We start from the raw sequence: 72,089 nt of genomic DNA, 5'->3' as shown, positions 1-72,089 counted from the left end.
AAAATAAACTGTATAAATTAGAGGAAGAAATACTACTAGAGACAGGTATCTTAAGTTTTACGGAAAGCTGATGCACTTTATATGCAGTTAAAAAGGGACCTTACTTAACTTAGAACATAACCTCTTAGTGTTAAGGAGACCTTAAAACGGCATTAAGGATATCCTTAAATTAAATAAGAGTTTATAGCATCTTTGCTATAATGAGTTGTTGCCTCTGCATTCCTTCAATAACATCCATTTTAAAACATAATACTGGACTGGAAGGTTATCTTAACACTAACTTGACAGCTCTCCTTTATAGTTTCTGAAACTCTTTAGATACCTGTACAGCGTTGCTTTGTTCCAATTATTACTTCATAGATCTGTTGATGTATTTTAGATTAGTGTTTCTCAAACCCCTTCCTCAGGACCCCTACCACTGCATGTTTTCCAGGTGACAAGGGAAATAATTATACCACCTGTGGATCTGTTACAATATGTCATCCAGTAATGAATACACCTGTGCTAAAGCAAGGAGATATGGAAAACCTGCACTGTTATGGGTCCTGAGGAATGGGTTTAAGAAACACAGTTTTAGATAATATGCCTGTGGATGTGTTCATAATAATCCCCAATGGCTACTTAAGACCAGAATGATCTTACTAATACTCTCCCTTTTTTCAGGGTACCATATGTAATGATGGTCTTTTGATGTGTTTCTGCGGATTTTGTGAGTTGTGTAGGATGGCTCGGGAAATAAAACGCCACCAGCCTTAATTTGCAAGGTAGGTTTTTCAAAAACTCAGTATTTCCTTCTGTTCAAATACATTTTCTGTTTACTCCTCATTCTCTCTTAGCTGTATATTATTATTATTATTATTATTATTATTATTATTATTATTATCCTCATCATTGTAAATTTGTTAGGCACCACAGTGCTCCACATACAAGGTAGACAAAATAAACACATACATGAAAACAGAGGGTATGAAGGACCCTGCTCATTAGGGAGCTTAAATTCTAATTACATTCTGTATATTGCCTACTGACTTGTATAAGTCTCCTAGTTGCTGTTTCACTGCTGCTGCCATTACTGTAAACAGTCTCAATTGGCATTACAGGGCTATATTAAAAAGAAAATTTAAAAACTACTAGCACCTGACTAAACAAGTCTGACAACAAAATTGAAAGAATGTTTTCTTACTAAAAAAATAAAAATAACATATTGAGTATAATGGAATAAATATTGAATGAATATCAAAGTGTTGATATCCTAATTACAAAATGGATTCTAAACTAATTTATATATCTAAGATAACACACACACACACATACACACACACACACACACACACACACAAATGATTGTGTCTTTTAAAATATAATTATGTGATTTTGAAATCACCATATGCAGAAAAGTTAATACATTCGCTTCATTTAGATGTTAGCTAGCGAGGATTCTTCTAAGTGAGGATTTTTACAAGTGTATTAACAAATTTAGTTAGTATAGTAAGAGATATACAAGAGGAGAACAGGAGGGGAACCTTCTACCTGCAAACATTGCTACATGAGGACAACATTCCACAATCAGCCGTGAGCTCTGATATCCTCCACTACCTGCATTATCAACTGTCTGGACACTCCCTGCTGATCTGTTTCTTACTCTTATTTTTGGCTGCTGCAGTTTTAATAGGACTTGCTGATTCCACTTATGCTGCGTGTATTCCCACCTTTTAACCACACTGTTGCTCCACTTAGCTTGAATTTTTAACTGGCTACCTCTTGTCTTGTGGACTTAAATTAAATTACCCGCTCAGTGCACCCTGTATTATGCCTTATGTTATACTATTGCCTTCCAATCATGCCTAATGTTACTGTCTAATATAACTGTTTATCTTAACACACCCATCTGGTATCTCTACTGTCCTTACTGCTTGCTATTCCTTGGCTCATACTTTACATCTTTTTCTCCTCTTTTCTCTCCTTCTACTACTGCACTCTCTCGCGTCACTCACCTTTCCTACTCTCATCATGTCCTCACTTCACTTGTTAGCCCTTATCATCCTTGCTTTCTGTATTACTTTCAACTGTCTATTCCACACCTTCTCTAGCTTTATCATGATTTGCTCCTCTCTCACTTCTGTCCTCTCCCTCTATCCCCTGCTTCCCTTGTCCAGCCTTTCCATATTCTTCCTCCTCCTCCCTCCCTATTTCACTTCTCTCATCTCTTCTGTGCCTTTGTGTCCCTGATCTGACTCATTAAACCCTCCACCATCTTTCCCTCTCTCCTCTTTTTCCCCACTCACACCCTTTCCCTCTTGTCTCCTTCGCTGCTCTTCTCTCTGCGTCAGTCTGCTCCTACCCTTTCTTTTCCCCCAGGTAATCTATTCCATCACGTCACTCCTAACTTCTGCCTCTCCCATTCATAAACCCCCTTATCTGCCCCATCTCCACTCCTCCCCCACCTCTTGCTCCCCTGCCCCTCATCTCTGTCTGCTGACAAATCCCCTCTTATTTCTGCTTCTCATCCAATTCCAACCCTCTCTCCCTGTCATGCCCCTTGCTCCATATCATACCCACCCTTGCAGTCGAGCAACTCCAACAATCTCATCCACATCTCTCCTTTACCCTCTCTTCCTCTATCCTGTGGTCTCTGGAATGCCTGCTTGCCATCACTGAAACCTGGCTATCCCCTGAGGACACTACCTCTCCTGTTGCTCTCTCTTTCTGGGCCTTGTCCTTCTCCCACACACCCAGACCTGGGGACCGGCAAGGTGGTGGCGTCGGCATACGTCTCTCCTCCTGCTGCTCTTTTCGGGTTCTTCCCCCTTAACCCTCCCTCTCTTTTTCCTCCTTTGAGGTTCACTCTATCCGCCTATTCCACCTCCGTGTTGCTGTTAACTACCGACCTCCCGGGCCTGTCTCCCAATTCCTTGATCACTTTGCCACTTGGCTCCCTCACTTTCTCTCCTCTGACCTTCCCTCCCTCATCTTGGAGGACTTTAATATCCCTATAGACAATCCCTCAGATACTGTTGCCTCCAAACTTCTCTCCCTCTCCTCTTCCCTTGGTCTCTCTCAATGGATCTCCTCTCCCTCCCACCGTAGTGACGACTACCTTTATCTGTTTTTTCACACCTTGGTGCTGTCTCCAACCTCATTAATTCACCTTTTCCTCTCTCGGACCACCATCTCCTCTCTTTTAGCATCTCTCCACCCCTCTCACGTCCCCATTCCCCAACGTTACTCTCACCAGGCGTAATCTTGACACAGTTGATCCTACCACTTTCTCCTCCTCCCTGGGCTCACTCTTCTCCCCCCATCACCACTCTTTCTCCCCCCGATGAGGCTGTTTTCTTCTACAATCGCACTCTTTCCACTGCACTTGACTCTGTCACCCCAGCTGTTAACATCAAGCTTCGTCGGTCTCCACCGCAACCGTGGCACTCAAAACTTACCCGCTATCTTCAAAAATGCTTCCGCAGTGCAGAACAGCTCTGTAGAAAGTCACGCACTCATGCTGACTTCCTCCACTTCAAGTTCATACTTGCCTCTTACAGTTCGGCCCTATTACTCCCTAAACAATCCTTCTTTAAAGCTCTCATTTCTTTCCAATCCTCCAACCCCCGTCAGCTTTTTGCCACCTTCAACTCCTTCCTCTCCCCATCTCCCTCTGCCTTTCCCACTCCCCCCCACGCTCTCTGCTGTCGACTTTGCTACCCGCTTCACCTCCAAAATTGAGTCTATACGTCATGACATCTCCCAGCAGTCCCTTCTTACCCCACCCTCTCCCCCCTCCCTGCCCACTCTGTCCCCCTTTCCACCCTCCTCTGTGACTGCTATCTCCTTTCTCCCCTCCCCTCTTCACTCCGGTTTCTGCAGATAAATTCCATACCCTTCTCTCTTCCTCATCCCCCTCCACTTGCCCACAGGACCCAATTCCCTCCCACCTCCTCCGCTCCCTCTCTCTTGAAGCCTGCTCCCACCTTGCCCCCCTCCACAACCTATACCTCTCTTCTGGAATCTTCCCCTCCTCTTTTAAACATGCTCTTGTCTCCCCCATACTCAAGAAACCGTCCCTTGATCCTGCCTCTCTCTCTAATTACCACCCTATTTGGCTTCTTCCTTTTGCCTCCAAACGCCTTGAACGGGTTGTCTACAACGTCTCACCTCTTTTCTCTCTTCTCACTCACTCCTTGACCCGCTCCAATCCGGTTTTCGCCCACTCCACTGAAACTGCCCTCGCTAAGATCACTAATGACCTCCTCGCTAAATCAAAAAGACACTAATGCCTTCTTATCCTTCTTGACCTCTCTTCTGCCTTCAATACCATTGACCACGCACTCCTTTTGCAAACTCTCAGTTCTATAGGCCTCTGTAACACTGTCCTCTCCTGGTTTTCCTCTTACCTCACCAACTGCTCCTTCTCAGTCTCTACACATGACTCTACATCCCCCCCCCCTCTTCTCTTACCTGTTGGCATTCCTCAAGGTTCCGTTCTTGGCCCCCTGCTTTTCTCCCTCTACACCTCCTCCCTATGTGTCCTCATTCGCTCCTTTGGCCTCCAGTGCCACCTCTATGCTTATGATACCCAAATCTATCTTTCATCCCGTGACCTCTCAGAGGTCAGGGTTCAGAGAAAATTTGAGGAAAAAAACTAAAACGTTTAAAGTGGCACAGTGGTGTCCCCTTTATTCTGATTTCCCCTCTCATCCAACCATTTTCTCAGAATATGACAAATGCAATTTGAAAAAAATTGGCCAAAGTTAGAATAGAACATACCGTGGAGTATTCCCCACTTTGGTATTTTTTACATTTTATTTATTTACACCATGGACAGAATGCATTTTTTGTAAGAATTCTTACCACAGATCAACACAAAATATCAAGTGAAACAATAGCAGGTCCTCTCTGTTCTGAATGTCTGGTTTCTTCAAAGTATCAAACAAGGACTTTTACAGATATCTATGGGGATCATTAACAAAATGTAAATGTGCAATGTCTCATGATAACCTCATCCATTAGCTTTCACTGATCAAGTGCAATTTTGTATGTTTGGAGAAGAATTTGAGACAAGGGAAGAACAAATTATAATCATCTGAATATATGTATTTTTTTCTTCTAGACTGCAAGCACAGGATGTGACCACAAGAAAAAGCTACATAATTATCTAAGTGATTGCCAAAAATTGTACTTACTGTATCAACACATTTGTGTTTTAAAATATCTTACCAAAATATGGTTTTGTGAATAAAAAAAGCCATTAAATATATTTTTCCTTTTTCTTTTTTATAATACCTCAAATCACTGTTATAACTTTTTGGTTTACATGCATTCAGTTCTTATTTTCTCCTCACATTTAATAATTTGTCATTTTTTAATAATTAATAGTATCATTAACTAAAGGTTGCATTATCTAACATCTGAAAAAAAAAATAGTAAAAAACTTCTACTTTTTTTATGCTTTTAGTTACAGTTAGTCACTCAATGTTCATGAAACTTAGAGACTTATTGAAAATTAAAAGGATAAAATCAAACCCAATAGCTTACTTACCTCGGTGGTAGTCACTTTAACGGTGCTGATAACACCGACAGTGACTACCTCCAACCAAAAAAGTCACTTTCGTTTTTTTGGCTTCCTCCTACTGCCTATCGTTTACACCACCTCCGTAAATTCGTACCCCACCCACTTACCTGGGGCACTGCTTTCAGTGAAGTTATTCTTTAAAAATGATTACTGTGTCCTAGAACTGGAAAAAAGTTCCGTATTTTTCCCTCCATAAGACGCACCTGACGATAAGACGCACCTAGTTAAATCGTGGTATAAACAAAAAGTCTTAGTTAAATAGCCCCAATGGGACAGTGTAAGCCCGGTGGAAAAACAGCTAAGACTCCTAATTGTCAGTGACCTCCAGCCACATTGTACAAACTGATGCTGAAAATACAAAATGACCAGAATGATGTTCGTTGCCAGTGTGGTCTAATGATATTTAAGTGATAGTCCACACAGAACCCGTGTCCTGTTATACCAAATAATCCAACCGTTATAATGTGTTGCTGTAGAAAAAATCCATCCAGATCACACTAGAGGATAATAAGTAATCAAGTAGGTAGTTCTGTTATCAGCGCTATTATCAGATATGGAACGAGGTGGATATAGTGATACTTGCTGTTTGCTCTCAGTCTCTTCCAGCCACGCGGCAGTTCCGGGGGTGTGCCTGCGTCAGTCCGTGTACAGGTCAGCTGACCGGCAGGCTGAGTGTTAGAGTGGGGATTCCCGGCGTTCGTGTCGGGTCACAGATGACGTGTAGTGGGCGTATCCCAACGAGTTTCGTCCCATTCGGGACTTTTTCAAGGGTAGCGTCTTGCCAGCAGTATTCGCTCCATAAGACGCACACACTTTTCCCCCCACTTTTTGGGGGGGAAAAAGTGCGTCTTATGGAGCGAAAAATACGGTACTTGTCAAAATTGTTCTCTCTTTAGCCAGTAATAGACCCCATATATATGTAGCTTCACAGAGCTAGTAAAGGCTGAACATTTGCACTTTTTCCTAAAAAGTGTTATAAATCCTGAAGAAAAAAATTTGGCCATAAAATAACTTGCCATGAGCACTGGAAGGTTGGGAATTACAATGTTGTTAACTAGCTGATTTCTTCCCTGTTAACAGTCTCATACTTCCAGGACAGTTGGTGCCTGAAATGAGCATGGCTTGTCAGGAGAAGGGCATGGACTCGCCAGAAATGGGTATGATTTGGGTTGGGGTGTGCTCTATTTTGTCATGCAGTACACAATCAGTATAGTTGGTAGATATAGTCTTTACCAAGTATTGCTCTTCCTCAGTCTTCTCCTTCTCACCCTCAACACTCTACTGCTCAGTGGAGGATCCAGATGGGGAGCGATCAAGGCAATTGCCCCCACTAGCTGCACAATACATATATACGTCTGCCTTGTGGCTGATAGGCATATAGGATCCTGCCTGGGCGCGCTGATTATGTTTTAAACATAATCAGAGTAGTTGGGTGATATTCTCTGCCTGTTTCTCGCCGCAAGGTCAGGGCTATGCAAAATCACACCGCCCCCACCCCTGATTTAAAAACAAAAAACAATTCTAGGTTCCCTCTGCCACTGCTGACCATCAAAAACTGTTCACTGTCACAGGTGATCCTCCCTTCAGATTTTTCACTTTGATTAGATAAATTAAGAGTTAGTTAACCTGAGAGGCATGTGAGGAGGTCTGAGAGATAAGTAGGGGCATGTGGGGAGGTCTGAGTTGCCTGTTGGGGAGTTTGGCGGTACATATGGTATCTCAGGACTTGTGAGGGTCTGAGTGCATATGAGGGCATTTTGTGACAAATGGGTTTCTTAGGGCTTGTGGGGCTATTTTGAAGCTAGTGGGAGGTTGTCACACGGCGCTTATTCGTCTTCCATAAACAAAGACTAAGACACTCACCTGTGCCTCATTAGCAGACCTTAAACCCTTAGGGGTATATTTACTAAACTGCGGGTTTGAAAAAGTGGAGATGTTGCCTATAGCAACCAATCAGATTCTAGTTATCATTTATTTAGCACATTCTACAAAATGACACATAGGGGGGTATTCAATTGTTAGCGAGATCCCCGGAAAAACGAGCGCTCAAAATATATTAGCGTTAATATGGTAATATGCGCGTAAATACCGTTAATACGGTAGTTTACTCGCTGAATTTCAGATGAAATTCAGCGAGTAATTACCGTATTAACGCTAATATTTTTAGAGCGCTCGTTTTCCGGGGATCTCGCTAACAATTGAATACCCCCCCTAAATCTGATTGGTTGCTATAGGCAACATCTCCACTTTTTCAAACCCGCAGTTTAGTAAATCTGGCCCTTAGTCTTGATTTGCACATGTGCAGACTGAGTACCTGTCTGTTGCTGGCAAGATTCCTATTGGTTCCTGGTTCTGGCTCTAAACTTGAAAAGGCACCTCCTCCCTTTCCTCTGGGCCTGTTGATCAAGTTACCTGTCTGATTAGGATCTTGCTTACTCCTTGTGCCTCCACCTGGATCGTCAGTGCCTCTGCTGTGTTGCTGTTCCACAGACTATACTGCTCAAGCTGCACCTGTCTCTGCTGTGTTGCTGTTCCACGGGCTATACTGCTCAAGCTGCACCTGTCTCTGCTGTTTTGCTGTTCCACGGGCTATACTGCTCAAGCTGCACCTGTCTCTGCTGTGTTGCTGTTCCACGGGCTATACTGCTCAAGCTGCACCTGTCTCTGTTGTGTTGCTGTTCCACAGGCTATACTGCTCAAGCTGCACCTGTCTCTGCTGTGTTGCTGTTCCACGGGCTATACTGCTCAAGCTGCACCTGTCTCCGCTGTGTTGCTGTTCCACGGGCTATACTGCTCAAGCTGCACCTGTCTCCGCTGTGTTGCTGTTCCACGGGTTACACTACTCAAGCTGCACCTGCCACCATTGTATTGCTGTTCCACAGGCTGGATCGCTTAAGCTACACTTATCTTCGTTGTGCTGCTACTACACGGGCCGTGCTGCTCAAGTTACAACTAACTCTACTGTGTTACCCCTCCACGGACTGCACCACTCAAGATCATCTACTCTGCATTTGTCTCAGTGGCTCAGTGGCATTACAGGTCGTATCATCTAAGCTGCTTGTTCTTATCCACTCCTGCTGGCTGAACTGTTCCTATCTCATCTGTGCATATAATGGCATAACGGGGTATTCCACTCTGGCTGCATCTACTGTGATTACCTTGCTGGCTGGACTGTTACTTGTACCTCCTGTATTGTGCTGCCTTATTGTGGTCTCATATACAAGCTGCATTATCGTCTCCACTTCGTTGCTGGACTGTTCAATCTATTGCTATATTTGAATACACTGATTATACCGCTATATTGTATTCACTCATACTACATTGCTGGTGGCACTGCTCACCCTGTTCCTATCTTCCTTGTCCTAATATACCAAGACCATTCTGTGATCATCCAATCATCATTAAATCGCTGATTGTACTTTTATCCTGCATCTGTTGTCTATTCGCTGTCTTGGTATAGAACTGACATTACCAGTGTGCCTACCTCACACCAGTTACTATCACTCCCCCAGGACTCTGCCCAACAACCCTGGTAGGGAACGCGAACTGCGGGTAAACGCCGCTAAACCCAAGTCACTTTGCGGAGACCGCTGGTGAAAACCATTTGCCCGTTAGACTCCGCGTCCTGCTAGGGGTAACATCTGTTGGGTGGATCCAAGAGTCCAGAATACCAAACCGTGACAGAGGTCTAACTGGCATGTGGTGGAACATTGGAGCAAGCGAGGGCCAATTGGAACATGCCACTCACTTGCCCCTTGCCCCTTTAAAACAGCTCTGACTCGTCAAGGCATGTACATCACAAGACTTCTGAAGGTGTCCTGTGGTATCTGGTACCATATCCTTTAAGTCCTGTAAGTTGCAAGGTGGGGCTTCCATGGCTTGGACTTGCTTTTCCAGCATATCCCACAGACGCTCGATCGGATTGAGATCTGGGGAATTTGGAGGTTAAGTCGACACCTTGAACTCTTTGTCATGTTCCTCTAACCATTCCTGAAAAAAATTGTAGTGTGCCATGGTGCACTATCCTTCTGAAAGAAGCCACTGCCATCAAGGAATACTGTTGCCATAAAGGGGTGCACTTGGTCTGTGTGAGGACTGTACGTCCAGGGTCGACTGGCCCACCGGGGGACCATGGAAAATGTGTGTGTGGGGGGCGGCTTCCCATGTTTCATATACCTTAGTTGTTGCTCATAGACAAGCAGCACCTGAACTTAAACCACCAGCAGTCGCAGGTAGTGATAGCAGCAAGAACGGATAGGAGAGAGCAGGACAGCCTGTAAAATTTTCTGATTCTGGTGGAACAGTCCTGATTTTGGATGACTCACTTCTGGATGGGGCCAAGACTGTGCACACTTTATATACGTGTTTGCGTGGGTTTCCTCTCGGTGCTCTGGTTTCCTCCCACACTTCAAAAACATTCTAGTAGAGTAATTGGCTGCTATTAAATTGCCCTTAGTCTGTGTGTGTGCATGTTATGGAATTTAGACTTTAAGCTCCAATTGGACAGGGACTGATGTGAGTTCTCTGTACAATGTTGCGGAATTAGTGGCGCTATATAATTAGATAGATGATTATGATGATATACACTCCATTCTTATATATTACACTGTTGCGCTAGCAATGTCCACTGTGGGCTGACCACGACCCCTCTGGTGGGCCCCTACCTTTACATACCGCAGTGTGCCCTTCATGTCCCAGTCCGACACTATATACGTCCTGATGGGTTCTTTCAAAAATCACCCAGGCAAATAATATAAATAGATTTATTTAACAAAATGGAAGATTAAAACAGCAATAATAATATTTAAATAATAACCTGAAACAAATAGCCTATAGTCTGGCACAGACAACATGCAGGGAATAATAAAACCACCTCACCAGTATGCTAGCCACTCTCAGGGGATGATGTCCATCCAAACTTAAATATTATTGGCAACTATGGGGGTAGGGGAGGTAGAAAAGTAGGTTTTCATAGTCCACACTTTGTGAGAAATGAGGTGCAGACTGGTTAAGGTGATATTAATATCTCTTTTCATCACAGTTTGCAACAATGTTTAGGTAGGTGGTATACATTAAAGTAACATCCACATGAATGCCAGAACCCAAGGTTTTCCAGCAGAACATTACCCAGAGCCATCACACTGCATCCGTCGGCTTCCTTTTTTCCCATAGTGCATCCTGGTGCCATCTCTTCCCTACCAGGTAAACGGCACACATACACCTGGCTGTCCACATGATGTAAAAGAAAACATGAGTAATCAGACCAGACCACCTTCTTACATTGCTCTACGATCCAGTTCTGGTGCTCACATGCCCATTCTAGGCGCTTTCAGGTGTAGACAGGGGTCGGCATGGGCACTCTGACCGGTCTGTGGTATGCAGCCCCATAGCTGCCATGCACTGTGTGTTATGACACCTTTCTATCATAGCCAGCATTACCTTTTTCAGCAATTTGTGCTAGAGTAGCTCTTCTGCGGGATTGGATCTGACGGACTAGCCTTCGCTCCCAACTCCCATCAATGAGCCTTAGTCGCCCAAATCACCAGTTGTCCTTCTTTGGATCACTTTTGGTAGGTAGCACCCTCTGCATACCAGGAATACCCAACAAGATCTGTCATTTTGGAGATGCTATGACCCAGCCATCTAGCCATCACAATTTGTTCCTTGTTAAATTCATTCAGATCGTTACACTTGCCCATTTTTCCTGCTTCTAACACATCAACTTCAAGACCTGACTGTTCACTTTCTGCCTAATAAATCCCACCACTTGACAGGTGCCATTATAATGATATTAGATAATATTATTCATTTCACCTTTTAGTGGTTTTAGTGTTGTGGCTGATCGGTGTAAATAAAACACATTTGAGCTCTACACTAACTACACCCTTTACAAATTAAACTTCAACATAAGCTTTACTAAGTAGGCTGGATATAGGGCCTGATTCATTAAGGAAACTTCTTATTTAAATCTTCTGGACAAAACCATGTTCATCATCATCACCATTTATTTATATAGCGCCACTAATTCCGCAGCGCTGTACAGAGAACTCACTCACATCAGTCCCTGCCCTATTGGGGCTTACAGTCTAAATTCCCTAACATACACAAATGATGATGATGATACACACCCAGACTAGGGTCAATTTGTTAGCAGTCAATTAACCTACTAGTATGTTTTTGGAGTGTGGGAGGAAACCGGAGCACCCGGAGGAAATTCAAGCAAACACAGGGAGAACATACACTCCTTACAGATAAGGCCATGGTCAGGAATTGAACCCATGACCCCAGTGCTGTAAGGCAGAAGTGCTAACCACTACGCCACCGTGCTGCCCAAATACTTGATAGCTTATTTGTACACTGACATTTAAAGTTGATATTTGTGTGCTACATGAAAAAACAGCCAGTATTTAACTTATGTGCAAAACAGAATACTAATTTGCACCCCTTGCCTTGTAATATGGTTTTGACCAGGAAACTTAAATAAGAAGTTTCTTAAGTTAAGATCCTTTATGAATCAGGCCCATAGTGCAGTTAAACTTGTTATTATTTATTTCCTTTATTACCTAGCTTCCAAGTTTTCAAAGCTGTCCCCAAGTAACCTATATTAGCCTAAATTTTAAAGCAGGGTTCAATCCATTTGTTTATGGATTTAAATCTTTAATCATTATTCATATGTATTGTATGTAGCACTGGCGACCTGAGCAGGCTGCACATGCAATATAGATACTTCCCCTGCTGGCATATAACTACATCTCCCAGCGTGCAGTGGGGTGGGGGAGAGTGTGATGGAGCAGTTACTACTGGCAGTTGGAGATTCTGAGAGGCACACAGGGTGACAGACATTCTTAGGGAGTCCCTTGCACCCTGTCGGAGAGAGATTAATGGGAGTCTGTGAGATTTGAGAGACAGAATGATTAAGGAAAGAGACAGACACCCTGAAAGAGTGGAGAAGACGTTATAGTGGAGAGTGGGAGAGCTTAAAAGATACCTTAGCAGAGAGGAGCCATCTTGGACACAGATGCTGGAGACCGGTGGGGATAAGTAACCCATGTTTACTTAATTATTGATCTTTTTGGACTTAATATTTTTGTTACTAGTCTGGTAAGGAAAGGTGGGGAGACCTGAAGAGTATTTGTAAGACCCTTTTACAGGACTGTGATCTAGTGATAAGGTTGAAGTGTAGGGAAAGGTAGATAGGTGATAGAGACTGATTTTAAATTCAGGATAATTGTACTGAGAAGTGTGATTTTGCTGAGCCGACAACATCTTGTTGCCTTAAAGCCATTTTATTCTCTTATAGCTCAAAGACAGCTTAGATACAGCTAGTTTGTAGGAGTTATTCATTGTTTGCAAGAAACTATGCCCATGATCTTGGATGTGGCAGACAGGAGATAAACCAACCCCCCTGGGGAGAATTCCTGTTTGAAAATGTGAGAATGTAGCAAGATCTGTGTAAAGGAAATATGAGTGGTGGGGCGTAGTTTTCTGTAATATGTGATTTTGTGCTATATAGATATGTACTTGTAACTAATAAATCAGAGCTAATTGTACACGCAGAACTTGCTGTGTCTTTATCTCTCTGGCCGATGAGCTCATAACTGATAGACTGACACTTACAGGTGCACAATCTGATTTAGATTCGACAGTACCAAACTCTAGGGGCCTGATTCATTAAGGATCTTAACTAAGAAACTTCTTATTTAAGTCTTCTGGACAAAACCATGTTACAATGCAAGGGGTGCAAATTAGTATTCTGTTTTGTACATAAGTTAAATACTGACTGTTTTTTCATGTAGCATATAAATATCAACTTTAAATTTCAGTGTACAAATAAGCTATCAAGTATTTGTGTGCTACATGAAAAAACAGTCAGTATTTAACTTATGTGCAAAACAGAATGCTAATTTGCACCCCTTGCATTGTAACATGGTTTTGTCCAGGAGACTGAAATAAGAAGTTTCTCAGGTTAAGATCCTTAAGGAATCAGGCCCTAGAATCCTATTTATATCTGCGTGAAAGCACTATAACAGTGAGTTGTGGAGCCAGAGTTTACTAAAGGAACTGTAAGCTTTTGCTTAATATGATACAGGGAACAGTGTGTATTACTTGTGTTCTATTGAATTGGAGTAAAGACAGGCAAGAGAATGTGCTTTACTAAATCTTCAGGAGAAAGTAAACATTTTGTGGAAAGGAGGAAAATTACAAAGTGCTGTTGTGTGAAATTATATGTGTTAATCTGATGTTGAAGAATACAGATAATAGGGACATTGTGTTAGGGCATACGACCACCAGGATGAGCTTTTAGAACAGTAGTGTAGAGATCTCCACCTTTAGCAGCCACCTTTCCCGTAGAGCTTTATGTGCTCACAGGTACTCAGATGCCCCCAGGACTTAGGTTTAGAGTAGTAGAAGCTCATCCAAGATGGCCACAGCGCAGATGGAACTGGGGGCGCTAGCCCAGACTGGAGCGGGTGTTCAGAGGCAGGCCGAGGTCAAAGGTCCATAGCAAAACAGCGAAGTCCAGAATACAAGCCAAAAGGTTAGGGCCACAGACAAACAGCAAAGTCCAGAATACAAGCCAAAAGGTTAGGGTCACAGGCAAACAGGCAAGGTCCAAGGGAGGCTAAACCCTCCCTGCCTTAAATACTGAATTTAACCAATCAGGGCCTTGCCCTGAAGCCAGCCCCAGGCACTGCCTAATTAATTAAATACAAAGGTTCATTAGACCGCAGGCTGCGTCAATTTACTGCGCCTGGCTGCCTTGTATTGCTGTGACGCGGTGCTGAGAGGCTTTGCGTCCGGCCGTTTCCCTAGCAACAGTCGGGCCGGAGCTGGAAGTGACGTCTCGGTCGTGAAGGAGACGGCCGGGACGCCAGGCAGTGGAGGGAGCGAGCCGCGGCGGCTCGTAACACATTGCTCTGTGCAATTTGCAACTGAAGGTCTGTTTGTGCTGTGAAGGAGATATGTGAGCAATTATTATTGAGGTTAATGTATATTGCTAGTGAGAAGTATTGTGGCTAGAGTAATATTGCAGGATAGCAAATAAATGGGTTACAGGGTACCTGTTAGTTGTATATAACAAGTGAGACATGTTGAAAGTGCATCTAGTATTAGTTAGTTCTGTTTATTTGATATAGTAAAACATGTTTATCTAAATTCCTGATTTAAAGAGATTTATTTTAGATATATAAAAGTTACAAAACCTTTAGGAGTCCATGCCATAAATGTGCCGGTGCGGCTTCTAAAGACCAGCCTGCTGTATTGCTATTTCATTTGTGTGTGTCTGTGGTCTTAAGTAGGATGGCAGAGGGTTCCTTAATCTCCCTCTGGTGTTGCTCATGCCATTACCCCACAAAGATCCTACTGAACCCGGACTAAGGTGGAGGCACTGCGCAACAGGAAACAAGGTAAAAGTTTATATACAGACAGGACACACAAATCTGTACACACACCTGAGCAGGAAAAGGTATCTTACATATAATTAACATGGGCCTGCTTAGCAGACATTAATGCTTTTATGTTACCATAGTAAAGTTCAACTAAATCATTTGAAAGGATGTATATAATAATATTACTATGCAGGCTTAAATACCAGTTTCAATGTAGCTGTCATGATCTGTGTCCTGCAGCTCCTGTCTGCCAGGAACTATGTTGGACCTTTGTATATTGATGTATCCTGCCTGTAGTACCATGTTCCACCAAATGGGCCACTGTGGTACTCAGACTGCTCTCTCATCTGCCAGAGCTGCCTTGTTATTACTGGAAGCCTAAACACCTGCCTCTGGCCTATAAAGGCTCCGGTCCTGCATATGGGTACCTGTCTCGTTACCTGCCTCTCACAGACCATGAAACCGGCATACCTGGCATCAGGCTCCAACCATAGTAACTATACAGTCAGATCTGTGCAGGTGCAAAGTCTGTTCCCCTTTAAGACCTTCTCTCTTTCCTTATTGGCTATGGAATTATGGAGCACTATTTAAACCTCCTGGATTCACCTGTCTAATGCCTGTTTTTCAAGCTCACTTCCTGCAGCCTGTGGATCTGGTTCCTGTCTTCCTTGTGATTTGCGTTTGCTCCTGACAGTAAGCTCGTGGCCTGTGTTGAACTATTGCTGTTCCTGCGACCTGCAGGTTTTGTGACGCTAAGACCATACTTCCTTGCGGTGGTTCCTGGTGAAAACAACCTTCCTGTTAGACTCCACGCCCGTGAGTGTGCTTAGCCATGGCCAGCAGAGCCTGGGAATCCAATATCCAGCCTTGGCACCGTGACACTGTCCCAGCAACCTTTGCCAGATCATCTGTTGCATTTCCTGTGTTGCTGTGCCTGTTGCCATGTCTTATCCTGATTGATCTTCAGGTCTACTCTGTTCAGATGTCCTGTTCCCTGGCTCCTGTTTGCTACCTGTTCTGAGTTTCCAGTACATCTATCCACAGATCATCTCAGCCACTGTGTCTACCCACTGTCCTGTGGTAATGCTCTGCAGATTATTGCTACCCGTTCTCTGAGTCTCCAGCACATCTATCCGCAGATCATCTCAGCCACTGTGTCTACCCACTGTCCTGTGGTAATGCTCTGCAGATTATTGCTACTTGTTCTATGAGTCTCCAGCACATCTATCTGCAGATAATCTCAGCCACTGTGTCTACCCACTGTCCTGTGGTAATGCTCTGCAGATTATTGCTACCTGTTCTCTGAGTCTCCAGCACATCTATCCACAGATCATCTCAGCCACTGTGTCTCCTCCACTATCCTCTGGTAACACTCTGCAGATTATTGCTACCTGTTCTCTGAGTTTCCAGCACATCTATCCGCAGATCATCACCATTGCATCCTTTGTCCGTTATCTTCAGTGCTTTGCTCCGCAGACTGTCACACCTAGTGCATTATATCCACTACTTTGTGGTAAAGTTGTGCAGATCATCGCATCCTGCGTCCCTTATCTTCAGTGCCTTGCTCCGCAGACTGTCACACCTAGTGTGTCATCTTCCCTACTGCGTGATAAAGTCCTGCAAACCATCACCTTCTGCATATGTTATTTACTGAATTCTTTTGCCAATTCTACCATACCCTACCGTACTGCATCTTGAAACCTTTTGTAACCGGTGTTTAATAAATACTACTTCATTCCTTATGCTCTTTCCGTGGTTTTATATTGGGAATCCTGACAGTAGCTTGCTATTTAGTCCAATTTTATGTCTTATATTTAATTAAATGTGCACTAATATGCACTTGGTAGTATGGATAGTAACATGAGTGAAACTTAATTTTATTGATTGAATAATGACTTGCACACATGATATTGTTTCTCACATGTCACCATTATTAAACTGCATATTTTTGATGCCTCTTTCCTCTGTGCACCACCCCTCTGATATGTTAAACTTAATTACAGTAAGTATAATAAAGACATAACACAAATGTACTTTGGCAAATAGGTCACAGTTTATTAAGTTGATGGCAGAGAAAGCAGCCTGTGAGACAGCTAAGACAACTAAATACTGAACCAAACGAGTGGGTGGCCGACAAAACTGCTTCCACTAAACCAAGGAAATTTCCCTTACCAAATGGCCGGCACTAAATCTGTCGACAGAGTGACTACACCCCCTCCATACTCACAGTGTCGAGCCCCCACAAAGGCGGTCAAGGAATCCCCCAACCAATGGGACTAAGAGCTTTACAGTAACCTGCAGCCAATCAGCGATAGCACCGTATGTATTAATCGCTGATTGCAGTGCTTTCCTGCCACTGCTGTGGTTCTCTAAAGGGCTAGCACCTCTCCACTATAAACCTCAGCCAACCCTCTACCCTCCAATAAACCTGTTCGATAAATATCCAGAGAGCTCCACATGCCCAGTGCAACTATTTCATTTTGAATCTACAAAGGTCCTATCTGATGTCTATAATTAGGTCAAAGTACTTTCCCCTCCCCAAGTCATTGCTCCTCAGGTGCACTACCAGAGTAATGGGTGGTCCCCATGTGTCAATCTCTATGGCAAACCAGGGTACTGGAACCGGCCAACACAGACTCCTCTTAACCAGCCAGTGTACATCTATGGGGTGGGAGAAAGATGGACCAATTATGGGCCATACTTTTTCTTTACGCCCAGTACACAAAGGTGTGCCCAACAACCCATTTTTGCAGCTTCCTTGTTGGTAGACCTGCAAAACAGAATTAATCCAATGTCACATGTCAACTTAAGTTAAATGCATTTGTGGTGAAATTAGATATTAATATCACCTTAACCAGTCTGCAACTCGATTCTCACAAACTGTGGACTATAAAAAACACATATTTTTTCTAGCCCTCTGGTTCCCCATGTTTGTCAGTCATATTTTAACTTGTATATATTCTATTCAAAAGTAGTTAAAATGTCTGCCAGAATGTTTTTCTTACCTTGCAGACTAGTCCATTGTTTCAGCCTAGGCCAGGGTTTCCCAAACCCAGTCCTCAGGGCTCCCTAACAGTGCAGGTTTTCCAGATCACATGTGACATAATTAGGACCACCTGTGGATCTGTTACAATGTGTCAGTCAGTAATGAATACACCTGTGCTCCAGCAAGGAGATATGGAAAACCTGCCCTGTTGGGGAGCCCTGAGGACTGGGTTTGGGAAACCCTGGCCTAGGCAAAAGGATTATTGTCCACCAGTCCTGTATGAATGTACATCACACCAGGAGGTCTCATGTATGAAGATAGGGAAATGGTCCACAGGTAGAACTCTAAGTTTAATTACAGAGGACTGCATTGTGTATTTAAAATGTAATGTGTCTGGATTGCAATCTTTCCTGTTAAAACAAACTATGTTGTATAGCCACAGAACAGTACCTGTCCCTAATTAAATAAAGAGTGGCTCCCCTGCTATCCCTTTGTCTGTATGTTTATCTGTAAAAACCAATCAGATAGGTCCTAGAACTTCAAGCAAGGTAATTTCTGCCTTTAAATACCAACACCAGAGAACAGCAAATTGGCATTCAATACCCAGTGATAGCTAAAGTCAGGCTGGCGTTGAGATCCAGATCTCTGTCCTGAAAGGATGCCCTTGGAGTACTGCCTTTGCCCTGATCCACTTCTCCAGGTCTTGGGGAGCTGTCTGTCTGCCAAAAGTGGAGTGACAGTGACTCAGGACCACTACCTTGCTGGTAGCCTTAATAGAGAGAGGGGGAGAAGTTTGAATGGATAGACAGAAGTCCCTGGGAGTGGCTGGGATTCTGGCGAGATTTTGAACTTTGGATAGGTACCAGGTAGGCCAGCTGTGTGGTGCAGAGGGTTACATTAAACCTGGTATCACAATTGGCGGCAAGCAGTGGGATCACCCAATCCTGGTTAGGCAAGTCGGGTAGAGCTGCAGGGGATCACACACAAGGTGTGGTTCAGGGCTCTGCAAATATCCAAAGCACCAACCCTGCACACTACAGTCTGTGGCATAGATGCTTGGGTACCAGTAACCAGTAGTTGAGAGCTGCCAAAGGATCCAATAGAGACAAGGGTACTGGCTCAGGGTTGATGCATTCACCCTTCAGGCAGTACAGAATAGTGGGCCGTGTCCCACTAGGAAGATCACAGACAGGTGATCCCAGCATTAGGCTAGGATTACGGTCCGCCTAGATGCGAGATAAAAGTGGCACAAGAGAAGGCCATTGTATCGGCTGGAGTAGGGCTGCCAAGAGGAATTCAGGGCCCCGGGACAACAATTCCATGGGGCCCCCTTATAATTGAGCATGCTAAAAAATTTGCGCCGTAGCGGCGGCACAAGGTTTCATGTCAGTGTGGTCAGGTATCATTGGGGCGTAGCTAGCAGGTGAAAAGTGCTAGGCCACCCTCCTACACACAAAAAACCTGCATTGTTGTGTACACCACTAACACAAGGGTGCAGTGCCCGCTTACCGGATCATGACATATGTCCCAGCACTCCTGACTTTCAGGACATCTAGCACCATAGTGTAGCATAGAAAGAATGCAGTGTGTACATAAACAGTTCAGACCAGGAGGTGCTGTTTATATATATATATATATATATATATATATATATATATATATATATATATATATATATATGTATATATATCCCAATATCAACAATATGAAGTCAAGAAAAGCCTATGGTCAGGGCAGGTCAAATTTCAGAGAATCAGACAAGGAATGTTTAGGTCTTTTACACAACAAGAATGGCTGCTGCTCAGGCATGTGTGCGACTGAATGGTTTAATTAATTAGGCAACTCCCTTGATCGGCCACAGGGACATGTGGTAGACAATGAGGTAATCAGAGTCTACAATAGCCAAACAACATAGCATAGAAACCTAGAAGCAGTAGCTGATCTGTAAGTTTACTAAGGAACCAAAGTTCACACCCTTCAAAGTGGTATTTTACTTTGTGAGTGTGAATATTCTGTTCATGAAATGTCAAGGTTTTTTTTTTTTTTTTAAAGGAAGCGAGCAAAAGTAAATCCAGATATCCTCCTCTGAGTCCTATGAATTATCAGAGGACAATTTCTCTGGTTCCAGCTAGTTATGCTGGTGAGAAGCCTCCATTCCCTGGAGTTTCAGAAGGATTTGCCAAAATCCTTTTGAGCAGGGTAATTTTTCTGGCCAGTACGATGTTGTTTTCCCTTATAGCTTTACTCATGACCTGAAAAACTCCTATTGAATGCGCTGTAGTGTCAGGTGTATTTACTCAAACAACCTCTGAACTCACACAGCCATAATGAATTACATATAATAATATAGGTAGTTGTAGTATACAGCTTGCCTCAAATAAAAGAGAATGTAATCATTACTGAGTAACACACATACAGATATTACTGCTATTAATGCACAAGTAGGATCATGCATAATCATGTACAATGTCACATGTAATAGTGCATGTGGTAATGTCACATGGGGTATAATGTCATATGTGGTAGTACACAGGGACTCAGCCCATTAATCAGTGATTGAATCGCTATGGTGACGTTCCTTGATGTATAAGAATCACCAGAGAGTATGGGGAGGAGACTGGTCAGATCTCTTGGCTGGTAGCACAATAACATAATGACTCTTGACTTCTCCATTGGCTGGACACTTTTTCCTCATTCATTCGTACTTACAGAAGAATGTGTGACTGAAAGAGAATATGTGACTATTTTTTGTATGTAACCCCCTGACACTGTTTATAGTGTTGAGGTGTACAGGTTAGGTAGTGCACCTCCATCTCTAGCCCTGGCTATCTCCTGGGTATAGATATAGATGACAAGTGGGTCCCCGCACAATAAAATTATTTGAATCTGAAGGTTATTGTGTGAGGACAACACCACATCTGTACTAGTAAGTGGCCAAAAGAGACGGTGCTGTGATTAACTGTGAGCAGCACTTCTCCAAAAAAAACAAAATGCTTCTTCAGTTTAAAATCCAGGTGTTTGAACCTGAAGGCTATTGTGTGAGGAGCAGTATCATATCTGTACTAACAAGTGGCCAAAAAAAGCAGGGTGCTGTTTTGACAGCTAGCCCAAAAAAACAAATTTTTTTTTCTTTTTTAATGAACCAATTCTATTAATTTTAATGATATTGTGGAGTAGTGTCTGAATTGCAAAGTAAAAGTCCCTCCTTTCCCTATCCTAATGGATGTTCACCTGATGTGGTGGCAGCTACAACTAGCTCCAGCTTCAGGTAACTTTATTTTTCATGTCACTCATGGATCAGTCTATAGATCAGGAGCATCCCAATACTAGTACTGACAGTAATAGTACTTTTGCTGGGGATGAAACTTCTATAAAGAAAGTGGCCAAGAAGAGTAAGCATAGTTTTAAACAACAATTATCTGTGAAGCAAAAGGAATCAAGTTTGACAGCCAGCATCCTGTTGTACAGTGGATCACTAAATCCATAACAGCTATGTTAGCATTAGTTCAATTTCTACCATCAATGCATCATGTTTTAGCAGATTAGTTGAGGTCATGTGTTCTCGCTACCATATTCCATCTCGATTTTATTTCTCCTGAACAGCAATCCTTGGTAGGTGAAACAAAAAGTAATTCAGACCCTAGAAAATGCAGACTATCCACTAAACTACAAATATGTGGGCAAACAGATCTGGTCAAACAAATGACTACATGACCATAACAGCCCACTGGGCAGGTGTATTGTCTCAGCAGCAGTAGGGCTTGTAGCATCATTATCCTCCCCATTCTTTCAGCATAGTAGTGCTAGCGCACAGTGCCAAGTCATTCACAGATTAGCTACTCTCTGTATTGCTGACTTCCCTAAGAAACATACTGATGTCAATCTTTTGGGAAACTCAGGAAGGTCATGGCTCACCTTTCTAAGACTCAGGATTCCTCATTACCAATAATAGAGCTATCATCGTGGGTGAATTTTAACATGTACAATGCTTTGCACACACAATAAACATGGTGGTTCAGAATTTATTAAAAATGAGAGGTCAGTGCAGTGAATGTTGTCTGTGGGCATCTTTGGCATTCAGCAACCACTTGTACAAAATTGCACCAGCTGCAAAAAAAAATCATCTGCCATGACACCAACTAAAGCAAGAGGTAGTAATTAAGTTGAATTCCACACTTTATAGGCTTAAGTGAATGGAGGAACAGCAATAAATCATCAAGACCTATACATCCAGCCATGAGATATAGAGAGGGAGACTGTTACTTCAGCACACTGGAGAATCTTTTCAGTTTTATATAAGCTACTCAAACCATTTGAAATTGTAACTCATGAAGTGAGTTCAGACACTGCCAAGTCATACCCCTAATCAAACTACTGGAAAACCAGTTAGAGAAGGTGATGGAGGAGATGAAAGTAAGTGATTATGTCAAGAATTTTGGCTTTGTAGATTAAGTTCTTTTTTTTTGAAATTTGATTACTACATTTTGGCAACCATGCTTGATCTTAGGTTTAAGTCATATATAAGACCTTCTTTTCCAACTGACAAATCTTCACAGATGCAAACAGCATGACTCGTCCCGTGCTTTAGCTATCACTAAAATGGTAGTGCCAGAAAAAAAACTTTTCCAAGAGTCACACTGATCATCAAAGAGCACCAATGTGAAAGATTATTATGACACTAAGGGCTAGATTTACTAAGCTGCGGGTTTGAAAAAGTGGGGCTGTTGGCTATAGCAACCAATCAGATTCTAGCTTTCATTTATTTAGTACCTTCTACAAAATGACAGTTAGAATCTGATTGGTTGCTATAGGCAACATCCCCACTTTTTCAAACTCGCAGCTTAGTAAATCTAGCCCTAATTGTGCTTCTGTAAATCTGAGAGGAAATCTGGTTTGCATCAAGAGCTCCCCTATCCACAAATATAATATTCCCACCTAATCGTGTTCCTGAACATCTGAGCAGTCTGAAAAGCCCAACATTTAAAAAGTTGGAACTAGTGAGCTGGATTTTCAACTCACGCCTACTTGAGCTGGGTGAATTACTCGCTCTGCTCACCATCTGCTGAATGCCTGGACGGCAACCACTCTACCAGGGTCTAAATAGTGCCAGTGGTGCCCAAGCAAACTGTCTTCTACGGGACCACTGCTTGAATTGGCACCAGGAAGACCCATGGTCTTCTAAAGCCTAAAGTTTGAGTGCCACAAGCAGCCATAACTCATATTGCCGCAGAAAGACCCGGGACCACGAGAGGCTTATGCTTGAATTGGTTGCAAAACCAACAGCAAGCCTCTCTTCACTTAGGAGACGCGGGGACTCAGCCAGTCAAGTATATCTACCCTAGTGTCACTGGAGACTTTGCACCTCCTTATTTTATTCTTTTATTTATAAAACACAGAAGAAAATACAATCAACACTATATATAGTATATTAAAAGGCAAAGTTTGGTATACATACGAGTGCAACAGTTGGAACCAACTCAAGCTTCAATCAGAACGCTCTGGGGTCCAAAACACAGAGCTCAACAATTTAAACACTGTACCACTGTACAGTTGTAAAAGAAGTTACATCACAGAGATATACAGTTACAGTTGTAAGGTCTTCTTCATTCATTGGTTGAAGGTTCTTGCACTCTCAGGTACTCAACGTGGCATTAGTGGATCCCTTTGGTCATTGTTCTTGAAACTGACAACTGTCCTTTCCTCAGGCTCCAGCCTCTAGACCTGTATAACTACTTTTTATGACCCCTGTGTACTAGCTATTTGGTGTATTAAATTGTGATATTGTTTATAACTTGGGTTCTCAAGGTGCGAATGTTACAAAAATAACATTAGAAATGTTCTCATAAAATTGCGAGAAATTGCGAGCAGATTTTTGGGAATATCTGCTGCGATGCTACAATCATATATTGCAATTTAGTGGTTAACCAACAGTTTTTGGGGATTTAACAGGGGTGAAAGCATTGATAAATAGGCCCCTCTCTCTCTGATCAGTTTTGGTTTTTCTGTTTAAAATGTTATGTTTTGTTGCATTTGTTTGCGTTATCCACTCCAAAATACAATACAATTAGTGCTATAAACATAATTTTATTAAATAGATGTTGAGATATAACATTTTCACGCGAGGATCTGATGGGACTTCGTGCACAATTGAATTTGCCCAGAAAACACACTGTTGCCCAATGCATGTTACATGTACATAAAACACAAATATGCAGTGTCTCATTTGCTACAATGATTTTTATTTAATTTGAAACGTAAAATGTCAATGGTGTATTTGTCACGTTTTATTACATGAGATTTGACTGTTCCACATGACATAGAAGTTGCATCTTTTTCGTCGGCAAACATAACACTTCCCTTAAAGGGCCGCAGAATTAGAACGATGCAATTTGATTGGTTGAGCCGGAAACCTAGCAACCGGACGGCGGCGTCTGCGGCCTGTGAGACCGGGGAGAGCTGACAACACGGGTGAGCGGAAGGCTGGGCTCAGAGACCGAAATCACGTATCTGTCCGTGAGTCGTAATTACCCTGTTAGAGGTAAACGGTGTCATCCACTGTAAAGACCCTCCCACCACCTCGGTTCTCTCTCCGGTGTAAGTCATGTCTCTCCGCACCCTGCCACTGCTCTTTATCAACCTCGGAGGGGAGATGCTGTATATCCTGGACCAACGACTACGTGCCCAGAACATCCCCCCAGATAAAGCTAAGAAAGGTGAGTGTACCGGTAATATGGCGGCTCATCCGAGGTAACAGTGTAAATCACGGAACCGGGACGGTGCTGGGACGTGGCGATGCGGGGAATTGCTTCCCAGCTTAGGAGCCAGACAAAAATCTGTTTCTGGTGTGGGATCGGTATCTGAGTACTTGTAGAGGTTTATTAATAGTAAATAGAAGAAAAACATTGCAGCGATTGAGCTTTATATCGTCTAATAATTAATGTATTTTGATCTGTAAGGAAAAATCTTCAGCTGTTACTGCACATTTCGTTTTCAGAGGAAGGTGCAAAAAGTGTCAACATAGCAGTGCATCGATTTGTTTTTTTAAAGTGTGGGCATTTTTACCTGAGTTCTGTTTTTGTGTAAACACCATTGGGATAAATTAATCCTTTTCCCTTCTCTGGACACAGGGTATTCTTGAACTGTTACATAAAAACCTGTTGGTGGAAGTGAGCAATGTCTTTCATATAACTTTCTATCTGTTTTTGAAGGCCACACTTATTTTTTATGCACAGTTATTTCTATGGTGAGTTTTCAAATCCAGGGGTCTATTTCTCAAGATACTGCTTGCAAATCGCAGTGATGCATAGTAAAGCACCGCTGTAAGTAACCACTCCCAGTGGCGCACGCAGGGGGGGTTTCTGAGTCTCTAGAAACCCCCCATGTGCTAACTAAGTGGCCACTGTCCTATACAGCAGCCGCGGCGCTATCAAAGAAGCGTCCGCGGTGGTGCTGTATTGTATACAGCACTGCCGCAGACGCTTCTTAGACAGCGCTGCGGCTGCTGTATAGGACAGCGCTGCAGCTCTCTCTCTGTTTTTTTTGGGGGGTTTTTTGTGTCGGCGGGGAGAAACCCCCCCCCCCCCCCACAATCCTCCGTGCGCCCCTGACGCCAGGGCTTCTCTAGGAGCCCTGGCAAAGTTACCCCATCTCCACAAACTATTTACAATTTACTGGCAGCTAAACACTTGCATGGATGAGGGATCCAGCAAAGCCAGGGAGGCTTCAGCTGGATCCCATTGAAAATAAAAGGTAATGCCATCCTGAGATGGAGATGCCTTGCGGCGAAGTGCAAAGTTTTTCACAGCTTAATTAATAAATTGGAGAAATTTTCAGTCCCCATATTGATAGAAGAAAATAGAAGAAATGTTAAATGGGTTATGGAAGGAGAAATCTATTTCTCCTGCGATGATATATATCTCATATATTATGTGATAGCCAAAACTGCAGTTTTCTACGTTTTTTTATGGCTGATTGCACCTTAATAAATAGACCCAATAGGTAGAGAGGGGAAAGGGATTAATGTCCTGTTACCCCTCATAAAACATCAATTAAGCGTCTGTTTGTACATGACTATAAAATAGATTTTTTAAATTAGCTTTACATTCTATTCTCTATTCCTCACATCCAGACTTTCCAAGTCCTGTCGATTCCACCTTAAAAACATTGCCAGAATACACCCTTTTCTTACTCAACATGCTGCCAAAATACTTCCATTTACTCATCATTTCCCGTCTTGACTACTGCAAACTCCTACTTTCCGGCATTCCCGACACCCATATATCCACATTCCAATCCATCCTAAATGTGACTGCAAGACTGATCTTCCTATGTCACCACTTCACCACATCTGCTGCACCACTTTGCAAATCTCTACACTGTCTCCCTGTGTCCTCCAGAATCAAATTCAATTTACTCACCCTTACCTACAAAGCCTTCTACAACAACATCCCTTCATACATCCCAAATCTTGTATGAAAATACACCCCCTCCCGTCCACTTAGATCTACCTCTGAACTGCGCCTTTTAACGTCTCTGGTAACCACCTCTCACAGGAAGGGGGGGGGGGGGGGACTAACATTGGAATGGAGCCCCCCTTAGCCCAGGGGCCTCAATTCCCTTAATCCGACCCTGCTTAGAATGTAAGCTCTCTAATGAGCAGGGTCCACCATTCCCTTTGTTTTCATATCTGCCTTGTATGTCCTTATTTTATATATGTCTTGTTTCCATACTGTACAGGACTGTGGAGCACTGACACATTGCAAATCTACGATGATAATAATAATAATAATAATAAAAAGGTAGGGGCCAGTTGTATTTTTAAAAGTGGCTTTAATTTAACATTCTGTTTTTATTGTTTGTTTTGTTGTTTTACTCTGAAAAGGTAAAAGTATAATGCACTCTGAGGACATTCATTGATTTTAAATTAGAGGACTAGTGAGATTATTTGGTAGTGGAAATAACTCCGGAAAGCATAAGAGAAACCATGAGTACTTAATAAAAACAATACCTTACATATTGAAAAGTGGAGAACATAATTTTACTTCTGCTGATAGCCTATACAAGTAAACATGGCTTCATTGAAAAATTGAGTTTCAATGATGTGAAAACTTTATGTTGAACAAAATTGCATTTTTTAAATAGTAAGTCCGCATTGTTTTCTTCGTGTTTACCTACATACATTGAAACAATAAAAGGAGCATAAAAAAGGACCAAACAGCGGCATCTTTGAGTTAAAAATCTGATCCAATCAAACATTGTGCACAGAGGATTCTGATGGACCACGTGATATTGCTGTTATACTGCAGATGAACAACCGGATCTGTGTAATTTTCCTTCCCACAATTGTAGCTAAATTGCTTACAGATCAGACAGTGTGTGACCAACTTTAGAATTCTGATTGATCTATCTACAAACTCCAGTCACTATCTGGGCAGCCAGAGGGATGCATGACAGTTGATGTACAGTTTTCACATTAATTTTTAGTGTACGGTTTCATTAAAGCTCCTAAATCTAAGGAAGCATGATAAACTCTTAGGCATCTACAGGATGCTGTTCTCTGAAACTTAGAATTTGCTGGCCGAAAATAACCTACAGTTATATGTAGTCTGCTCTTTTTGTGTGTTTCTTTATTATCTTTTTTATTATTGTAGATCTGTCTTAACAATAGCCATGCATTCTTCAGATTTTATTGTAGAGATCTCAGTATTACTGCTGGAAAATGTGTCCATTATCACTCCTTGGAAAAAAAATACAATTCTTTCTATATTGACTTTCAATCTCCTTCTTTGCAATTTCAGAATGGGTCCATATTGTTCTAGAAATACTTATTTTTTGTTAAAAATGCTGCTTTCATGAACTCTATTAATATATTTTGTTTTATATATTTGAATACTTATGTTCATTTTATCACTTCAAATCTTTCCTGACTTGTTTTGTTATGTAGTCCAGGCAGCATTTTATAGCTCTTCTCTGCATTTCTTTTTTCTATTTTAATAATTTATTTTTTGGACATATAGCTTCCAGAGCTGTACATGGTAATTAAAATATCAAAATGAAGGTTTACCTCATCGATTGTGATTTTATTTTAACACAGATATTTTTTTTAATTACTTCTAGTTACTTGATAACTGTAATAGTAACTAATATAGGTGAGTCTTATGACGAGAGAGCTAGTTAGTAACAGGGATTCACTGAACATCAGCAATCTGCTATTACTGGTTTGTGTTTATACTGCAACTAAAGGAATGCACATGATTGATCTCTGTATAGCAGATAGTTGGTTCCATAGTAATCCATTGTAGCAGTGATATTGGAAATGGACAAAAGTGTCTGTAAAAGTCTTTAAAGTAGAAGTAAAGTAAATAGATGACTGAAGTAGGGCTACTCAAAATATATAGTAAAGGTTCCCATCTTTTCTAAACTCGGTCAAACATGTCTATATACAACCACAGTTTACGCCTCACTTGCACTTGCTTAGAATAGCAATTAATGTAAAGATAACCACAGAGAGATGTAAATGATAATCAAATTAAGCTCTAATCACTGTGACAATTCTATTGCATCTATTCCAATCTATATTTACATATATGGTCTTTAGGGGGTGATCTTGAGAATACATTATACAAGTTCCAAAAAGAAGAATTCTCAAAATGTGGCACTTATAAGCTTCACCATCTATCATTATACACGTAGGTTTTTATTAAAATTCATACATTATTAATAAATTAAAAACCATACAGGACATTTGTTATTCATGATGTGCCGATTGAAATATAAAAATGAGTGAATCTGAATTGTGCAAATTGTGAAGAAAGTGTTGGTTAAAATCACATAATGTTTTAATCAAGTTGCTTCCAGGACTTTAGATGATTTCACAGTATAAATATCAGATTTCCCTAATGTTTCCTTCCAATTAAATCATCAAAATACATTTTCACTAAAGTTCAATAATTTATGAATATTCTCTAATTTCCGATTTTTATCATTTCTATTCTACTGTTATTCGATTTATGGAAACCAATGGGCAGGTTACATACAATAAACTGTGGTACATTCTTCTTCTATTCTTTTGCTATCAAGATTTTTGCTGCATTGCCTGTATGTGTAATAAGCCTATTTAAATGATTATTAAGGGATGTGATCAGTTTGAGTAGAATAGATGGATTAGCTGGGTGTTGCTTACTTTATAGATGAAGAAACATGTGCCAGAACTGTGCTATTAAAGGACATTCCCTCAAATATGTAGGAAAGTCCCAATATTCACACAGTCCCAGAAGTCTGGGGGGGCATCTTGTCTATCTTCCATGGTACTAGTTACCACTTGGCATATATTTATATACACACTGAGGCTTTAGCTACTCTTTGTCTTATGTGTTCCCAGTCCTGTACTTGTAGGGTAATATTCAGATCTCATTCCCAAAGGGCTTCGCGTGGCTCAGGTGACTAGTGTTCCGTACATAAATAGTGTTCTAATATAATAGTGAATAGTGTTCCATGTTGTAAAGTATGGACATCTATCTATCTTTAACGTTTGCTGACTATATACAGATACGTTCAAGCAGAGGGCTTTTTTTTTTGTTTTGTTTTTTATTTGGAGATATTGATAAAAAGGTACTTTGTGTCTGCAAAGTCTCCTAGACTTTGTTGGAAGCGTTTGATGCCTACTTTGAGCCATGGGGCAGCACGGTGGCTCAGTGGCTAGTACTCCTGCCTCACAGCGCTGGGGTCATGACCTTATCTGTGTGTCTGCGTGGGTTTCCTCCGGGTGCTCCGGTTTCCTCCCACACTCCAAAAACATACTGGTAGGTTAATTGGCTGTTATCAAATTGACCCTAGTCTGTCTGTCTTTGTGTGTGTTAGGGAATTTAGACTGTAAGCTGCAATGGGGCAGGGACTGATGTGAGTGAGGTCTCTGTACAGCGCTGCGGAATCAGTGGCGCTATATAAATAAATGATGATGATGGGTGTGAGAAGCTGTGTGAGTTCCATAGGGGAAACATCAGGTGTCATCTTACTTTATGAGGGGTAAGACGACTGTTTCAATTGCACATCGACATTTTCCCACATTGTAAATGTAAGTTTGAACAAATGTATTTAATACATTGAGACTGATCTGATACTTTTCGGAAGCCAGGGGATGGAGTCCAGATAGTCCTCTCATAGAAGAGCCTTTTCAGTTTCTACCTACTTTTTCAACCCTGGGCTAGAATGCCAAGCGAAAACATAGCTCAGCTGAGTGGCTTGGTAATACTTCATGAATGGGGGGCGGAATAAGCCTCTCTGATGTTGAGGATTTTGTCAAGCTCAATCTAGATTTTGGGCCTTTTGCTTCTCTAGAAGTATGAAGTTTAATTAAAAAAAAAAAATCTTCATATGTAAAAACAGATAGTAAGGGTTATGTGAGAATTATTTTGTTCTTATTTTTTCTCTCCTTTTTAATAATTCATTAGACTGCTGTCTTATAGAAGAGCTTTAACCAAAGAAGAAAAATTATAGGGAATAAACAAGTAAATACAGTACTTCAAAAAGGTAACATATTTGTAGAACAAATAGCTGATATGAGATAACCACAAAAAAACATACTGGTAGGTTCATTGGCTGCTATCAAAATTGACCCTTGTCTCTCTCTGTCTGTGTCTATTTGTGTATGTTAGGGAATTTAGACTGTAAGCTCCAATGGGGCAGGGACTGATGTGAGTGAGCTCTCTGTACAGCTCTGCGGAATTAGTGGCGCTATATAAATAAATGATGATGATGGATAGGGCATTATCAGTGTTTTTGATAAGTAAACTATATTTTTACATAACAATGTGTGAATGGGTCCCATTTTTTTCACAAAAGGTGAATGATGTTACCTGTCATTGTTATATTTTTTAAAGTTGTGATTTCACAGCATGAATGTAGACAGAAGAACTGTTGACCACATGCTGAGATTGTCATATCCGTTCTGTGTATATTTTTTTCACATGCTTTCAGTGCATTTGACATAATGCACTATGACATCAGTGATGTCTTTGTAAAGAACTATATCTTGATTTTGTCAAGAATTAACTTCATTTTGGTCCATTAATGTGGAGAAAAAAACAATGTTCCTCAGAGTTGGAACTCAGATTACGTTCTGGGGAAGCAGCTTTAGGCTTAACATCTATATCAGTTAATATAGAAGTTAAGGGGCAAGTATGCTGATCCGTTCTGTATATATTTTTTCAAATGCTTTAAGTGCATTTGATATAATGCAAATAAAACATTTGTAAAGGTAATACATTGTTAAAGATCTAAATTAATACATAGCTGTTAAAAGGGGATTTCTTTTATTTTTTGTGGATAACATTTTTTGCACATGCTTGTCACCCTTAACTGTGTGTCAAACTGTAGCCAGCTGTATTATGATGAATTAGCTGATAGTGCAGTATAGCCCATAGTTGCCAACTTTCTGACTCTGTCCTCTGGGAGGTCGTGAAGGGCAGGTCAAGGGATAGTGCGGAGGGGGCATGGCGTAGCAAAAAGTAAGAGATTCGATACGAATTGAGTCGTTGAGGTCCCCATACTGCCCCCTTTGCTAGTAAGTGGGCAGAGTGTGGGAAGACAGCCTGCTCTCCCGAGAGTCTGGAAGAGGTACCAGGAATTTGGGAGTCTCCTGGAAAATCCGTAAGAGTGGACAAGTATGCTGTATCTTGATCCAGGCTAATTAAGGGAATGTCTCATGGTGTTATAATGAGACATGAGGCTGTAGCTAGCTATGATTATATGAAATTTTCACTTCTACAGCCATCTGGTGAAATATGCTATATGACATTTAATTTATGTCCATGGCCTTGAGTAAGTAGCCTTACAACCACCCACATAGGTGATATACACAGTGAGTGTGCTGAGTTGAAAGTAACACTGTAAATCCCTTGGAGTGGGCCATTAGATATGAAAACAATAATGTCAGTGGGCAGTTGCCTCCATCCCAGTGATCGAAAATCGTTTCGCTGCTAATTGATGGAGAAAATGTTTCCAAGGCAGTGAGTGAGCTGAACTATGCTAAGCTCCATGGTTACCCTGGCTGGCAGCAGTAAGAGGAGTAATACCTCTCACCCAGCTAGTTCTGGGGCCCTCTGCACATGCTTAGACTTTTGCTTCCAGTTTCTATTAAAAAAACATGATTACATTTTAAAAACAAATGTAAAAAATAGAAAACAAAACCTGTAAAAAAAAAAAAAATGCTTTATTTTAATAATAAAGCATTTCTTCCTGTGGGCACCCCCGCTAAGGCCATCCTTTGATGGTGTAAGGCAGCAATTGGAGAACATCATCGGAACTTGTGCTTTGTTGTCCTTGGTAAATAGGTTACCTTGTGCTTTGCAGAGGACCCCAGGCGATGACTACCGTTGACGACGATCTTCACAGGCCAGTAGCTCTGGTAAATAGGGAGAAGAATTTAGGGCTTATCACCATTTGATAAATAGACTACTTAATGTTTAAACATAATGGCATAATTTAGTTTTAAATGGTAGTTTGCGTTATGTATACTTTTATAATCTATTTCTCCACGCAGTTTAATTTTTCATGCATAATTTTCTCTTTGTCTGGTTGATATTAACTTATTAGTTCAATGTTGTCTACAAATGACCATTGGTTGTGTGTGATGTAGCATTTTGACAGATTTAAAGTGGGTAAGGAAGAAATACCATATGGTTCATTTTATTTGTTTAAAATATACATATTTTAATGTTAACCTTCATGACTCTGTATATTACACAAAAGTTGCAAAAAAAGCCCCAAGTCACATGCTCACTTGATACCAGCTTCCTTTCAAACCAGGTGGATGGTAACTGCCCAGTTTACAGAAAGATACAGGCTTGTCAATGCAGAAAATAATCTGTTTACATGATATTATTCTTTTAGTTATGGCACATATATTTGAGTCTGTATTTTTCATCTACATATTTTTTTTCGCCATTTTCTTTTTTCTGACTTACGTCTACAAAGATGACTGGACAGATCAGGAAAGAAAACGAGGTATGGGGTGCTTTAGACAAAATGGCTCCACTTTAAGTCTCTACTAATGGCTTGTTGCATCTTCCAGTTGCTGTGCTTTGAAATGCTTACTTGTCAATTTAGCTAGTTTTTGTTTTAGTGCAATTTGACTGTGATGTATTACTGCCCATATAGTTTTACACGGTGCAATAGAATTGAGCTTGCACTATATGAAACTTCACATTTTTCAGATATAATTGTGAAAAAAAGCAGGATTTTTACATTCTGTGGAACAGCATGTTAAAGAATGGATAAATCCCAAAAATTGAAGCACAACATTAAAATATAGTAAGGGTACTAACATTGCTCACAGTGCAAATGTGAGGAAAAGCCATAACAGCCAATCAGAAATGTGCTTGCTTATTAGTGTAACTTACACTAGACAGATGAAATGTATTTGCTGAGTGGCTGTTATGATTTCAGTGCTGGTTTGCATGCTTAAGTGATGTTAATATTTTCATTATCTAGCCATTATCTTACTTTTCAGTCAAATGTTTTTAAGAATTAAAATACCCCTGTGCATGAACCCAGGAGACTACAAGCAAGTTGCATAAGATTGAAAAGCAAATCTCTCCTGAGCAGTTATTAATGAAAAATACATATTTTTGTAAAAATAGAACAGGCAGATTTCCTTATGTATAAACACATCCATTATTTTTGTGACTCTGAATTCATTGGCTTCAGTTATATATTATGTTCCAAAGTGGCTTTATTTGTTCTTTAAAACGTACTTGTCTATTCTCCCGGGAATGTCCGGAAGACTACAGAATAACGGGTATGTCTCCCGGACTCCCAGGAGAGCAGGCAAATCTCCTGCATCCTGTCCCTGACAGGCCTCAATGATGCGATTCATGGTGAATCACGTCATTTTGGCCTGCCCCCCACGATAAAATGCCGATTTTGTGGCGGAGCCAAAATGATGCAATTCGCCATGCCCGACTCCCTTCCGCCCTCCCAACACACCCCTCTTCAGGGATCTTCCAGAGAGAGATTTCTCAAAGTAGGCAAGTATGCTTTAAAGACTTGTGTCAAATCCCTTATTTTGTTGATGAATATGGCATCTATGAAAGGCTTCACGGCAACTAGTAGAATGGCAGTGTATATACTGAAGGCCGCTAAATAAAACTTTTTAATTTACTTTTGTGAAAGTGCTTGTTATAATATACATGAATATATGAAAAACATCTCGGGAACTTTTTAGAACTAAGTGCTTATTCACATGGGCTTACTGCAGATATCTGAGTCACGTGTGGACCAGTTGCAAACTGCACATGGATTATAAATGGAATTATGATGTCGGTAACAGAGATATTTGTTTGGATTGTAATAAGCACTGAGTCACATATGCTTTAAAAACTGTATGCAACATAGTTGGTGTTTCACTTTCATGTAATCGTGGACAACATATGTATTGCACAGTAGAGGTTATTTGCTCATTGGTTGAGCAATACATTCTGTTTGTATGAATTAGCCTAATTTTGAGGTCCACAGCATGCCTTCATTGTGATTTTTTTTTTTTTTTTTTGAACCTGTCTCTGTAAATGCACTCTGCATGAACTTCTGTGGGTCCAGCTGGAAATGCGCATGGTGGAGAGCGTGAAAAGATCACTTTGAAATCCATCCTTTTACCACTTTAGGACCACCCCCTTCATGGATTTCAACATCTTCATTTTTCTTCTAACATACTGCTCATTTTCGCCTTACTTCTGTCTTAAATTAATCAAGAGTGAGGATACATAGACACTGTTTATAAGTAATACAGACTATATATAGCCGCATAATATACTTTATTTTCCCAAAAATTAAACATACACTTTTTTAGATACTCAAGGTCAAAGGTCACATCATGTGACCTTGAAATGTAGAAGTCAATATTTAAATATAAAACTATTTTTAAGAAAACTAAAGTCCCTTTGCTTCAAACCAAGACCAACATGAAAGTTCTTGCGCAATTAGAAGCAAAGTTCTGATTTGTTTTAGGTGTCCTTGCAAGCATAAATTTTACTTTTTTTTTTATGTCTGCAACCCTGTTGCATGAACACCATGTATCACTGAGGGCTAAAATGTTACACATGAAAGTTACTTTATGTCATCTACCACAGTATCAAATTTCACGAAAAGATGGTCAGGTTGAAAAATTCCTTTTTTTTCTGATGATTTGGCATGGAACGACCCTTGTGTCACTTTTGAGTGTTTGGTCAACATGCACTTTTATATGTAAAGTGGGGCTGGAAAGATTAGGTTGGCACTACCTACAAGGCATTTTGTGGGGAAAAAAATATTCTGCAGCCCCTCTACTGAACATGGAACCTGCGCTAATTATACCTTCTCCACCTCTCAAATCACATTCCAGTAAACATCTCAATTATTTGATGTGGGTGAATACAAATGTGCTTAGTCCACACTTTGAAAAGAACCCACTGATCCATGTAGCTGCTGATCAGAGGTAGTTTTGCATCCTTACAGTAGCGACTATCTTGGTCCACAAATTCATGTTTTTTCATGTAAACACTGTGGATATGTGTAAAAATAGGAATATAATGTCACAAACCGCCGTTTTAATTGTGGGCCCATAATTTTGTTCCAAATTATCCCTAGTATCACTGATTCCTGTGTTACCTGTTATTTATGTTTACACTTGTGTGGAACAGGAGCAAATATTGCTCTCTTGAGGCAATATAAAATAAGCCTTAAATGAGTTCTTCAACAAAGCCTAAAAAATAACTATACTTGCCTATGCTTAGTACACATTAAATTAGTGAAACTCTATCACTATCATGACGAATTAATGAGAGAAATCCAATCCTCAATCGAAATCTCACTTCAAAAAGAAATCTTCTTTGGTATCCTAAAGATCGCTAAATCAAGAGCCGATTATAAAGAAGAGTGGACACCATAATAGAAGATGATCTATAGGTATTATTGATACCATGTATTAGTACAAGTAATCTTCTTGTAAATTTATTCACAATAGGGGGAAAATCACTTCAATTATCATTTAAGTCATTAGCCACTTATATGAATGTGAACTAAATTAGAATTATTTTTTTTATTTATACAGTATTGCACTTTTATTGTGGTTTATTGTTTTTTTCTTTCCCTATTATGACTGGTTTCACCATTGGGAAATTTTGAAGATTGGTCATGCATCATATTGAATATATAATCTTATTTAATTTTACCCACTTTATTCACTTTTTGTTCTTGTGAGAAATAGCACTGAATTATTTCTCCAATTTTATGTCACATTTGTCACTTTTTATCAATTTGTGTATAGTTGATTTAAATTATTTTTGGGCTGCAATTGATAGCGGAGCGCTATTTGGACTCATTTATTTAATTGTTTTAACAAAATATCACATAGGAAACCATTAAACAGCATCCACATATTTTAGTTGCCGTATTTAGTATTGTAAAGTTATAAACCACAAAACAGGTTTCCATTCATACAATCACTATCCTGATAGCGATGCAGAAATCATTCCATCCATATTATTATTTAATTATATGGCGCCACAGGGTTTCTGCAGCGCCATACAAAATACAGTACAGACAGTAGACCAAACAGGGTACAACAGTACAGACTCAAAAGCCATACATTGCTTTAGTCTTATGTGATAAAGTGGTAGTAGTAAGTAAAAAGTACACAGGTACTTGCATTAACTGCTAGTTTGATATAAATAATGATTAAATAGCAGATCTTACAGCCTGATAGGGTGACCTATGTCACATGCTATTAACATGCAGAGAGCAGAGATACTGCTGCAGCCAGATAGAGATATCCTGTGTCTTGATACAAGAGTATTTTCATTTATAACGATATCTAGCATACATTCTTTTATCTCCTCCTGGGATTATTATGGACCAACTGTCCCAGAACTGGTTACCCTGTTTCAGAGTGAATCGTCGCTATATATCAATCTGTTGCTGAGTTTTTGCCATAATGACCTCTGCTCCCATTGTGCACTTTCATCAAGAAGTGGGAAGAAGTGGCAGTATATCATACTGACCCACTTTCACCAGTGCTTCTTTCAAAATTATGCTGGAGGGCAGACATGTATGAATGCCATTTGCACACACACAGAATTGCAACTCTCTGCATGTCCTGTGATGGCAGACTGGGGAGAAGAATGGGGAGGATGTTACAGTGCAGACAGTGCTCAGAGAGGCATTCCAAAGCCTCTGCTCATAACATCATGTGCCCTGTGACTGTGGTTGCCAAGGTAGTAGCATGACACTGCAGAGTTATAAATCAGTAGCAGCCTTAGGAAACACGCCAAGGAAAAACTGTAATTACCAAGCTTTTTACAGCCTGGCGCATAAGAATGATTTATAACTTTTTTTTTTTTCATGGGATTCATGCTTCGAGTGTAATTTTGTATTACTTAATTTGCTAAGCAAAATTATTATACTAAAGATTATAATTTAGCAAACATAAGAGATGTTAAAACACACTGCACGGAAATACTTGGTGTCAGTGTGTAGTTGTTGTACAATATGTTTTAAATGTGTTTTCATAGTCATTTTTCATTTTTAACTTTATTTTTTTATTTTATTTTTTTCAGAAAACACTTTATAGCGCGATCACATTGACATATCACAAACATAGATATGACAGTGTCTAAAAACCTACACTGCCAGTCTGTAACTACCAAAAAAGGTATAACAATACATTTGACTAATATTTTTGCTTCAATCTATAGTTTTATAGGCAAAGGTGAATGCTGGGGAAAATAAGAAAGGATATGGATGGGTAGGTTAATGGTTGAAGGGGCACATGTGTGGGGCTGTTGTCTGACTCAGGAAAGCGTGCTAAGCTAGAGCGCTCATTCACTGGTTTGGCCTTCCCCTCTACTGTTTTGACAACTGGGATGAATGTTTGTGGCATTACAGTACTATGCTTTGGTCCGTTTACTATTGCACCACAATGTAATAATTAGAACAGCAGAGGCTAGATATGTTTTTTTTGTTTTTTTTTTAATATATAACCACACAACAAGTTGCTGCTAAAATGTATAATAATTGTTTTCCCCACATTAAGTGGAAGAATCAATTGCCGGCGATGTGGTGCGCAAACATCACATTGCCGGTAATTACAGTGGGAATCTCCATATATTTTTTTGCCTGGTGAGAAGAGGGGCGCTGCAAAGTCTCTCAGCTCTCGCTATGTCATATGAATGGTTGTCATCGTAATCATATAACAAAGAAAGTAAATCATTAATAGCAGTTGAAGGGGGGGGGGGGGGGGGGGACACAAAGGAAAAATTAACGACTGTCCTAGTCTTCTAAAGGGTAACCAACATGATTTTGAAAAAAAAAAAAAATTCTCTTTTTTCCATGGGATGGCAGCTTTAAGTTTAAATTAAGTTATTGAAGTTAGAAGTGTGTGTGTTTCTTTAACAATTTCTTTTTAGTTTTTGGGGGCACACTAATGTTTTATCTACACAATCTATTGTGTGTGTGTGTGTGTGTATATATATACATTTTTTTTTCTTGTATCCACAATAAGACCAAGACAAGTAGCAAGATTTTCCTGCAAAACTAATACATCACTGATTTCTGCTCGCACCTTATAGACATGTGAACAAAAAGCAACGTTTTACTTACCATGACACCCGGCCAGGGCCGGATTAAGGGAATGGAGGCCCCCGGGCTAAGGATACTGTGAGATCCCTTCCCCCCCATATATATAATAGAGCATATCATAAAGCTGTGAGGGGGCCCCCCAGTGAGCCCCCCCAAGCGCTTACCTCCTATTCCTGATACATCCTTTCTTCACTGGCTGCAGGCAGCAGGCATTGTTCTGTCACTCCCTGTAGTGCTTCCTCAGCGCGGAGATCTCGTGAGAGTGAGACTATGACTCATAGTCTCACTCTCACGAGATCTCAGTAAGATTACTGCGCACTGTGGAAGCACTACAGTGACAGCAGGCAGCTAGCAGCATAACATTTGCTGTTAGCTGCCTGCCATTCTCCTTGACCAGCTGACAGTCGGAGCCGGGGTCGGGGACCCGTTGAATGCCAGCGGGCCCCCCAGATGCCCAAGGCCCCTGGGCTCTAGCCCAGTTAGACCTCTGGTTAATTCAGCCCTGCACCCGGCTTATCATTTGAAGCTCCGATAGGACTTCACGCACACTTAGATTCCCCCATAGATCCCACTTTTGATTGGGGATTCCTTTCGAGATATTAAAGTTTGAATAGGAAATTCCTTGGGGAATAGGTAACCTAGCTTGTTACTCTTCAAATAGGGGGATGACCTGGGAAGTGTCAATATCTCATTTTGATAAGAAGTTAGCACTATTAAAGATATCCTACACTATAGATCGGTGTTTTCCCTTCTCCCAGTAGGTATATTTATGACTTACTTGATATACATCCAGGCTGAGGCAGCCTTGGTTAAACACACATTTTTGTAAGTAACCAAATATAATCCTTAATTCACAAGGAAGTAGAATTGGGGTTGCTATTGGATTCAGCAGATGTGTTTGTAATATTTGTCTTTCTACCCACCCCAGAACGTGGAATATTCTCTTGCATGTATCTTACTTTTTTCAGTAATATCTCCCATCTACGGCGTGAGGTATCTTGTGGCTACAACTAATATAGCAAGGTTTTGGCACATGATCGTATACTCGGGCTGTGCTTGTGCACACATTTGTACATGCATAGACCATTACATGTAAAACATGAATGCATTCCATCAAGTTTTATTTAACACAGAGGAGAAAGGGACTGTGAAATATAGACAATCATTTATAATGTAACAATGAAGTGCGTGTGTGTGTGTTTAACCTTCTTTTTCTGGTGCCAGCACCCTATTTTGTCAAGGCTTATTTTTAATGAATCATTTCTTATTCCTGTAATCATTCTTTATTATGCCCTTTGTCTTACAGTTATGAACGATATTATCACCACCATGTTTAATAAGAAGTTTATGGAAGAGTTGTTTAAGCCACAGGAGCTATATTCCAAAAAGGCTCTCAGGACTGTTTTTGACCGTCTCGCCCATGCATCTATCATGAGACTAAACCAAGCAAGTATGGACAAGGTAAGTAGTGGTAAAGAGCAGCATAAATGATTATTATTACTGGCCAATTTCTAAGAAAAAAAAAGAGATGTTGATGTTTTACTAATCTGTACTACAAATGTAATGCAATTCTTTGACGCTTACTTCATAGTAAACTGTACTTTCACATTGTTTTAATTTCAGTTTTGTCCTTTTTTTTTGTATTTTTTTTTGTAAGAGGACCAACATATAGTATTGTGTTAAAACACTAATGTGATTCTAAAATAATCTTTTCTTAGTTCTAGTGATACCAGACCTGATTTAAGACTTATCTTTGTTCTGCTTTATCGAGTTCAGCTTTATGATCTGATGACTATGGCCTTCAAGTACCAAGTTCTGCTGTGCCCTCGCCCCAAGGACATCTTGTTAGTTACTTTCAACCACATGGATGCTATCAAAGACTTTGTCCGGGACTCCCCAAGCATTCTAAACCAAGTGGATGAGACTTTCCGACAGCTTATTGATGTAAGAGGGTGAATTTTTAATTGTGAGACAAATAGGCAGTATGTTGTATACGTTATGCAGGGGAATGGAGGAGACCTCCAGTAAAATAAGCATAATAATAATTAATATAGTTATTATACATGTTTATCCTCCACCCACTGCACCTAACTAAATCTGGGGGTCTTTTAGTTCAGGAGATACTCCCTGTAGCCTCAGTCCAATTAGCTGTAAAGATAATCTAACACTGATCCTAATTTACTGTACTTTCAAACCAGGCTGCTTATGCCTGATGATACATTTATTACAAGTGCCAGAAGGGGTTAGTGTCTCCCAAACCTATACATATATAAATGTTTTTTCTTGATATCCATGTTTTGCAATTCTGCAATCAAAACGGACAAGCAACTTGCCAGTTATGAGTGACACTTGTCAATAACATATTGTATACTGCATTGCTTGAAGCTCAATATGTGCAATATTAAGAAAGTAGTAGTAGACCTGTTTTCTTTCCCTACAGCTGTATAACTGCCTACCTGCTGGCGAATTTCAGCTTATCAGGCAAACTTTGCTCATCTTCTTCCAGGACATGCACATCAGGGTAAGTGTTTATCACAGCTATATAAAGATAAAGGTAATCAATATTACCCTGAGTGGGTATTGTCATGATCATCTTGTCAATGGTATAATGTACACACAGGCATTTTCTGAAATCACTTTGATACGTGTACATTCTAATCGCTGTTTGCCTGGGGTGCAATTTCTCTGACATGACATTTCCTGAGATGAGTTATACCAGCTCTTAAGGCCTTCATTATAAAATTTGATTTTTTTGGTATAAGTACCTCTACAAACTGATGTACATTTTTGACATTTCTGTTACCATAGGTCATATTCGTTGTTTTGTAGGTCTCTATTTTCTTGAAAGATAAAGTCCAAAACTCCAATGGGCGTTTCGTGCTCCCTACATCTGGTCCTGTCCCTTGGGGCACAGAGGTCCCTGGACTTATTAGGTGAGTGCTAGCGGATATTTAATCTTGCCCTGGTTACAAAATCTAATTAAAATTTGACATTTCGTAAAAGATATGTGTCGGCATGCGTGGTTACTTTATTTGTAGCATATAAACCTTTGTGAAACTGCAGTCTTATTTGTAACAAAAAACTATAATCCTGAAAAGATTTTGATATATTTTGATTATGTCCTGTTTGTTACTAAATATACTCCAAAGATTGTTACAAACTGCTATAGCAACAGTAATATCTAGAAAGTTGAAGAAGAATCTTACCCAGATACTAAAAATGAGATAAAGAACAGAGAAACAAAAGTGTTTTAAGCTCAGTCACATTTGTGTACTTTTATACAGAATTTCACATCCTGATTTATGATTATTTTTTTTTACATATATTTTTTTGGGTGTTTTTATATTGTGTGATAATATTTACATTATAGTATTATATTTGCAAAGCAGTGATTAAATAGATTTACATTTTTGGTGCAATTTAATAAACAATACACACCTTACTAATGATATCATAAGGCCAGTTCTGTGCCATGCCCTAAGCTTGTATCATTTTATATTCTCGGAAAACTTCTCAGCGAGTTGCAATGGCTTTATAATATAATTTTGTTCACCCCATAGGATTTTCAATTGTAAAGGAGAGGAGGTGAAAGGAATGGAGTTCCAGAATGGTGGAAATTATGTCAGTCCATTACGTGAAGGGTCTTATGACCTATTTGGTGACAGAGTGCTTAAGCTGGGGACCAATATGTGAGTGTTTTGTTTACAGAGCAACTGTTTAATTGGAGAAAATTGAATTAAACTGCAATGCTAATTGTGCAAACACCAGACAGATAGTATTTTAGTCTAATATTGCAGCATAAGTTGATGCTTGGTTAAAACAAATAGTATGCTTGCGGGATGGATTGTTTAATGCAACAAAATAGGCAAAATGCTACTCTTTGGGGAGAATTTTCCTATACCAGAGCTTCTTACATTACATGAGCTCCATGCAGCCATTCCAAAATCAATTTCGCTGGCTGTACTAGTTGGAAAAAGAAAGCGTTTATTTTTGCAGTGCACATGCGGTCCATACAGGCAATAGTTACAGTGGAAAGCTAATCAGGCAGTCAGCAGTGGATGAAAAAGAAGACTAGATAAGTGGATATTTTTGTTTCCTTTCAAGGGTCAAATTGACGGTTAATTAAAAACAGTTGTGGATACTATGGGTTATTTTATTGCAAACAACTAATTTATATATACATTCAGCTAACTGAAAGAGCAGAGACTGCATTTAAAGATTAGCACCCTGCAGTCCAACCCAGCATTGAGATTTCAATCTCCAATAATAGGAGATTGGTTAGAATAAAATACAGTATAGTACTCATTATTTATAAAATTAAGGCTCAATAACTTTTTTTTATTCTAATCTCACTTATACAAGATTGAACATTGATACTTCCTGTAGTAAATTATTAAGGTGAACAACCTCTCCAGAAGAAAATCTACAATTTCCATAAAATAAATAGCACGTCAGCAAACTACATGAATTGCAATGATATAGCATAATATCAGTGCATACAGCATTTTTATTTGCACGATTTATTCACATAAACAGAAATCACAATTTTTTTGCTGATTTTAATGAAATAATTAAGTTTTAAGTTAAAATTAATACTTTTTTTTTTTAATTATAAGGAGACGAACAGTCTACAGGTAATTTGGAATAAGTGGGACAGCGTGTGCACCACAAAAAGATACTTTTTCTACATATAGTCCAGTTTAGTAGTAGCACCCCATATACATTACAGAAGTATTATCTCAGAAAATAATTAATATAGAGTTATGAGTCCTCCATTCAAATATTTAGAATTGGTGCAACAATTTTTTCTACCTTGTATAGCTGTAGTAGTTAACAGATTAATATTATTGTAGAAACCTCTCACAAATAACACAAATTTGATGCCATACGGGCCGCCTGGTATATGAGGGCAATCCGCAACCGTCTGTCCTCATTTTGGATGCCCTCCCTACTTGTAACTATTCATAACTTTTGCTGAGATTGCTTGGAATGGTCTCCAGGTTCAGCGCTGGGAAGATAACTGTATTAAGTGGTTCGCGCAAGTCTGCTGAGCATGCACAGGACTATTTCACGCAATATACAGCTCGGTGGCTTAGTGGATAGCACTTCTGCCTCACAGCACTGGGGTCATGACTCCTGATTATGGCTTTATCTGTGTGGAGTGTTTGTCCTCCCCGTGTTTGCGTGCATTTCCTCCGGGAACGTTTCCTCCCACAATCCAAAAACATACTAATAGGTTAATTGGCTGCTACCAAATTCACCCTAGTTTGTCTGTGTGTGTGTATTAGGGAATTTATACTGTAAACTCTATTGGGGCAGGGACTGATGTGAGTGAGTTCTCTGTACAGCACTGCAGAATTAGTTGTGCTATAGAAATAAATAAATGATGATGATGAATATAGGCTATGCAAACTGGTGTACATCCCACTCTGCTATTACATAGAACAGCTGCAAAGGCTACTTTTTTTATATACTATAAAACTGGTGTTATGTGTGGGTCATTCCCAATTGTAAAGCGCTACAGAATTTGCTGTCACCATATAAATAAGTGTTGATTATTCCCAGTTCAATTCCTAGTGTCCAGTACATGTGACCTTGCATAAGTCACTTATTTCATTATGTCAAATGCTATGTACTTAGGTTGTAAGCTGCTTGAATGGGCAGATAGAAAATGTATAATAGATAACATGGTATTGATAAGTTGAACAAATAAAGTAATAATGTGACAGCTCTACAGGAGTCAAAGTTTTAATGTGAAATGTGTTATCAGGTACAGTGTAAGTCGCTCTGTGGAGACTCACTTGTCTGGAACATTGAAAAGTTCAGCATCCCACACCAAGGTAAGACTATCATTTGTGCTTGTTTTGCCATAAATACCAATGGACTAGAATATATTATCACTCTAGGAACATTTCTCTGGTTTTAGATAAATGTAACTGAAAGTATAATCTAAATGTGGATGTAATACTATGGGATATATATATATATATATATATATATATATATATATATATTATATATATTGTATACTGAACATCTCGCCGTTCACTTACATTTGATTTGTTATTTTGTCTTTATATGCAGCACAGCATCCTGTATGCTTTTTCAATAGGGAATCTTTTTAGTCTAAGTTCCAAAACGCCTTAGATTAAAGGATCACCTAGTACCTTTTTCTTTTATTGATAATGTGCTTCTGTCATTATCAGTGCAGTCAATCTAGACACAAGTTAAAATGTATTCATTTCTGCTTTGTCTTTCTGTATATTCTGATTTATTAGGAGAATGTTGTGCCAAATCCTCTGGCTAAAGAAGAGCTGAATCTCCTGGCACAGCTAATGGGTGGTCTTGAGCTGAAGAAACCCTCCAGTACTGATCACAGTTTCCGATTAAACCTATTCACCAATGATGAAGAAGAAGAGTGAGTGGGTGTTCTTGTGTGTTTCCTGTTATTAGACAGCTGTACATCATAGGATAGTCACACTGGTATAGTGGACCATGCAGCGTTTAGCAGCTGAAGCACTACCCATGTGACAGGGAAATTGCTTTTTTGCGCAGTTTTTATAACGGAAACTTCAGATTGCTGCACATTTCTGGTTGGAAAATGCCAGTTTGACACCAGCCTTATAATTGTTAATTAAAGATAAAATGGAATGCAATGAGGAATAAGAAAAGGGCCACATCACTCCCAGGTCACACAATGTTTAGACCACTTAACATACAAGTTGTCTATAATACAACTACAAATGCCATTCACAAATACATAAATGTTTCATGAACTTGTCAGAACTTAAAGTATTTTAGATAATGATAAATATGATTGATTAATTCCATTCTATTGGAGATAATGACAAGGGAATATGTAGTAAAAATATAAAGGCATGTTAGAAATTAAAAACATGACAAGATACATAACATTTGTATATATTTATACTCCTATTTCTGGTCCTCAGCACTAATATTAGAAAATGTGACTATTACTCACCATTTTATATTTATTAACCATTTATATGTTTTCATAATAAGGCAAGCAGCCCTGACAAGACCAGAAGAGCTTTCTTATAAAGTTATCAGCATTCAAGCCAGTAAAGTAAGTCATGCGTTAATTTGTCCTCTGGCACTGGTGGTGTTGTTGTTGTAGCGATTTGCCTCCTGTGAGCCAGGTGTATTCTCAGGATGGTAGCATCCAATTGACATCTGCACTTCTACACTGTGAACTGCATCCTTTTGTAAAGCTAAGATGACCGAGTATTCCCACATTGTTATATTTTAAATTTAAATGGTGAACAAATAAGAAATAATAAGAAACAAATAGGAGGATAATAAAATAAAACTGGTTTAACAAAGAAAGCATAAAAAAAATGGTGACCGAAAAAAAAAAATAGAAAAATTTACTATAGTCAAATGGAAAAAGACAAAACAGCTCTTTCCTCCAGTTGTTTTAATAACATTTTACTTACATTGTCTATCTTATTTACATTTGTATGTAATTTATGAAAATATTGTTAAAAATCCAATTGTAGATTTTCAATATTGCAATACAAAACACAAAAGAAAAAAAGAATTAAGCTCAAAGGAAGTCAACCGTGTTGTAACTACACAGTGACGTACAGCTTAATAAATCTAGCAGCCATCACAAACCTTAATCTGTTATGTTCCTTTTTCATATTGCTTTCTTTCCTCCTCCATTTCTCAGAATGACCCCAAACCATATTTTTGCCCACACCTTTTCAGTATATAATGTTATGTTACAGTGTTTCAATGCTTTTGTAACTTGCTTATATCTGTGCATTCAAAACCACTTATTGGTGCAATTCACAATCTCCTATACTTCTCAAAAATAACAATAACACAGTCCAGAAGACATGTCATTTAGAGAAGCAAAAGTATATTATTTTATTGTACAGCTGACTGAAGATATTTTCCTTTCCAGGACAAGGAGAGGAATAAGGAGCTTTCTCAGATCATGGGCGAGTTCCGGTCCGAGGACAAGCACATTCAGAGTACCAGTAAAGGAGATGATCTTCTAGCTCTAATGGATGGACTGTGACGATAAATGGTTGCAGATGTCTTAGTAAATAAGTCCCATTCCAGCCTCTGACTGTGCATTTTTAGACTACAAAGTGATGCTAATATATGTATAAATTCCTGTAAATAATATCTGTATAAAATGTAAGTTCTGATGTAATTATTTCAGTGTTCCTCAGAAAAATCGATGTATTACATTATTCTTTATATCACCTACTGTAAATTAGAAGTCACCTCTTAGATTTGTGACCTGTATAAATATATGGTCATGGAAGTTCACCATGGCTTTAATCCTTTGCATTAACAGTAGAGGGTCCATTATCTCATATATAACATGAGATACATCTGTAATGAATCTGGTAGAGATTCATTGTGTGAGTGGCAGGTCAGGTTTTCTATATTAAATTTGTAATATTGATGTGTATGCCTATGAATATATTCCCTCCATTTATAAGACACCTGTCCTTTCTTTTTCTTTACCACTTTTCATAATCTGTATCGGAAACTGTTGCACTATGTCCAATCATACATGGTGAAAGCACATTGACGCACTATTTTGTGTGGGTAGGATATAGTTAGCTACTTTTTATTAGCTTTAACCTTTTGTGTGTAGGAAATCTCTAAAACCCTGAAACACACTAGTAAGCTGTTAAGCTGTTTGATTTCATCCTTTATACATATGCTGTGATTTCATGAGCGATAACAATGTCCATTTACCAGGTGCTATCTCTGTTCTGTATGATGTTGAAAAGCTAATATTTTATGATGTTACCAGTACTGCAATAAGAAGTCTATATTATGATGCACAACTTTTATGTTCGATCCTTCCCCCTTTTGACACACGCGTGAGTGTGAGTGTGGCTCAGTCAATAAACTATTATATTACTGTGTGCAACAGTAAGAAATACATGTTGGCCTGTGTCACTAAGATGGAGGCTTAGGCATGAAGTCTATCTGGACACCGCTGCACTATAATCTCACTGTAGTTGTAATAGTGTGAAACAAGTGATCATACCCTGGATGTGGCTGGTGAGACAAATGCAGAATTTATCCTCCCTCTAGCCTATATTGTTCTCAAAATCCACTGGGTCGAGTATTGACTCAAAAGGGCTGTAAAGTAAATGGCATTTCCCAAATGACCATTCACAATAGGAGTGCTTTATTTTAATATTGTCACTAAGAAACCGAATCTCCCACCCCCAATTTCATTGAGTAAGAATGGAACATAAATTTAAAAATATGTGCTTCCATTGCTGCCGTTTGCAAAGGAGATGGACCAATACTTTTATATTGCCTGTTATTTTTTAAGCGATTATGTTCTGCTGCTCTCTGTACTCATACAATATTTTATCTAGTGGGGGGAGAGTCAGCATTTACATAAACAACTACAGGAGGCAACCTGTGAGACTCCCACTGCTATATTTTAGCCTTAGGGAGTTTTATGCAATTACTGGTAATAACAAAGCTTACTAAACTGAATTGTATACCTAATTATTTCCATTGAAGTTTCTAGTATAAACTTGACGAAAAAACCTATCCACAGTACAACTATTTTAATATTTTAATATTATTCAAACTCTAAACTGGATGCACTTCCAACAATTAAAATATATAAATAGTACATGTAAGTTGTTAGTTATCATGGAATATTTATAAATTGCTAAGCATCAATAATAAGCACAATTTCACAAGAGTATAATGTATACAAGACCATCATCATATTTGATTTAGAAAATGCCACAGTATCCTCAGCTCTGTACAATCAACAAAACAATAGAGATAACAACTACATTAGAAGACACTACTACGATAGGAAACCTCATAGGGAGAATGAGGAGATAGGCCCTCTCTAATTCCTAACTTGTGATTTAACTTTCAAGAGAGGCAGGACAAGTAGTGGAAGAGGTAGGTGAAGTGAGAGTTTTTGGGTGGAGTAGCAAATGGAGACAATAGCAGAGGAGGGCGAGGAGTGTAAGGGGCAGATGCAGTGTGAGAATGTGCGAAGGGAATAGTCTTCGGATGAGGCGTGGTGGGCATTTCTCTTTTATATTCAGATTTACAGACGGATTCAAAGTTTTTATATTAACTGTAAAACAAGGGGTTACTTTTTCCCTTCATTTGTAATGGAAACAAACCAATGGTCTCACAGTTTAAAAGTTTAGCTTTAAAATACAGAATGTCAGATTTGGCAGTTACACTTGCCGGTGTGTAGGGCTGGATAGCAACACACAGCTTGTTCCAGCGATGTGCAGTAGATGCAGAGTGATAGTTGGAGGTTTTTTAGTGAAATGAAGACGATCATGTGTCGGCATCCACTGGACCGTAGGAAAAGGTTGCACTTGTCATCACATTTTGCTAGACCATAAACACATAAAAACATGTTTTCACCACTGATAAATGTAAAACTTATAAACATTTATTAATTTTACTAACAAAAGCCATCGCATGTAACTTTTACTTGTTGTCCTACATGCAGCCATTTTCTGATAATCACAATTTTTTCTTCTTATGATTCCTTGGTTTTGCTGTCACGAAGAGAACACGGCTACCACAAAATAGCTGATATTTGGCCTACCAGAACAATTGCATTTCTCCAGCAATTATAATATACCAAAAATGAACCAGTGAAGAAATATTCCATTACCCCTAGTTAAAACATTTCAGTACCAATCCCACTAATGAAACTCCATACTATACTGGGACAAATTTTGAAGTGAAGTGTCTGATGTTTCTAAGGATAGATTCATTTCATTTGTACTTTATTTTTAAAATGTAAACCATTCTTCCTGGATTATATGATGTACGTGATGGATTAGGAGAAAGTCGTCTGCTGCAAGCTTTCTAGTTGTATTTGGAATAAAATACTTCAAATCAAATCACTGAGGTTTTTACATGCATTAACTCAAAGGAATCCATGCCACATTTGCAGTAAGCTACACCATATTTTGCACTATGTTGTCTCTGCCAGGAAGAACATTTCTATCTCTTACTCTATCTAAGCAAGTTTTGTTGTATTGTGTGTGTGTGTGTAATAAATATATATATATATATATATATATATATATAGCTAACGGTCTAATCATAAACCTGTAGAACCAGATGGAGAGGTCTTCATCTATAGCAGCCGCCTTTCCCGTAGAGCTCATTATGCTCACAGGTACTCGGATGCCCCCAGGTCTTATACTCAGAGTAGTACAGGTGTATGAACGTACCATAGCGGGGTATAGCGTCTAGTGTGATCAGAAGCAGGAACGTAGTCCGGGTCAGGAGCGCTGGCAGAAGACAAGGAGAATCCAGAACCGAAGCAACAGGCAAGAATCCAATCCAATAAACAAAGCCAAGGGCCAAACACAGGAAATCCAATAGAAGCAGGTTCAAAAGACACAGGAGCTGGCAAGTGCACAGAACTAAGAACTATAACCGGCAGGGAGGCTAAGCCCTCCCTGCCTAATATACAGACACTGGCCAATGGGAGCAGGGGACACCAGCTGAGTAATCAGCCACAGGAGCTGCCTAATTAAAGTTTAATAGAATTGCACATGCGCCCGGCTGAACCTAATGCCGGGACACTGCACTAGCTACGCAGCGTCCCGACCTTTGCCTAGGCGACGGCCGGAACGAAAACAGGAAGTGATGGTCGCCATGGAGACGACCGGGGCGGGGCTCGTAACATATATATATATAGATATACACAGAGAGCTTTCAGTTGTTGCACTGCAATCTAGTAGCTTTACTAGCTTTTCCAGATAATCTCATGCCAGTGAAAGCTGTCCATATGGGTTCTTGAGCCTCTCTGTACTCTCTTCAGAGTACCAGAAATGGCCTGCCTTAAGTATTTAAGTGAGTATGTGGGGATTAGTAACAGCTGCTGCTATAACTGGCCACTTCCCCCGATGTCTCAATGATGGTATCAGTTTCTTGTTCCAGAAAAGGAGAGTGACTTGTTTCAGCTGCCAGAACACACTAAGGGGGGTATTCAATTGTTAGCGTTAACGGGAAAAAACGAGCGCTCAAAAAATCTTAGCGTTAATACGGTAATTACTCGCGGAATTTCAGCTCGCCCGCTCCCTGAAATTCCGCGAGTAAACTACCGTATTAACGCTTTTCGCGCGCAATAGTACCGTATAAACAGTAATGTTTTTTGAGCGCTCATTTTTTTTCGTTAACGCTAACAATTGAATACCCCCCTAAGGGTTATTCCACATCAAATCAAAACAATTTTAGAAAAAAAATCTACCTTACATTCTCTAATTTCAATTAAATTTGGTATAATAAATGCTGTCATTGGTGTAAAGAAAAACCCCACATCTTGGGCGTATTTGTACACTGGGTTTGAAGTTATATATGCCTTTAAAGCTGCATTTTTTTTCAATCAAGTATTTTTATTGGTATTTCAAAAATACAAAAACAAAAGAAAAATACAAAAGAAAAAAAATTGCAAGTATAACACTGAGTCAAGAGGATTACCTATACAAGTACATTGCAAAATGACATCATATGTGCTAATCTCGTTAAGGAGCATGAATATTCATCCAAATACAAGAAGCAGATCTGAGTAATTTATCCATAACCCATAGTGGCACAACTAGACAATGCATGTTTATGTCAAAGTGTGTGACATTTAACATTTGACATGGGGACCTGCAGGCTCAGGCATTCGAAACCCAACGGCTCGGGAAAGCAAGTGTGTAGGGAGGCTCAAGCCACCTCTACCATATGCCCTCTAATTTTGTCACAGCCTGTCGGCTGGTATACACAAACCTCTCGTGCCCTATAGTAGTGTTGACCAATGCTATCCAATTTTTTATTGTGGGACTTGCCGGGGCCAACCAAAGTCTCGCCATGCTGACTTTAGCTACCATGAACAACTCAGAAATGTAGAGTTGCGTCCGCTTATTGCCCTTGCCCTTCAGGCGAAGCCCAAAGAGACAGGTGGCAGGTGACCACAGAGGAACCTCAAATCCAGTTTTTTTAATACATTGAGTGACCCCATGCTAATAAGTTTCAATATGGGGACACTCCCAAAGAAGGTGCCAAAGTTACCATTTTCTGAGTTACATTTCGGGCAGTTGGGAGTATTATCAGGGTGGAATTTTGCCAGTCTAATAGGGGTCAAGCAAGCTCTGTGCAAAATGAAAACTTGTATTTGTTGAAACTTTAAGGATGCTGTGTAACCAGTAGAGCTGTCCAGGACCATTCCCCAGTCCGTATCAGATAAAGGGCCTATATTTATTTCTTACTGGCTTCTCAGGCCATCCAAATTGCCCACTGTAGTTTCATATTGCTTCCTCAGTGGGGCATTAACAATTACAGGTGGTTCCCCCTTAAATTGTGTGGTTATGGCATGTTGTAGTTGGAGGTAAGAGAAGAACATTGTTCTGGGTATGGAGAATTCCCTAGACAACTGTTCAAATGATTTGAGAACATCCACATCATATAACTGACCGACACCTCTACACCATAACTGGACCACCACATGTACCCTTCCACTGTGTCCAATTCCTTTAACTTCTTTATCCCCCAAATAGGTGTGCATGGGTCAGTGTCAGAATATTCCACCATTTTATTACTAAGAGTAAAGCTGCAATTTTTTAACGAAAAACTTTCTTTTACTGTTTTTTAAATTGCGTTTGTAGCTCACCTGATCGAGCTAGAGAGTTGGGCAATGTCTCACTTAAAACCTCTTTTTATTGACTTTCATATGATATGTAACAACATTATGTTTCAATACAAAAATTAAAATGTAAACATTTCAAAATCAAAAATTAGATTTTCTCAAAAAGCCATATTTTTAATTTTTTTAAAAACATCTCAAAAAATGTTAATACTGTTGTTAGTAAATCCCCAAAGTTTTATTTTGGGATCATGATGTGATAATCTGCTACAAGCGCTTTCAGTTTGGACTGTTTGCTAAAATAATGAAAATGAGAACTATCTAAGCCTGTTCATTACATTTAATTTATCTCCTTAAACAATCCCTTTGATGTATATTATGTACATAGTATGTTAATACTGAAATATTTAAAACATTTGTGATCATTTTATGTCTTTCACATATTATAAGAAAGCTTACTACACATCATTACCATTTGGTGCTGCTGCTCTGGATGGATGGTGCTACTTGATGGGCTGGAACTGCCTGAAGGCTTCATTTGTTTTTAGTATTTACATTTCAGAAAGGGCGTACATTTCAACACAAGTTACAATATTACATTACAGCATATGACCATCTGTCTGGAGAAGCCACTGTTTATGTCAGATTGCAGTGCTGGGTCTTCAGTAATGTTGTATAATTGACATTGTGCTATCTTGACAACTGTAGAGACATTTCCTGTTCCATAGCCTACCTAGCCAACATTGCCAAGGAAGACTTGCAATGCTGTTTTGTTCCTGTGAGATAGCAAAATGCTCACAAGTTCTCATCCTTAAACACCACTAGAGGCCATCACTGTAATAAATAAATAAAAAGTTGTCAGACTTCAAATAGAGATGGAAGACGATTCTGAATTTCAGAAATTCGCCAGATAAGTCTGCAATCTCTTATATACATCTATGTTTTTAACTTTTACAATATTAAAAATACCATTAAATGCTACTCTATCAGGTGGCAATTTCATAATTTCTAAGTTGGTTCCAGGGACACAGGCTTTGGAACTAAAACAGGAACAATTAAGATAAACAAGGGAAACTAAGATTTGTAAAAAAGATTGCTGCACTAATCAATACATTATTCTATCGAGACAACATATTAAATATGGTTTTATAGCATGCAATTGAAGGCTCCAAATGAAATATAAAATACATATACTTTGATTTTTACAATATGTGCAGAATATATAATTACTATAAGTATTTCATTCATATTTCTTTTTCATACCAAACTCTTAGGTTTTAAATAACTTATTGTTCTGCATAATTAGCGCACAACAGTCTAGTTGTTTGATTGGATAAATTAAACTGTTCCGCCATTGGTGTGTTCGGCTGTCAGTCATTGAAGAAGAGGTTCTCATTAGTGAAGGAAAATCACGTGACAGATGTGTCAACTTGTCTCTTTAGCGGGTGAGCTGAAAGTGTGGTGAACAGAGCAGCGTGTGTGTATCCGTACAGAGAGCGGAGGACAGTACCCAGCATCCTGGAGGGTGAGTGGGGAGAGGACAAGTCAGTGCTCAGCCCTGCGCTGGCTGATCCGGCCCTGACAACGTACAGTCTGCGATGTGCTCGCTAATATACGGGGCGCCACATAGTATATGCTCAGCATGTGTCTGAACTCTCTCTGGTGACCTGTACCCAGAAGATGACTATACACTAGGTAGAAGGATGTAATACAGAGCGTCCCGCAAGGTTATGTGCTTCCTGGCCCCGACTGTTTCTAATAAGTGCAACCATACAAAAACCGCAGTTTTACAGCGCCCCCTACTGGCTGTTAGACTCTGGCTTGTAATATGTAATAAAGGCTTGTTCTAGTTAAGAGCTTGGTAATTGGGGATGTCTTTGCTCAGGCCTTTATAGGCAGGCGCCGGTACTCTCCGCACTCTTGCTGCAAGCAGAGCCCATAGGAGGCAATAGGTGCTCTTTGGTTGTGTTCCTTATTTACATAGCTGCCCTCTTCCTCCTCAAGCCGATTCCATTCTGACCTAATTTAAATAAGTAAAGAGTTCACCCCAGATCCAAGACTAAATTTACGTACTTTTCAGGGACATATCAACCCTATAGTGGATGGAACCTAGGGACAGTCCAAGCCTGCTCTAAAGTTGTACATCTGAGGATTATTATGCATTAAATAGTGTTACCCATTTATAAAGAGACAACACCTCCTGCAGTGCTGTGCAAAAAGTAAGTAGTTAGCAATTGTATAATTTTACACAAGTTTGATAAAAGAATTAGAAACCTTCTCCAACAAGGCTTTATTAAAGAGGTAGAAACAGGTAAGGTGACTGCTTTGCAAGTGGGAACAGTCCTGACTGCTCAGGTTGGTAAAATGAATTATTAGGTGGTGCTTGTCTAAATAGATTAGTTATAAGGGAGTGTTTAAAAAAAAAAAAAAGCTGTGCACTTTAGACAACCCCTTTTAAATCACAATGTCCCCACTTATAGCAAATAAGTGTGATTTCCCTCTATTACCTGAATTCTAGATCAGGCTCTTGTCACTGGGGGTCTCAGTCTGTCATGGTGCTTCAATAAAGTTCTGTGGAAGTGCTATGGAGAGCTTGCAGTGTGCTCACTTCCTGCATGAATGTTGCAATCTTGCTCTGTTTAAGATAACAGGATGGGAGGTGTTAAATGTGGGGCTTGTGATATATATGGAGACAGTGTTGATTTAAAAAAAAAAAATGTTGTGAAAAGTGGACAACCCCTTTAAAGATCTGAAGACTTGACTTGTTTGATGGCATCATGGTGGCTTAGTAGTTAGCACTTCTGTCTCAATACTGGGGTCATGAGTTTGATTCCCAACCATGACCCTATCTGTGTTTGTGTGGGTTTCCTCCCACACCCCAAAGCCACACTGGTAGGTTAATTGACTGCTATTAAATTGACCTGAGTGTATGTGTTAAAGAATTTAGACTGTAAGCTCCAATGAGGCAGAGACTGTTGAGTGTGTTCTCTGTACAGCGCTGAGGAATTAGTGGCACTATATAAATAGCTGATGATGGCATGTGGAAGTGAGCTCTAGAGACTAGGTGGAGCATGAGAGAAATCCTGATGGTGTGAGAAGTTGTGATCAGAGAGGAGGTCATGTGTACAAGAGAAGATTCATTTGAGGCAATACCTAAAATTACAAAGCAGATGTAAAGAGGTACAAGCTCCCTGAGAGTTTCCCTAGGTGCAGACTAGGATTTTAAAATCTATCCTCTGTGATAGAGAGCCAGCAAGAGAGTGACACTGAAAAGTAGTACTTGAGAGCAAAAAAACATGAGTCTAGCTGCAGAATTCAAAAAAGTTCAGAGTTAAAGCACTCTGTTTAGTAGTAGATCACAAAGGGGGGCATTGCAATAGTCTAGCTAGGGTATAATTAGAATGTGCACCAGTATTTTAGTTGTACATAAATGTGTCATCAACACTATTTCTGAATTATTTTTTATTTATAACATGATTGGGAATAGATTGTATTAACTTGTCTTGCAATAGAGGCTTTTCAGATATCTAGTAGATCAGGGTTTCCCAGTCCTTAGAACACTTACCAGTGCAGGTTTTCTAGGTGACAAGTAAAATAATTATACCATATGTGGACCTGTTACACTGTCGGTCAGTAATGAATACACCTGTGCTCCAGCAAGGGGATATGGAAAACCTGCACTGTTAGGGGGCTCTGAGGACTGAGATTGGGAAACCCTGGCATAGAAAGTCCTGCATTGCCTAGAAACACCATCTTAAAGCTGTGAGCAGCCTGTCCTGATTAAACACTACATGTGAATTGAGATTAGGGGGTAAATGTATCAAGCTGAGAGAGTTCCGGCGGGTTTGAAAAACCAATCAGATTATAGCTATCATTTATTTAGTACATCCTATAAAATGACAGCTAGAATCTGATTGGTTGCTGTAGGCAACATCTCCACTTTTCAAAACCGCCGGAAAACTCTGTTTGATACATTTACCCCCAGGTGTTGACTGCAAAGAAACACAAAATAAACTTAAGTTTTGCAGTACTATGTAAATGTTTTCATGTTTAAATATGGTAGAGATGTAGGGTTTTATATTTAACCAGGGAATGTTAATCTTATTTTCTTAAACACTGCTTCAAAGAAAATCTATAAAATATATTGTAACTAGAATCTGAACACATTGTTCTTATGTCTGTGGGATCTCCTGTGAGGCTGTTTCTTCCAATGCAATTCTTATGTAGAGAGTGGGTCCAAACATGTGCATATTGGAGCCCATAATATGAATATTTGCATACAACTGATTTGTTAAATTTAAACAAACAAATTTACTCATAAGAATAATATATAGTATTTTAAATAGTTTATATTTCCCTTCTATACATGCAGTTTAAATGGTTAATATGTGTATTTGCAGGTGCCATCATGGAAGTAAGCCATTCGGTGAAGGAGAGAACAATTGCTGAAAATAGCCTAGTCATCCTTTTGCAGGGGCTGAATGGACATGTCACTACTATTGACTTGCGGAATGAAAGCTCTGCCACAGGTGCTATTGTCAATGTAGATGCTTTCATGAATATACGTCTGGCAAAGGTCACCTATACAGATCGACATGGGAAGATGGCTAAACTGGATGACTTGTTTGTTACGGGACGCAATGTGCGTTATGTACATATACCAGATGAAGTGGACATCATCCAGACTATCGAAGAACAGTTGAAGAAGATCCAAAGTGTTCGGGGATTTGGTGGAAAGGGAAGAAAAGAGTTTACATTAAGGAAGGGCAAGTGATTTCCAATCTGTTCATCTCCAAACAACATGAACAAACTGAAAAATGGTGTGGTTTTTCTTGATCTAAAAATTGCAAATCAATTTGTGAAACCATGACAGGTGGAGTGACATTGTATTCCAAAGTCCCTCCCCAAGTACTTTGCTAAATCATCTTAAACCAGTCCACAAAGGAGAGCGGTGTTTAAAAAGTGGTTCCACTTCTTCATTCAAGCTCCTTGGGTAGAAGTGGTTCTATACTGGTGGACACTAGAAGGCAGAAACTATGGGAGTTCTTGAACTTTACTTTAACAGTGAGGATATAATTTGCATTTGCTTGATCCTCTTTATGTGTCATTAAAAATATTTTCTAAGTTTTGTTTTCATACTGCATTTAAATGTTTGTCTTTTCAGTTGTCCTAAGTTGCATACAGGTAAAGCTTCATCGGTCATCAAATTCTGGAGGTTGGATATGACTGTAATTTTATGCAATTTAGTGACATGTTTTACTAATTGATAGTGGATAGGAGAAATGTTGGGTAGAGTCCCTTGGATGTCTGATATATTTGGTCTCCAGTTAGTGTTGCTACAGCAGACCAGAATGTAAGCTCTGACTCATACCTATTTGATATTTAAATGGATTTCCCACTTTTCATTTATTGATGTTTACATGCATCCCTTTTAATGAATACATTGCTTGATGTATCTAATGCTTTTCAGCCATGCCATATTTCATCATAGTTCATTTTCATAACCCTGGAACACAGTTAGATCTGATGCAGAGAGCACAGCAGAAATGTGTCACACCCCAGGTCATGGAATGTAAACTCTGTTATATATAAATGTAGAACTGCAAAGGAAGTCAGCAACTTGAAGAAATGTATTTAGTGAAAGCAGCTGCAGGAAATCATTCCTAAACTGAAAGTATCATCTGATGGTTGGGCAATTTCTTTAAAATGACTAATTTACATACAGGGAGCTTTACAACCATATATATTTCCCTCCGCCACAGAAATGTAATGTAGTTGAACCACATGAGCTGCATTTTTGATGAAATTGCACTTGAGGCATTACATTATCACATGTGACCCCTTCATATGTATCATCATGATACCAAAATAAAGTTTACATGTTCATTTAATTTGCCTGATGGCAGCCCTGACCATTGGGTTAATTCTCTACTCAGTAGAACATAGATAGGAAATGCCAGAGCCAGTCTCCTCTTCCTCAGTGTTTTTGAGTAACTTCCCAAGCTAGCTGTGAAAAATATAACAAGGGTGAGAATGTTAGGGCTGCCATGGAAATACACAGATAAACATAATTTGATGATACTTGCACCCTTCAAACCCAAGATGTTGCCATTGCTCTTCTTAAACATATTTTTTACAGTAGTCACCTGTAGACCTTTTCCATATATGCCTGTTTTGCAAGGGTATCTCTTGATGGGTCATACTCCTGTCATGATCCAGAAGGAAATACAAAGTGCTGAACAGTTTTTCTTTTTTTCAGTTTCTTTAAAGATCTATAGAGAATACTTTGATCACAGCTAGTATATATAGATGCTTCTCTTCTTTCCCTGCTTGTGAGTAAAATACTGCTAATAGAATTTCTTAACTGTACTTCTGGTACCGCCCTGTTCATTTTTGAATACTACCCCTGTCTGCTGGTCTGAGAATACCTTGTGGTGTGTATGGTTTAAGAAAAGCTGAAAATACAGAATTGCTTTACAAACTGCCCACATTTCTAAGAAATGTATCTGCAGCTCTTTCACCTTAATTCCAGATTTCTTGTACCATCTGAGCTCAAATGTGTCCTAAGCCTTTGATGCTGGAATCTGTTGTTTAAAATGAGCCTCTCTGATTCAAAGATGGGTGTTCCTTGGATTCCCCTTATGGGTTCCTTCAACCAGTTGAGAAACTCTGACTGAATCTGTTATCTTTATTCCTAATCCAGATTCCTCTCTGTGAGACCCATTGTTTGAGTAATTCTAGTTGCAGGTTTTTCATGTGCCATCTTGCTCATGGTGTAACATCTAGTGTGGATGCCAACATACCCAGAAGTCTGAGGTAATATTATTGAAGGATCATGTTGACCTAGAATGTAATAAATCTAACACTCTATTTTGTCCATTCTCTCCTCTGAAATAGTCACGTTGTCCTCTGTTGTGTTTATTTAAAGATGTAGGAACTGTAGTTGCTGTGATTGTGTCAGATGAGTCTTCTTTCTGCTGATGATCCATCAGTCATTTTGTAGGGAACTGATTAGTGTCCTCTTTCTTGAGAGAATTCTTCTGATCCTCCTACCACCAAAATATCATTCAGGTAGGGCCAGACCACGATACCTTGCTTTTAGTCTCGCCATTAGTACCTCTAGCACCTTGTTGGATGTTGAACAGCCAAAAGTAGGCATGTAAATTGACAGTGACAACCTAGAGCAGAAAATCTATGTAGACAATGACATTGGGATGCTTCTGGGATATGTAGATGGGTAACTTGCAAATCCTATGGATGTTTGATAATGTTCTACATCTATTGCTTTCATAATAGTTTGCTGTCTCCATACAAAGTACTTTTACTTGGATGGATTTGTTTCATCTTTGTAGATCCAGTACTGTCCTGAAGGCTCGTAACTACTTTTGTGCCATAAAAAAAGGAATAAAATTCTGTTTTTGACTGGGGGTATGGAAACTACTTGCTTTCCCATAAGTGTTTGTAAAATGTTGATTATTGCTTGTTTCTGAATTGAAGACAGGGGTCCTATTTTGTAAACTTTGGCTACAATGTCCCTTACCCAATGATCCTGGGTAGTTTGGATACCACTCTGTACATACTTTGATAATCTGCCCCTATCACAGACTCTGGGAGCTAAGTCATTGGGTTTTAATTGGTCTAAATATTTTTTGGCTTCTAGGACCAGAACAATACTCTCTAGGTCAATTTGTTCCAAACTGTCTACCAGGCTGCTATCTCCTTACTTCTCTAAACTGTTGCAGAGATTCTCCGTGTTTTGTGGTAAATGGTGTGTTTTCCTTGGTTACCTTTTGGACCATTGAATTTAATTTATCTGTAAACCATAAAGAACCTTCAAAGGGAAGCATGACCAGTCAGTCACCCAAGGCCTCAGCCAAAGTGGTGTCCTAGCCATCAATTTTGAAGCTGTTCTTGCCAATAGCGTAATCATATCTACAGAAGCTTCACATAGCAAATCAATACCCTTCTTCATAGTTTCCAAAGTAGTTATAAAATCTCTGTTAATTTTGTTTGGGTATCTAAATTCTAAGGGCTCTAGAAACAGGCTGCTACAACCCCAGATTTAACTGCAGTGATATATAATATCCATGGAGTCTTTTAAGGGTGTCTATCCTGTAGTATAATAGTAATTTTTTGCTGAAAATTGACTACCACTGCATCAACTTTTGGGGAAAAAAATTCCAGTTTTCTGCTTCATTACCTAAAAAAATACAATCTTTTTAGGATTCAGCTTATGCCTTTCTGATTGTATAAGATCTTTAATAACATTATGGACAAATACACTGTGTTGAAGGTGACTTTTGTCAGAGAAAACATCCTTGTAATGTTGCCTTGATTGGTATATCTTGATGTCTCATAACTTTTTATTAATTTTGTTACCGTAACATTTCAACTCTAGCTAAATTGAATGATGTGGGTTACTTAATTTCACTGTCTCCACTGCCTGATTACTAATCTTCTTTAACAAATTCCCCTGATGTGTGCATGGGGCCTGGTAAATCATCCATAGCAAATGCTGTATGTGGCTTGAATATCTTAACATTTCTATGAACATTTATGTTCTCTTTAGTCAAAAAATATGTTTTTATCCAGTTCATTAATGCTCTACATAGCTTTAGTGGCTGTACTATATCCTTAATAATTTGATGTGTACAATCCACCCATAGAGGCTCTAAATAGTATTATTATTATTAATAGTAGGTAAATATGTATCATAAACTCCACAAATCCTATGATGTGCCTTACAGGCCTTCTTCCCCTTTCTCTCCTACTCCGCCCTCCCCCCCCCCAAACAGGCTTCATATGGGAAAGAATAAAAAATAGATGTAGCTTGCTCTAAAAATGTATGGAAGTACAACAACTAACGCTCATACCTTGGTTCTGTCCATTCTCTGTGAAGCAGGCCCTGGTGATACAGCTGTAATTTAAAATTTGATGCCATTTACACTAGTATGAAACCCAGAAGCCTGCATTGTGCTCCTCCTTATGGCACACAGGCACCCTCTGCATAAAAGCCAAGAAAATGTCCCCGCGCTCTCTGATCCACTGAGGATTTTAACTGACTTGGGGTAGCAGGTAAGTCCTATGCAGAGTAAAACTACACAACTCCTCACTGCACTATATACTCTGCCTATGTGGTTGGACAAGGCAGGAAAAAAAAAGACATTGAAGAAGAGTAAAAGTAGGTAATTATTTTATTTATATGGCGCCACAGAATCTGCTGGGCTGCACAGTCGACAAAAATAACAGATCCTTAACATAATCATCAGGGCTGCCAGAAACTCCAAAGAGGAATGTTTGTAAATAGCTTTTTAATAGCTCCAATTCTGTTTATCTTTAAAGAAATGTTTACATATCTCAAGTCATGTGCAGGTCTAAAGGTATTAGAAATGCCTACAATATTCATGGGTATTGGATTATTAGTTTTATTAAGTTTCTCAATGAAAATCAGTTCCATAATTTAATCACAGGCTGAAATGTTTTATCATTTATTAAAACAGTAAAATGTGTATATAGGCAAGCGGCACAATAGCCTAGCTTTCTCCTTTTTGATGTCGCTGTGCCTACTTTTGCTCTTTTGTACTTTTTTGTGAGTTATGTACACCTAGTGGTCTACTTAATAAACTGCAGGTTTGATCACTAAAATCTGGTTGCTTATAGTGCCCAGTTTCTAGTTATCATTTATTTAGTACATTCTACAAAATGCTATAATCTTATTGGTTGCTATAGGCACATCTTAATGTTTTCAAACCCGCAGTTTAGTAAATATACCCCCTAAATTATTACTTTGTGAATGGGTAAGTTACAATTTCATGAGGATGTAGACTGGGTCAAAGCTTTCCTCATATGTAATTTGTTGTTTTGTTTTCTTTGGGGGTATTGTAAAGATAAACAACCAACAAAGCAATCACCTGGCGCTAAAAAAATTAAAAACCACTCAATGGAATCAGATAACGCAGCTGTGTGAGGATGGTGTCACATCCCAAAACAGAAGATATCAAAAAAGAAAATTACACAGCGCTGAAAAATGATTCCAGAGGAGTGAATCTCCCTCGATATTATTATCTGAGTGATGAGTTAAAAATTTATCCAGGGCAATGTAAAATACAATACAACATTTTAATATACAGTTAAAAAAAAATCACATTCTTCAATATCAAAAAGGTATATATAGCTCCAGAAATAAGCAATAGATAGATTTTATATGCTGATTAGAGACCATCAATCGTAATAGCAGGTGTGAACACCAATGAAACTAATATAGGATATACAGATCATCAATCATAATAACCATTTGACCACTAGTGAAACCGTAATATAGAGATGTGGGTGTAAGGTAAATCTCCACAGTATATTTTGGCATAAACAGATCTTTAGCTGGTTCACAAATCCGGAGAGAAGCGTTAGGATAATATTAATTCCACTAGTGTAGACATTTGGGACTAATATATTTACTCCTCCATAAGACAAATATCGTTCCGGATAGAATACACTTGGTATCTGTAGGAAAAGCAAATGTTATGAGCGGAGCTTGTGGGATCTTGCTAGAGATTTAATCAAGTGTATAATAGTGGCAAGAATATACACCCATAGTTCCTCCGGTATCCCTCCTCCGGAAAACTGACACTTTGTGTCTAGTGGAAAACACACTTAGCCGTCCAGATAAAAATAGTTGCCGAAACCACGGAGATTTGCCAGGGATTGAGATGGATCTGGGAGAAAATAGCAAAATATGCACTCACAGTCTCTCCGGTATCGCTCCACATGGACCGCAATCTGACGCTGGCTCTCCAATACTCATTCGGCTGTAATGAGCTCCTAATGATGTTGCAGGTGCGCACCTGTGTAAGTTCCGTGTAACAAATAGCTGGCTGAAAAGTTCCTGTTGTAAAAGGTCTGTTCCATTAAGGAAAATCATAAAGTGAATACAATAAGTATAGACTCGGATGGAATATAGGCAACGCGTTTCATCCACCACCTGTGGACTTTCTCAAATGTGTTGTAAAGATACTAGCAAACAATTAGCCTTTTGTCAGTCGAAATAAGCAATTTTTGAAAGTATCTTTCATAAGGACACTGCTCCTTGTAGGTGTGTTTATAAATATGTGCAAATCCAATTTAAAAAGTGAAAAATTAAATGCATATTGTTTTCACTGTGTCAGTATGTCACAAATGACCCTCTTAGTGCTTTTTCTCATCTGCCCTAGGATGTAGCATAGCCATTTATAGACAATGTCGTGGTTTTATCACACTGTTGGCTACAGACAAAAAAAAATGCTTGGCAAATACAGCTGAACACAATACAGTAATTGGCCTCTGGTACTCCTTGTAAATATACGCATGTGATTATATCCAAAAACAACAGTGGGGAGTATGTTATTCTAACATATTGTGCTGATTATAAGCCTTCTGCAAATTGTTAAACTTAAATAAAGTTACTGATGTATATGTATGGGACTGCTTATATGTGGGAACTGATTTGGGATTTTTCTGCATTTTAGAGATAAAGATTGCAGTCGTGTAGTTGACAAGCCTAAGCTTCTTAGAGAGCTGTTGGCTAGTTGACTGGAACATGGTAACACCTTGCTGCCCATGACTTGCTGAGAAATTATAGGTGGAGCACTATTCGTTCAAGTAAAGCACAACGTGGCATTTGCTTGGTATACCAAATATACTCATACACTACATGGCCAAAAGTATGTGGACTCCTAATTAGTGTGGTTGACCATTTCAGCCAGACCCATTGCTAACAGATGCCTAAAATCAAGTATACAGCCATGCAGTCACCATAGTCAAACAGCAGTTGAGTGGAGTGTACGGAAGAGCTTAGTGACTTTCAACATGGCACTGTCATAGGATGCTTTACCAACATGTCAAATTTCTGTCCTGCTTGAGCGACCACTGTAAATAGAAACATCTAGGAGCAACAGTAGCTCAGCCGCAAAGCATTAGACCACAAGACAACTGCAGAGTGCTGTAGCCTGTAAAAATACAGGCACAAGAACTGTTTTTCAGGAGATTCATAGAGTTTCTATGGCGGAACAGACACACAAGCTGGGGGTGTTTTTCATGTTTCAGCCTGGATTTCTTAATTTCAGCGAAGAGAAAGCTTAATGCTATAGCAAATAATGACATTCTAGAGAAATGTGGGCTTCAAACTTTGTGGCAACAGTTAGGGAAAGGCCCATTCCTGTTTCAGCATGACAATACCCCCCCTGCACAAAGCAGTCCATCAAAAAATGGTTCCCCATGTTTGGTGTGGAACTTGAAAGACCTGCACAGAGTCCTGACCATAACCCCATTGAACACCTTTCGGATGAATTGGTATGACTGGACTGCGAGCAAGGCCTTTTTCACCGCCATCAGTACCCGACCTCCCTGGTGCTCTTGTGGATGAATGGATGACTAGTGGGAAGCCTTACCAGAAAAGTGGAGGCTGTTATAGAAAAAAAGGGGAGACCTACTCCATAATAATCCCAATGGTTTTAGAATGAGATGATCAACAAGCACATATAGATGTGATATTCAGGGGCCCATATACGTTTGGCCATATAGTGTGTGTGCCACACTAACACACTGTAAATGAGTGGGCAAAGCATTTTGTTTCAATTAATCTCCCTCCACCTGTAATAGCTGACAGTTAATGATTATTATTGGTCAGTAGAGTTTTAGGCCTTCAAAGGAACAGGGGGAGTCTAATGTGTCAATGTAAAGGTGTTTCTGACCTAGGAGGAAAGGTTTCATATTTTGTATAATATTAAATAAATACACATGCAGTGACCACAGAAGGAGCAGGGGCAAACCTAGGATTTCTAGAGGCGAGTTTCCGTATATTTAATTTTGGAACAAAGTGAAATCAAAACAAACAAATTTGCTGCAACAATCCGACAACCTGTACTTTTTTGTAGGTAAATTGATTGTAAATAAGAAGTTTAGTCACAGAGTGTAAGATGTAATCTAATAACTGGTGCAAAAGCAGCAACTAAGAAGTGTTTGCTCCACTGTTTCCACTTGCTTGTTTTATTCCTGGTTTTCTGGAAATTTCACCCTGATCAGGAAATGTTTGTGAAACCCTGGTAATTCTAATTTATTTTAATATTTTAAGTTTAACTTTAATTTATAAAAAACAAAGCAAAAAAACAATGCCACCATCGGGTTTCCAAGCCTTTTGGTGGTGCATGGTCAGGGCAGATTTTCCTAAATGTACACAAAACAAAAAGACAGTTGTCAGCGCTTATCCTTTACACTGCATATCTGTGTGTATCTAGCAAAATGAAAACATGAGTTATTGGTTCATATCTATATCAAAACATTTAAGCCTGCATCCCAACATCAAAGGCACCTCATTACATGCAGGTCCTACACTGACCTACATGCTTTAAACACCATTAAAATGCAGATAAAATCAGATGCACTTACCTCCCAGGTATAGGGGTTTACATCTAGCAAGGGCTGACTGGTGAGCCTTACCCAAATGTGCCTTAAATAGGCTTGATGGACAGCAGCTATGACAATAAGGCAATATTTTGAAACAAAACCAGAGAAAATGACAATTTCCCAAATGTATGGTATGAGGATGACATAGAGAAGTAGCACTGTGTAGTATCCATATGTACAAAAGAAGAATTGCCTAAAGTGATGTGGTAATGTGCAGTGTCTGAATGTACAGCATACAAATTGCATAAAGAGGAGTGGTTCTATGAGTGTCCATATGCACAGCATGAACATGACAGAGAAATGGTACTGTGCAGTATATATATAAAGCATAGCAAGATAATTCAGAATTGCATACAAAACAGAAAATAGACAGTGGTAGTGCTGCATCAGATACGAAAACTAGAATTAGAACAATAAAATATACATAAATGTAATAAAATGTTATATAAAAATGAGGCATAAAGTAAGCTGTACATTAATGTGAACATTGCTTTAAATACATCTGAATATCTAACCAAATGAATATTACTCTACAAAACTAGTATGAGTCTCATCTCATATCCAAATAAAATAAAAACTATTAAAGTTAATGTTAAAGTTACTTACCCAGTACTGCACATCAGATTGCAGATGATAACAGGTCATTTACTTTCTGTGCTAGATATAAAACTGTTAAAATGATACATTCTAGACAAAAGTAACGATGGCCATTTTGTTGAGGATAATGTTTATGAAAACATGCAGATGCTCATGGAAATGTTTCCTAGGTTGCAGACAATGTGTTATATTTCAACTAATTGGGAGGTTCCATGATTAGAGAAAGGGGGCTCTGTGTAACTCACGGAGGCAGACCACAAATAAGAATTCATGGGTAAGTAGCACAAAGAATACAGTGTTTAATTTTTCTACAAAGTTTGTCAATAATGGAAAGGAGCTTCATTTTTTCTTATCGATCTATAGAACATCTTTTCATTTTAACCTGGTTTTCCCAGATGGTCTTGAGGTTGGTAGCAATATTCTTTATGGCATAGTGCGATGTATCCCCCACTGCACACCGTTCTTTGTCAGTGTTTTACTTTCAACTTTAAATATTAGACATAAGAGACTGTGACATTACACTGAGGTTCTTTGCTACTTCTTTTACACCTTGCTCTGAAAATTAATTTTGGTGAATGACAACTCCAGGAAAGGTTATGATATGGAGTGAAGGGGCGTGTAATCTCTGTAAGAGGTGGGAGCTGTGCATGAAGAAGGTGGGGGCTATGTGTATGGCTAGAAAAATGTTTTTAAATTTGCCTGGCCCATAATTCTAAAATATTTGTAGAACGCTGCTCTAGTGTATTAATACAATGCAGAAGTCTCACTATATAGTTAGCAATCTGCCATTTTCAATCAGCTTCTGCTAATAAAATGGTCCTAACTCTAATCAGTGAATAGTGGATTACATATATCCATGTATTTTATACATCTGTAAGTTCCATGCTTATCTGATTGTTGATTAATGGGGGTGAAAGTTCTTTGCAGTGCCTTGTCCAACACAATGAGTACAGATAACTCTTTATTTAACAGAATCTTAATGTATAATGCCTCTGAAACACTTCATTGTCATACCGTTGACTGGCACATCTTACCTCAATTTTGGTCCACATAATTCTTTACTATTACATTATACTGGATCAGTCTAGTATCAAAAGGGACAATGCAAAACAGTAAAATGCTAATATTGGTAATGCAAATTTAGAAATTCCTAGGTAGCTAATGCATTACAAACATTTCTGGGGTGCACTTGGATTTGAGCATGCCAACTAAGCTTGTTTCCCATATGTTGCAGGTTGAGCTGCCCTCCCCCTTCTGTGAAAACTCTGAAGCTCTGCTTGTAAAGACAGATTTGCATTAGAGTTCATTATACTTACTGAATTCTCTCTTTGTTTTTATTCCATTGTGGACATAGTGATTTTTGGCAGGCATACATTTTTTATGCAATGACTTCTGACTGCTAGTGTCATGTGCCAGCAATACGAGCCTATGTAGAGAACAATGTGAATGGGTAACTTTGACAGATCGTCTCTTGACAGTTCTCATTTAAATCTCTGTGCGTCTGTGCAGTTTATACAACCTAAAAACCCGCAATTTTAACTGATTAACAACCCTTTTTTGTAATAGTACAGTATTATTGTTCCACAAAAAATCAAGATTCTCTAAGGAATCGCCCTCTGCGCTAGCAGACCAGAATGGATTCTCTATAGTATAAAAATCACATGGAAAACCCTGCAGCTTAAACCACGATTATTATTATTATTATTATTAATATTTATTTATAAGGCACCACAAGGCATCCGCAGCGCCGTACAGAGACAAACAAAATCACAATACAATGGGAGACAGCACAGTACAGTAAACACAGCAACTCAGTATGCTCAATGCACAGCTAGAGAGGGCGGGGAAGGGGGAGGAGGGCGCGGAAGACAGGGAGGAGGGAGCGAGAGTGGACGTGGGGTGGAGGACCCTCGAGGAGGAGGGCTAAGTAGCTGGAGAGCAGAGTTAGAAGTGGTGGAAACAGGAGGAGAGATGGCCCTGCTCAGAGGAGCGCACAATCTAAGGGGAGGGGTGGACAGACAGAGAGACGCAGGGGAGAGAGTGAGAGTAGGGGGACAGAGGCAGAAGATAAGGTAGGAAGTTAAGTGGGAGACAGAAAGGCTTTAAGAAAAAGGTGGGTTTTTAGGGCCCGTTTGAAGCTGGACAGATTAAGGGAAGTTCTGATGGAGGGAGGGAGCTTGTTCCAGTGGAGGGGGGCAGCGCGGGCGAAGTCTTGGATACGCGCGTGGGAGGAGGTTATAAGGGGGGAAGAGAGGCGACGGTCAGAGGCAGAACGGAGAGGGCGGGATGGAGCATGAATAGAGAGGAGGGTGGAGATGTAGGGCGCAGTGGAGTTGGCGAGGGCCTTGTAGGTGAGTGTGAGGAGCTTAAAGAGGATTCTGAAGGGGAATGGGAGCCAGTGAAGGGCTAGGTAGAGGGGGGAGACAAAAGAGGAGCGGCGAGAGAGGAAAATAAGCCTAGCTGCAGCGTTAAGGACGGATCGAAGGGGATCGAGATGAGAGTGGGGGAGGCCAGTGAGGAGGAGGTTGCAGTAGTCCAGGCGGGAGATGATCAGAGAGTGGATAAGGCATTTGGTGGCATCTTGGGAGAGGAAGGGCCGGATGCGAGCGATGTTGCGCAGCTGGAAGCGGCAGGATTTAGCAAGAGAGAGGATGTGGGGGCCAAAGGAGAGAGAGGAGTCGAGGATGACACCAAGGCAGCGAAGTTGGGGGACAGGGGAGATAGAGGTGTTGTCGACAGTGATGGAGAGGTCAGAAGGGGATGGGGTATGAGAGGGAGGAAAAACTATGAGCTCAGTTTTGGCAAGGTTAAGTTTGAGGAATCGAGAGGACATCCAGGAGGAGATGGCAGAGAGGCAGGCGGACACCCTAGAGAGGAGGGAGGGAGAGAGATCAGGAGAGGAGAGGTATAGTTGGGTGTCGTCAGCGTAAAGGTGGTAGCTGAAGCCGAAGGAGCCTCCAGGGAGGAGGTGTATAGAGAGAAGAGTAATGGTCCCAGAACAGAGCCCTGAGGGACCCCGACTGGAAGGGTGGATGGGGGGGAGAGAGACCCAGAGGTGGTGACAGAGAAGGAACGGTGAGTAAGGTAAGAGGTGAACCAGGACAGGACTGGGCCGGAGAGGCCGAAAGACTGCAGGGTGTAAAGGAGGAGGGGGTGGTCAACGGTGTCAAAGGCTGCAGAGAGGTCAAGGAGGATGAGAAGGGAGAAGTGGCCCCTGGCTTTTGCAGAGAGGAGGTCATTGGTGACTTTAGCCAGGGCAGTTTCAGTGGAGTGGAGGGGGCGGAAACCAGACTGGAGAGGATCAAGGAGGGAGTATTCAGAAAGGTAGGAGGTGAGACGGCTGCAGACGAGCCTCTCGAGAATTTTGGAGGCAAAAGGGAGAAGAGATATGGGGCGATAGTTCGAGAGAGAAGTGGGGTCGAGATTAGGTTTCTTAAGAATGGGGGATACGAGAGCATGTTTGAAGGAGGAGGGGAAGATGCCAGTGGAGAGGGAGAGATTAAAGAGGTGAGCGAGGTGGGAGCAGGTGGTGGGGGAAAGTGAGCGAAGAAGGTGGGAGGGGATGGGATCCAGGGGGCAGGTAGTGGGGGGGGAGGATAAAATGAGAGAGTGGACTTCCTCGCCGGTGGTGGGACGGAAGGAGTGGAGGGGAAGGTGGTTGGGGGGGGAGGACAGAAGAGTGGGATGGGTGGAAGAAAGAGTGGAGGAGGAGATTTCAAGTCGGATGGCCTCGATTTTAGAGGAGAAGAAGGAGGCGAAATCAGAGGCAGTCAGGGAGGAGGGGGTGGAGGGAGGGGAGGGGGCCAGGAGAGTGCTGAAGGTGGCAAAGAGGCGGCGGGGGTTAGAGGACTGGGAAGAGATGAGGGATTTAAAGAAAGATTGTTTAGCGAGTGAGAGGGCAGAGCTGTAGGATGAAAGGATGAATTTAAAGTGGAGGAAGTCAGCCAGGGAGCGGGATTTTCTCCAGTGACGTTCGGCGGAACGGGAGCATTTTTGGAGGAAGCGGGTAAATTTGGAGTGCCAGGATTGGGGTTTGGAGCAGCGGGGGTGGACGGAGTGGGCAGGGGCGACCGCGTCCAGAGCGGAGGTGAGGGTGTGATTGTAGAGGGAGACCGCCTGGTTGGGGCAGGCCTGGGAGGAAAGGGGAGAAAGGAGGGTATCGAGAGAGGAGGACAGAGAGGCAGGGTCAAGAGCATCGAGGTTGCGTATGGACAGAGTAGGTTTGGGCAGGGGGAGGGGAGCAGGAGAAGAGGAGAGAGAGAAGGAGAGGAGATGGTGGTCGGATAGAGGAAAGGGAGAGATGGAGAAGTCGGAGAGATTACATAGGTAGGAGAAGACAAGATCAAGGGAGTGACCAAGGCAGTGGGTAGAGGAGGAGGTCCATTGGGTGAGACCAAGGGAGGAAGAGAGGGTGAGCAGTTTGCTGGAAGCAGGGTAGGTGGGGTTGTTGATGGGGATATTAAAGTCACCGAGAATGATCGAGGGGAGATCGGAGGAGAGGTAGTGAGGAAGCCAGCTAGCAAAGTTGTCAAGGAAGAGGGAGGTGGGGCCAGGGGGGCGGTAGATGACAGTGACGCGGAGATGGATGGGGTAGAAGAGGCGGATGGAGTGAGCTTCAAAAGAGGAGAAGGAGAGGGAGGGTTCAGGGGCAATGACACGAAAAGTACAGGTGGAGGAGAGGAGGAGGCCAACTCCACCGCCAGGGCGGGCACCAGGCCTGGTGGAGTGGGTGAAGGAGAGGCCACCATAGGAGAGGGCAGCGGGGGAAGTAGTATCAGAATCGGAGAGCCAGGTTTCAGTAACGGCAAGAAGGTTAAAGGAGTTGGATAGAAAGAGGTCGTGGATAGCAGTCAGCTTGTTGCGGACGGATCTGGCATTCCAGAGGGCACAGAAGAAAGGGGGAGAGGAGAGGGGGGAAATGGGGATGAGGTTAGCAAGATGAGCAGCGCGCGGGGGGTGGCGGGGAGGAACGGGAGAGGTAGGGCGGGGGGAGAGTATGGGTATGGAGTGAGAGCGGGGAGGCATAGTAGGGAGAGAGAGTAACAGAACAGTGAGATAGTGGGGACAGTGAAAAACAGGTAAGAACAAAGGCAGGAAGACAATGAAAAGGTGGAAGATAATAACGAATTAGGGCGTGGAGGGCATGGAACAACAGTACAGTGAGATAATAAGGACAATGAAGACAGGTAAGAATGATAGCAGAACAGTAAGATAATAAGGACAGCGGATTACAGGTAAGAATAAGCAGGGAGACAATAGCAAGATGGAGGACAATAACCAATTAGGGCGTGGAAGGCAAAGAACAATAGAAGGAGAGGTAATAAGGACAATGGAAATAGGCAAGAATAATAACAGGTAAAACTAGTTGCTGGTAAATATAAAATCAGGAAAAACAAGATAAAGGCATATAAATAGTAGAATATTAACAGGTAAAAAGTAGAAACTTGTAAATGTACAATCAGGAAAAACAAAATAATGGCATATAAAATAATGTTTTATATGCAGTTGATGCAGTTAAGCCAGGGATTCAGCAGGAGAAGGGTTAACTGACAAGCCGGGTCGGTACACAGTAGATCAGTTGCTGCAGATAAGCCAGGGATTCAGCAGGAGAAGGGTTAATTGACAAGCCGGGTCGGTACACAGTAGATCAGTTGATGCAGATAAGACAGGGATTCAGCAGGAGAAGGGTTAACTGACAAGCCGGGTCGGTACACAGTAGATCAGTTGATGCAGATAAGCCAGGGATTCAGCAGGAGAAGGGTTAATTGACAAGCCGGGTCGGTACACAGTAGATCAGTTGCTGCAGATAATCCAGGGATTCAGCAGAAGAAGGGTTAACTGACAAGCCGGGTCGGTACAAAGTAGATC

At 40.2% G+C, this 72,089-nt stretch overlaps 2 protein-coding genes and 1 long non-coding RNA gene across 4 annotated transcripts in view; all 3 read left to right on the top strand.

Moving 5' to 3' along the window:
• Nucleotides 1–5,251, top strand: part of LOC142140291 (uncharacterized) — an 8,090-nt gene extending 2,839 nt beyond the window's left edge. Inside the window, exons 4-5 of the long non-coding RNA XR_012688378.1 lie at nucleotides 664–764; nucleotides 5,105–5,251. This is a non-coding gene — a long non-coding RNA (uncharacterized LOC142140291). The remainder of the gene's footprint in view (nucleotides 1–663; nucleotides 765–5,104) is intronic.
• A 19,077-nt stretch (nucleotides 5,252–24,328) lies between these two features.
• Nucleotides 24,329–47,029, top strand: OSCP1 (organic solute carrier partner 1). Its single transcript, XM_075195441.1, has 10 exons — nucleotides 24,329–24,654; nucleotides 39,855–40,009; nucleotides 40,325–40,492; nucleotides 40,989–41,069; nucleotides 41,378–41,481; nucleotides 42,109–42,237; nucleotides 44,319–44,388; nucleotides 44,827–44,966; nucleotides 45,572–45,635; nucleotides 46,479–47,029. The coding sequence occupies exons 1-10, from the start codon at nucleotides 24,543–24,545 to the stop codon at nucleotides 46,593–46,595; spliced, it is 1,140 nt and encodes a 379-aa protein (XP_075051542.1). The 5' UTR covers nucleotides 24,329–24,542; the 3' UTR covers nucleotides 46,596–47,029.
• Nucleotides 47,030–53,575: 6,546 nt separating this feature from the next.
• Nucleotides 53,576–57,330, top strand: LSM10 (LSM10, U7 small nuclear RNA associated). Of its 2 annotated transcripts, none has more exons than XM_075195439.1 (2): nucleotides 53,576–53,712; nucleotides 56,588–57,330. In XM_075195439.1, exon 2 carries the CDS (start codon nucleotides 56,596–56,598, stop codon nucleotides 56,959–56,961), a length of 366 nt encoding a protein of 121 aa, XP_075051540.1. In that variant the 5' UTR covers nucleotides 53,576–53,712; nucleotides 56,588–56,595; the 3' UTR covers nucleotides 56,962–57,330. The 2 variants fall into 2 exon arrangements, with proteins under 2 accessions (XP_075051540.1, XP_075051541.1); XM_075195440.1 differs by lacking the exon at nucleotides 53,576–53,712 and adding an exon at nucleotides 54,096–54,406.
• Nucleotides 57,331–72,089: the final 14,759 nt, after the last annotated feature.

Source organism: Mixophyes fleayi, chromosome 2 (genome assembly GCF_038048845.1).
Source record: "Mixophyes fleayi isolate aMixFle1 chromosome 2, aMixFle1.hap1, whole genome shotgun sequence".
Taxonomy (NCBI): Eukaryota; Metazoa; Chordata; class Amphibia; order Anura; family Limnodynastidae; genus Mixophyes; species Mixophyes fleayi.
This window is presented reverse-complemented; position numbering and strand designations above follow the sequence as displayed.

Coding starts and splice junctions, on each gene's coding strand:
- OSCP1 (XM_075195441.1), top strand. CDS start 24,543: ATGTCTCTCCGCACCCTGCCACTGCTCTTTATCAACCTCGGAGGGGAG. Junction 40,493..40,988: donor CTTTCCGACAGCTTATTGAT/GTAAGAGGGTGA, acceptor CTTTCCCTACAG/CTGTATAACTGCCTACCTGC. Junction 45,636..46,478: donor TCAGCATTCAAGCCAGTAAA/GTAAGTCATGCG, acceptor TTTCCTTTCCAG/GACAAGGAGAGGAATAAGGA.
- LSM10 (XM_075195439.1), top strand. CDS start 56,596: ATGGAAGTAAGCCATTCGGTGAAGGAGAGAACAATTGCTGAAAATAGC.